Source organism: Anomaloglossus baeobatrachus, chromosome 6 (assembly GCF_048569485.1).
Source record: "Anomaloglossus baeobatrachus isolate aAnoBae1 chromosome 6, aAnoBae1.hap1, whole genome shotgun sequence".
Lineage (NCBI taxonomy): Eukaryota > Metazoa > Chordata > Amphibia > Anura > Aromobatidae > Anomaloglossus > Anomaloglossus baeobatrachus.
Genome location: NC_134358.1, coordinates 551,230,707 through 551,284,654, shown reverse-complemented (window position 1 = coordinate 551,284,654; position 53,948 = coordinate 551,230,707). Strand labels below are relative to the sequence as shown.

At 45.4% G+C, this 53,948-nt stretch overlaps 2 protein-coding genes across 2 annotated transcripts in view; both read left to right on the top strand.

Annotated features, from left to right (window-relative positions):
- The window catches only part of LOC142244602 (serum paraoxonase/arylesterase 2-like), a 19,812-nt gene extending 14,961 nt beyond the window's left edge, over nucleotides 1–4,851 (top strand). The window contains exons 7-9 of the mRNA XM_075316858.1: nucleotides 251–332; nucleotides 2,622–2,750; nucleotides 4,644–4,851. Of these exons, the coding sequence (XP_075172973.1) occupies nucleotides 251–332; nucleotides 2,622–2,750; nucleotides 4,644–4,805 (373 nt within the window). The 3' untranslated portion in view covers nucleotides 4,806–4,851. The remainder of the gene's footprint in view (nucleotides 1–250; nucleotides 333–2,621; nucleotides 2,751–4,643) is intronic.
- A 23,532-nt stretch (nucleotides 4,852–28,383) lies between these two features.
- LOC142243603 (serum paraoxonase/arylesterase 2-like) lies at nucleotides 28,384–53,646 on the top strand. The gene is given in 10 exon segments (XM_075315680.1): nucleotides 28,384–28,495; nucleotides 36,353–36,423; nucleotides 38,491–38,546; nucleotides 40,470–40,638; nucleotides 42,851–42,977; nucleotides 46,170–46,370; nucleotides 49,053–49,134; nucleotides 51,810–51,923; nucleotides 51,925–51,939; nucleotides 53,408–53,646. Coding segments are annotated over 10 exon segments (1,071 nt in total). The 5' UTR covers nucleotides 28,384–28,421; the 3' UTR covers nucleotides 53,570–53,646.
- The last annotated feature ends 302 nt before the right edge of the window (nucleotides 53,647–53,948 follow it).

Below are 53,948 nucleotides of genomic sequence, written 5' to 3'. Positions count from 1 at the left end.
TTACATGAGCGGCACCAAAAAAGTAAAGTCCAACAAAACTAAATTACTCTTGAGCTTTGTGCCATGTGTTTCTCCTTCACTGACAATTACACGGCAAAAGGGTCCAAAATAACATGTCTGTGACAACAGGTATGGGGTGTATTAGGAGTTTCTTGTTTTAGAATTTGGGTTTTATTTGAATGAAAGGGTTAATGCAAAATAGTAATGTAAATTCTGTTTTATTTATTGTGACCATTGTGTCTTCCTCTAGATTTATCTACGTCGCTGATGTCACTGCTCATACTATTAGTGTCTACGAAAAAAATAAAGATTGGTCCCTCACCCCAATAAAGGTAAAACGATAGATTTATCTGTCACATATATCTCTTCATATCTGTCTGTGTAATCTGTCATCTATACCTCATACCTGTGTCATGTGTATCTTCATAACTAATTCTATCAATCATTCTATCACCTATCTATCATATATTTATCTATCTATCTCTCTATCTCTCTCTATCTATCCCTCTGTCTATCTCTCTATCTATCTATCTATCCCTCTATCTATCTATCTATCTATCTATCTATCTATCTATCCCTCTATCTATCTATCTATCTATCTCTCTATCTATCCCTCTATCTATCCCTCTATCTATCCCTCTATCTATCTATCTATCCATCTATCTATCTATCCCTCTATCCCTCTATCTATCTATCCCTCTATCTATCTATCTATCCCTCTATCTATCTATATATCTATCTATCTATCCCTCTATCTATCTATCCCTCTATCTCTATCTATCTATCTATCTATATATCTATCTATCTATCCCTCTATCTATCTATCTATTTATCTATCCATCTATCCCTCTATCTATCCCTCTATCTATCTATCTATCTATCTATCTATCTATCTATCTATCTATCCCTCTATCTATCTATCCCTCTATCTATCTATTCCTCTATCTATCCCTCTATCTATCTATCCCTCTGTCTATCTCTCTATCTATCTATCCCTCTATCTATCTATCTATCCCTCTATCTATCCCTCTATCTATCCCTCTATCTATCCCTCTATCTATCTATCCCTCTATCTATCTATCCCTCTATCTATCTATCCCTCTATCTATCCCTCTATCTATCCCTCTATCTATCCCTCTATCTATCCCTCTATCTATCCCTCTATCTATCCCTCTATCTATCCCTCTATCCCTCTATCTATCTATCTATCTATCTATCTATCTATCCCTCTATCTATCCCTCTATCTATCTATCCATCTATCCCTCTATCTATCTATCCCTCTATCTATCCCTCTATCTATCCCTCTATCTATCCATCTATCTATCCCTCTATCTATCCCTCTATCTATCCCTCTATCCCTCTATCTATCCCTCTATCTCTCTATCCCTCTATCTCTCTATCCCTCTATCTATCTATCCCTCTATCTATCCCTCTATCTATCCCTCTATTTATCCCTCTATCTATCCCTTTATCTATCACATAAAATACTATGTAAAAGTTTTAGGCAGGTATAGAACAAAAACTGCAAAGTAAGAAAGCTTTTAAAAGTAGAAGCATTAATAGTTTATTTTTATCAGAATAGGGAAATGCAACATGAATGAATAAAAGAGAAAATCTATATACCATTAATATATGGTGTACGCCCTATGTTTTCATCAATTCCTCTAGTTACATGTACACAAAGTCAGGGATTTTTTAGGATTATAATCAACAAAAAATAAACAGAAGATAATGATCATCATTTTCAATGTAGAGTGTAACAAGATAATTAACTGAAACAGCAACAGCTGTGTAGGAGGCTTAATCTGGGTGAGGAACAGCCAAGCTCTGCTATAAAGGTGAGAATGTGGAAGATGTTTTGTTTTTTTTCATAGCTCATAAAGCATGGCAAGACTGAGCACAACAACAAGGCACAAGGTAGTTATACTGCATGAGCCAAGTCTCTCCCAAGCAAAGATTTCATCATGTTCTGTTCAAGCTCTTTTGAAGAAGCACCAAGAAATGGGCAACGTTAAGAACCATAAGCACAGTGGTCATCCAAAGAATCCTAGTGCAGCAGGTGAAAGACACATCATGATTATTTCCCTTTGCAATCGGAAGACGTCCAGCAGTGCCATCAGCTCAGGACTGGCAGCAACCAGTGGGACCAGCCTCATCTATCTACTGTTCACGGAAGGAAGTCTGACCAGAAGTGGTCATCATGAAAGAATTGCGGCCGAATTGAGGTCTTCTATATGGAAACCAGCTCAAGTGACTCAACTATACATGAAAAAAATAAGAAATGGGGTGAAGGAAAATGTCTGCAAGCATTCTGGACTGGTGAGGAGTCAAAATGTGAAATATTTGGCTATAACAGAAAGCATCGTCTCATCAAAGAGCTGGAGACCGGCACAATAATGAGGGTCTGCAGGAACAGTGAGTTACTGTAGTGGTGTACCCAAAAAACGGATGTCTGAATGAGGCCATAGATTTCTCTTTTGGTAAACATAAACTATTAACCCTTTATTTCCACAGTTGTCTAAAGATTTTGCTCTGTGCTGTATATCTATCAATCTCTATCCATCTATCTTCACATTACACTTCACAGTTTTTGTATTGTTCTTCATTTTTTGTATACAAGGAGATAGATCTGGATACCCTTGTGGATAACCTGTCGGTGGATCCCGTCACTGGGGATATATGGATAGGAGCTCATCCAAACGCATACAAGCTCTTTATATACAACCCTGAAGATCTCCCCGGCTCGGAGGTCAGTGATGATATGTATGGACTAGTTATGGCCATTCAGTGGTGGTCACTCCAACAGGGAAAGTTAAGCAGTTGCTAAGCAACTTAAATGGCCGTGGCCTATAAACACGCCAACTAAGGAACACCGCGATCATTGCTAATGGAGAGATTTTACAGGAGGCGGGAAGCAGATGAAGGGGCAGTAACGGCTCCACCTGTAGCTTAGGACCTCCACTGCCATAGCTTACATAATACACCCACAAGGCAGCGGCCATATATTTTAAAAGACTATATAAAGCCAGTAGGCCCGAAAGCCTGTCTATGTTGCCCATAGCAACCACAGTATAGCTTTAGTTTTTCCTAGTCTTTAGCAATACATGCTGTGCTGTGATTGGTTGCTATGGGCAACAAAGATTGAGATTTTTGATAAATCTTCCCCATTATGTATATCCCATGGGGCTCACGTACAGCAATCAGAGTGCAAAGTGATATCAAACTGACCCCATTTGCTGTACCCTCAAAATATATATTTGCCTCCATAACAGTATATAGTGCCCCCAAAATAATATTCCACTGTAAAAGTATACAAAATAAATGCCTCCCCCATAATACTACATGGTACCTTCAAAATATAGATGTGCCCCATAACAGTATAAATTAACCTCAAAGCTACTGTGCCCCATTACAGTACACAGTACCCTGAAAATATAGATGTACCTCCATAACAGTATATAGTGTCCTCAAAATTACTGTGCCCCTATTATAGTACTTACTACCCTCAAAATAATGATGTGCCACTATAAAAGTACACAAAATAAATGCCTCCCCATAACACTACATGGTACCCTCAAAATATAGATGTGACCCATATCAGTAACCAGTATCTTCTCAGTAAAAAGTGGCAGCATATCAGTACCTTGTACTTGCATAATCAAAAATATACCCCCAATTACATAGTACACAAGTAACAGAGGCAGATGAAATGCCCCATTTTGGGTGGCGTCCCAAAATAGAGCCGGACACAATGCCCTCATTACAAGAAGTGGCACAGTGTCCAATAATAGAGGTAGCTACAGCGCCCCAAAACTGAACTTGGCCCAGTGCCCTATTATAAAACCAACCCGAGTGCCCTCTAGAATAGAGTTAACCATGAGGCTTCCAACATGGAGATTTCCACAAAGTCTAATACCATAGCAGATCCAGAGACGCTCCCACAGCCGATCCAGAGACGCTCCCATAGCCGATCCGGAGACGCTCCCATAGCCGATCCGGAGACGCTCCCATAGCCGATCCGGAGACGCTCCCATAGCCGATCCGGAGACGCTCCCATAGCCGATCCGGAGACGCTCCCATAGCCGATCCGGAGACGCTCCCATAGCCGATCCGGAGACGCTCCCATAGCCGATCCGGAGACGCTCCCATAGCCGATCCGGAGACGCTCCCATAGCCGATCCGGAGACGCTCCCATAGCCGATCCGGAGACGCTCCCATAGCCGATCCGGAGACGCTCCCATAGCCGATCCGGAGACGCTCCCATAGCCGATCCGGAGACGCTCCCATAGCCGATCCGGAGACGCTCCCATAGCCGATCCGGAGACTCTCCCATAGCCGATCCGAAGACGCTCCCATAGCCGATCCGGAGACGCTCCCATAGCCGATCCGGAGACTCTCCCATAGCCGATCCAGAGACGCTCCCATAGCCGATCCGGAGACGCTCCCATAGCAGATCCAGAGACGCTCCCAGCCACGATACTCCAATAATAATTCCCACGGAAAGAATTAGAAAAATCTGCCCCATAAATATATAACTGCTACCTCTTTGGTGCCATCTGGCACATGTGAACTGCATGTGGCCTATATTCCTCTCTGGGGTGTACTCACTTATTTTTTTCCTCTCTATTGTTCTCCACGTCAGGTCTACCGTATACAGAATATTCACTCTGATAATCCCATCATCACCAAAGTCTATGCGAACAATGGGTCGGTGATCCAGGGGTCGTCCTGTGCATCCGTCTATGAAGGGAAGCTCCTGGTGGGCACAGTTTACCATCGAGCCCTGGTCTGTCAGCTGGAGTGACGCTTCTTACCTTGCGGAGGATGAAACGCTACTATGAATTTTTTTTTACTAAATACAAACCAAAATAAAAACTCAACCGAAAAACTAAGAAAAAAAAATCCTAAATCACTTTTCTGTGTAAATTTGGATAAAAAAATAGAAAAATGGTTTCCATTGTCAAAAGGGTCCCTTTTTTGGTTTTGATTCCAGCTCTTCATCCCATACTTATTAATGTGAAGGCCTATGTGAAGTGCAAGTCTTTGCCATAACCACCAGAGAGGTTCTGCCAGTCTAGGACAGGGAACCCAGTAAAATGGCGGCACCTCTCCTCCGCATCAGTTAGGTTACAGAGCCAAAGAGGATAATCAGAAACCAAATTATCCCCTTCAGCCCCCGGGCATTTTCCGTTTTTCCGTTTTGTTTTTTCCTCTCTTTCTTCCGAGAGCCGTAACTTTTTTATTTTTCTGTCAATCTTGCCATATAAGGGCTTATTTTTTGCGGGACGAGTTGTAATTTTAAATGAATCCATAAGTTTTACCATATGGTGTACTGCAAAACAGCAAACAAATTCCAAGTGCGGAAAAATTGCAAAAAAAAGTGTGATCGCACAATAGTTTTTGGGATATTTTATTCACAGTCTTCACCATATGGTAAAACTGATGTAATTGTGATGCCTGAGGTCGGTGCGAGTTTGAAGACACCAAACATGAATAAGTTTACTTGTATTTAAGGGGTTAAAAAAATTCACAAGCTTGTCCAAAAAAAGTGGCGCACATTTTGCGCCATTTTCCGAAACCCAAAGCGTTGTTATTTTTATGGACCTTTGGCTCAGTGACAGCTTATTTTTTGCGTCTCGAGCTGACGTTTTAATGGTACAATTTTTGCGCAGATGCTATGTTTTGATTGCCTGGTATTGCATTTTGCGCAAAATTTGCGGCGACCAAAAAACGTAATTTTGGCATTTGGAATTTTTTTTGCTGCTACACTGTTTACTAACATCCAAGCTGTCATTACCACCAGCCCCAGTGGCCATAAATTGTGCAGCGGCGGCTCCCACTATTTAACCGCAACCCGCAAATGGTGTCACGACATAAACTCTTTCATCCCCCCTGTATATAAACCCCTTTTAAAAGCGACCCCCAGGGTCATGAACCGGGCAACGGCCATTATACAACCGTGACACAGCATCCCCGTACATATACGGCCCGGGACCGAGTACCCCATAGACCTGGGGCGAGTCACTTAATAGATTCAGCGCATTCTGGCAATCGCTTTTCAGGGGTAAATTATACTAAATATGACGACCACCTCCTCCTGTTAAACCCCAACCACCTTTCAAAAGAGCTGCTGAAAGTGACGTATAGCATGAAAAAGTCACAAATATGCCGTGTTTCATAACTTACAACTATTTTTTTAAATAGGAACTCATATATATATTTCTTTGCATGATTTTTGCAAAAAGATAAAAATATAAAAGAGTAAATGCATCAAAATGATCAAACCATTTTTTCCAGAATTCTGGCATAAATGATCCAATATGCAGCATACTCCAGTATTGGTCGTCTTCGCCAACATTCAGAAAAGTGGCCGAGGTTTAGCAGAGCGTGGCCGTGCCACGTAAGTGACGTAACTTACGACAGAAATGTATATCAGACTCTGTAGTACATATTTTGTGATGGCACACAGCATCACAAAATACTGTGAAATTGACCTAACGTTCTGTAATGAGTCAGCCAGAGATGGTAAGAATGGATTTTTCATAGAAGAAACCAAGAATGTTTTTATTCACTGACAGCAATCAGAGCTATTGACATTAGCAAGAAAGAGGATTGCTTGGTAGAAGAGTCAATATTGATATTCTGGATTAGAGCTATAAAAAAACATGGCGTGGGAAAGCTATCGCCTGTTAGTGAGCGCCATCTGGTGGCCAGGACAGTTTTCATCAGATTTGGTTAGGATTGGAACGTCATTTCAGATTGTATCTGGTCATCTGATCTCTCTAATGTGGCAATGCACTGACTTATTTACAAGTGCATCTCAATAAATTAGAATCTCATCAAAAAGTTTATTTATTTCAGTAATTCAATACAAAAAGGGAAACACAAATATTATATAGAGTCATTACACACAGAGAGATCTATTCCTGTATATTATATAGTCATTACACACAGACTGATCTATTCCTATATATTATATAGTCATTACACACAGAGGGATCTATTCCTATATATTATATAGAGTCATTACACACAGAGGGATCTATTCCTATATATTATATAGAGTCATTACACACAGAGGGATCTATTCCTATATATTCTATATAGTCATTACACACAGACTGATCTATTCCTATATATTATATAGAGTCATTACACACAGAGGGATCTATTCCTATATATTAGAGTCATTACACACAGAGGAATCTATTCCTATATATTATATACAGTCATTACACAGAGGGATCTATTCCTATATATTATATAGTCATTACACACAGAGGGATCTATTCCTATATATTAGAGTCATTACACACAGAGGGATCTATTCCTATATATTATATACAGTCATTACACAGAGGGATCTATTCCTATATATTGTATATAGAGTCATTACACACAGAGGGATCTATTCCTATATATTATATACAGTCATTACACAGAGGGATCTATTCCTATATATTGTATATAGAGTCATTACACACAGAGGGATCTATTCTTATATATTATATAGAGTCATTATGCACAGAGTGATCTATGTCAAGTGTTTATTAATGTTAATGTTGATAATTTTGGCTTACAGCTAATGAAAAGCCAAAAGTCACTATCTCAGAAAATTAGAATATTATATAAGACCAACTGAAAAAATTATTTTACACTCAGAAATGTTGGCGCCTCCTGAAAAGTCTGTGCAGTAAATGCCTCAATACTTGGTCGTGTCCTTTTGCATGAATTCCTGCATCAATGTGGCAATGTGGCATGGAGGCGATCAGCATGTGGCACTGCTGAGGTGTTATGGAAGCCCAGGTTGCTTTGATAGCCGCCTTCAGCTCGTCTGCATTGTTGGCTCTGGTGTATCTCATAAATTCTCTATGGGGTTTAGGTCAGGCGAGTTTGCTGGCCAATCAAGCGCAGTGATACTGTGGTTAGTAAACCAGGTATTGGTACTTTCGGCAGTGTGGACAGGGGCCAAGTCCTGCTGGAAAATGAAATTTCCATCTCCAGAAAGCTTGTCAGCAGAAGGAAGCATGAAGTGCTGTAACATTTCCTGGTAGACGGCTGCGCTGATGTGGCGCCCCAGGACCTGGTCGCCACAACAGCATTGCCCTTCCAAAGGGTTAATGCTGAGCCTGGAGGTAATTGGGAGATCCATTGGCCAGCAAGTTTAACACCCAACGCAATTCTCCCTCCGGCCAGCAGGGGGAGCTCTGAACCTGGGATTCCAGGGAGGATCCCCTTAAGCCTGGTCTGAGAGAGGAAGTAGTGTTCAGTCTGGAGGGAGCAGTAGAAGTGAACAGACGCAGAGTGAGCTGTCTTGTGGATCTGGGGCCTAGAGCTGGAGCAGCTTGGCCCAGAGAAGCAGGAGTAGCTGAGAGGCAGCAGAGAGAGACTCGGACATCGGAGTCTGTGGCCACCAGGGTATAAAATCCGCCCCTGGTAGCCGAATCCGAAGGGCAGGAGAGCTGCAAGCCCCTGGCCCATAAACATCCCAAAGGTACAGCTGCAGCAGCAGGGCCCGGTGTGGGCTCCAGCAGAGAAGCACCAGAGAGAGGGCCTGCGCAGCCACCTACAGAGGGAAGGGACGTACCATCGGTCCCAGCAGCAAAGAGGGCCCTTGCTGGATTCAGAGAAGCAGGGTCCTATCAGAACAAAGCAAAGCACAGGAGTAGGCCTCATACTCAGCTGGCCAGAAAGATCACCCCAAGTACTTCCAGGCCGACCGGATTCCCATCACCACCTGTAACGGTCTCCCAGGACTGGACTGTTCCCAGAGTAAAAGAGGAAAAGGTAAAGAGACTGTTGTTTGTGCCTGGTTCTTTCCCCGCCTGTCGGCCTTGCACCGTGTTAGCCACACAACACCATAGACTTTCACGAGCACCAACAGTGTCCCCGGGGCTCCGCTCCACCTGTGGGGAGCAGTACCAACATTGCTGCCATAACATCACCCCGGAGGCCTTGCACAGCAGCGGCGGCTTAATAGCCGCATACCACAGGTGGCGTCACGAACACAAAGACTTTAATATCAGCCACATATTCAACTGACACCCACCAGGGCCACGGAGCCGGGCCCAGCCACCACTGACTACCACCGGACTAGTCCGGCCCGGCACCGGGTGTCCCATAGCCCTGGGGTGGGCGAGTCAACTTTTGGCGTCACGAACAGGATTTCGTGCCCGGTCCCACCGGGTACTGTGCGCCTGCAGGAATTGTGCTTAAAAGACTGTGTACTGGTTGTAAATTGCCGCCGCCATTAGCCGCGCCGAGCGCAGGAAGAAGGGGGGCGTGCCTGACAAAGAGCGCGAAGGGAGCGCGCCATCAGAGCAGAGCGCTGTTAACCCCGCGCGACCCAGAAGAAAATTTGAAAAGTGAACGGAGCCTGGTAAGGTTCACTAAGGGGGAGGAAGATGTCCGACTCAGAGGGAGAGCAGGTGGCTGCCATCGCCCAAGGCGCCGCAGCACCGGCCGAAGCAGTCCCAGTCGCCGTCGCCCCAGCCCCCACTGTAGCGCCGGTAATGCCGATCACCATGCCGTACATACCGGGAGCAGAATGGCTGCCGCAGTACTCCGGGGAGTCCCATACCTTGAGTGACTTCAGAGAAAGCCTGCACAGCTTATTCCGGGTGTATCCGCTGACTGAGAGCCAGAAGGTGGGCATAGTAATGGGACAGCTAGCCGGCGCAGCCCAGCGTGAAGCGAAGTCCTGGCCTGATACAGATAAAGGGACAGCAGCCCAGATACTGGCCAAGCTAAAGAGTACTTTTGACACCCGCACCGCAGCAGAGATAAAGATGAGATTCTTTGGGTGCAAGCAGCGGGCCACAGACAGCCTAAGGGACTATGCCTTAAACCTGCAAGAGGCCCTGAAAGCAGTTAAGCAGGTGGACCCAGAGAGTGTACGTGAAGAAGACAAACTCCTAACTGAGCAGTTCATAGAGGGGCTCCTGTCAGATGCCCACAGGACCCAGCTGCGTATCCTGGTCCTGCAGAACCCTGCTCTGGACTTTGCAAAGTTTAAGGACCAGGCCATCAGGGTACTGAGAGAATCTACACCGAATGACCCAGTACCCCTCCGGCCTCTTGCTATCACGTACCCCAGGGTGGTGCCTGCAACACGAGCCACTGCAGGGGCTGAAGCGCAGTCCCTGGATAAAGATCCCACTGCAGAGCTCAGACAGCAGGTCCAGGAGCTGACCAAGACTGTAGCTGCCCTTGCCAAGACCGTGCAGTCTCTACAAATGACCCCCTCGCCTGCAAAAATCGAGTTGGCCTCCAGCCCAGATGACGTCCCATGGATGCGACAGAGGAGGATTCCGCTGACCCGAGGCAGAGACACAGACCGGTATGATTCAACAGGACAACCGATCTGCCGCCGCTGCAGCCAGGCGGGCCACATTGCACGACGCTGTCCTTTAAATGGGCTGAGCCTGGGGCCAGGAGCCAACCCCCAGGTGTAAGGAAGCCCGGCTCAAACCCCAGCCGCAGCAAGTATGTGGGAGGACGACCGGTCCTTCCCATTGTGCTGGATGGGATCCCTTTGAATGCCCTCCTGGATACGGGGTCCCAGGTAACAACCATCCCCCACAAACTGTACAAAAGATATTGGGCTGATTCAGACATTGACCATGGCCCAGATGATGATTTAACAATTGTGGCCAGTAATGGTCAGCCCTTACCTCAAATTGGGTACAAAGAAGTAACCATTAAAGTGGGGCGGGTGGAATTGCCATGTCAGGGGATGATAATTGTAGATATTGATCGCAAAGAATCTGACCCACTGCTAACCATTGGTACAAATGTGATAGAAAATTGTATTGCCGAAGTGATAATTTTGTTGCAACAGGCGTCTGAAACTGCCAGCTCCGGGCAGCAGCGTGCCCTACAGAGGGAGATCAGAGCCCTGATGAGGAGGCAGCAGGTAGAGCTGGCCGGAGGAGAAATTGGCAGTGTGAGGGTAAGTGACCCCCTCCCCATTGCAATACCCCCAAGAAGTGAAATGTTGATATGGTGTCGGGCAGCAATAGGCCTCAAGGGTCAGGATTACCATGCCTTGGTAGAACCGGTGTATTCAGACAGTAGGCCTGGAGTCCTGATAGCCAGAGGGGTAGCGGATGTCCGCAAGGGGAGAGTGCCCGTCCGTGTCTTGAATTGTGGGGAGGAGGAAGCCAAATTGCCCCGGTACGCCACTGTAGCAAAACTGTACACTGTCAGCAACAATACCATTAAAGCAGTGGAACCCTTGATCCCGTCCGACCAGGCGGAAGACAATGGCTCCAAGGGGCAGCTGGAAGACTGGTGCCAAAAATTACATGTAGGCACCGACTCCACCCCCTCGCACCAGAAGCATGGGGTTTACCGGGTGGTACAGGAGTATGAGCGGGTCTTCAGCAAACACCCCCTAGATTTTGGGCAGGTGAAAGGGGTTAAACATCAAATCCCCACGGGTGATCATCATCCCATTAAAGAGAGATACCGCCCTGTACCCCCCGCACAGTATCAGTGTGCCAAGGAAATGTTACGAGAAATGAAGGAGGCTGGGGTTATCAGAGATAGTTGTAGCCCCTGGGCAGCTCCACTAGTGCTCGTAAAGAAAAAAGATGGTACAATGAGAATGTGTGTAGATTACAGGCAAATTAACCGCATTACACATAAAGATGCTTATCCACTGCCCAGAATAGAGGAGTCACTAACAGCCTTAAAGTCAGCTAACTATTTCTCCACCTTGGATCTCACCAGTGGGTATTGGCAGGTTCCCGTGGCAGAGGCGGACAAAGAGAAGACTGCATTCACGACACCAATGGGCCTCTGTGAGTTCAATTGTATGCCATTCGGGCTCTGCAACGCCCCAGGGACATTCCAAAGGTTGATGGAGTGCTGCTTGGGCCACCACAACTTTGAAACCGTGCTGTTGTACCTGGATGACGTCATAGTCTACTCCAAGACTTATGAGGACCACCTGAAGCACTTAGCAGAAGTGTTTGAGTCCTTGTCGGAATATGGCCTGAAGATCAAGCCGTCCAAATGTCACCTCTTGAAGCCAAAGGTACAGTACCTGGGTCATGTGGTCAGCGCAGAAGGTGTGGCACCTGATCCGGAGAAAGTCACTGTAATCAAGGACTGGCCAAGACCCACCACAGTGAAGGAGGTGCGGCAGTTCCTTGGACTGGTGGGCTACTACCGAAGGTTCATTGATGGTTTCACCAAGATAGCAGCGCCCCTTCAAGATCTCCTGGTGGGCCAGCCAAAGCAGGCTAAGAAGCAGAGCCCTCCATTTGAATGGAGCAGCCAACTAGAAACATCCTTTGTCCGGCTGAAAGGGGCTCTCACGGGAGAAGAAATTCTGGCCTACCCTGACTACAGCCAACCGTTTGTACTGTATACAGACGCCAGCAACGTGGGACTGGGAGCAGTTCTGTCCCAGGTACAGGGAGGCAGAGAGAGGGTGATAGCTTACGCCAGTAGGAAGCTTCGGCCCACAGAAAGGAATCCAGAAAACTACAGTTCCTTCAAGCTGGAGTTCCTCGCTATTGTTTGGGCAGTGACTGAACGCTTCAAGCACTATCTGGCATCGGCCAAGTTCACCATCTTCACGGACAACAATCCGTTGACACACCTGGCAACAGCCAAGTTAGGTGCGATGGAACAGCGATGGATGGCCCGGCTGTCTAACTTTGACTTTACCATCAAGTACCGGGCTGGCAAGAAGAATAACAATGCTGATGCGCTGTCCAGAATGCCTCACTTACCCGAGTCTGGAGAAGACCTGGATGAACTCGAAGAGATAGAGTTACCGGCTTTCCATCACCAAGGTGTTTCCCAGTGTGAGCATGCTGTGGGAGTGAAGCGCTCAAGCCAGCACGAGGTCTCGGTCAACCCATTACTCCACCATAATTGGGAAGAGACACAGAACGGTGACCCGGCCGTGCGATTGGTCAAAGAGAAGCTAGCGCAAGCTGAGACCCATCTTGGCCCAGACGCTCCAGAGGAAGCCCAGCAGCTGTGGAAGGAGAGGGGACGACTGTTCACCTACCAAGGCAAGCTCTGCAAGAGATATGTCAACTGGCGAACAAATGAACTTGTCTGGCAGATAGTGGTTCCGCAGAGGGATGCTCCAATGGTCCTAGCAGCGTATCATGATAACGCAGGACACTTCGGGTGGAAGAAGTTGGAGGCCCTACTCCGTGATCGGTTCTATTGGGTGCACATGAGAAAGATGATCGAGAAGTGGTGCCGAGACTGTGGCCCGTGTAACCTGAGGCGGAAGGATGATGCCAGCCAAAGGTCTCCCCTACAGCCAATTGTCACGAAGCAGCCCCTGGAGTTGGTGGCCCTGGACCACGTGAAGTTAACACCAAGCCGGTCAGGCTATGTGTACGCCCTCACCATTGTGGACCATTACTCTCGTTTCCTGGTAGTAGTGCCTGTGAAGGACCAGACAGCCAGAACAGCAGCTAGAGCGTTCCAGGCATCCTTTTGTCGACCTCACGGCTATCCGGAAAGGGTACTGACTGATCAAGGTCCTGCATTCGAGGCCGACGTGTTCCAAGAGTTCTGTAACATGTACGGCTGTAAGAAAATCCGAACCACACCGTACCACCCCCAAACCAATGGACTGTGCGAGAAAATGAACCATGTGGTTATTGATATGCTGAAGACCCTACCGCTGGAAGAAAGGAACCAATGGCCAGAGAAGTTGCCAGATCTGGTAGACCTGTACAACCATATCCCAGTAAATTCGACCAACTGCAGCCCCGCTTACCTGATGCGAGCCAGACCTGGCAAGTTGCCTGTAGACTTTGAGATGGGGACTGTGTCGCCTGAGGCGGTTCAAGAAATAGAGGATTGGGATACAGAACGGCAGCAGCGGTACCGTAAGGTCCAGGAGTGCGTAGAGAGGAGCCTGTCTCAAGCAAGAACGAGACAAGAGCAGCATTACAATCAAACAGCCCCAGCAACTCCCTTAGCACCTGGAGAACAAGTCCTCAAGAAGAAGCGGAGGACGCATAAATTGGATGATCAGTGGGAAAACGAGCCCTACACCATTATCCCCTCCAACTTTGACAATAGTAAGGTATGCCTCATAAGCAAGGATGAAGGCAAGACCTATCAAGCAATTTCTCGAGGCCGCCTGAAAGCGTGCCCTGAACGGTGCAGAATCCAAAGAGAAATGGAAGAAGTACAAGGAAGTCCCCAAAGTCAAGAGAAAGAAGGGGAGATGATTCAAACCATCCTTGGAAAATTCCCCAAAACTTGGACCCAAATAAACAATGCCATAGTGGTACCAGTTTTGACGTTTCCGCAGTTGGTCGAGCCAGAAACAGAAAAGGTTCCGGATCCACCTAAAGAACCGTCCGCTCCAACACGAGATGACACGCCAGCAGTGGAACAGGAGGATCAACCCCCTGTCAGTGGTGAACCTGTCATACCCTTGGCGACTCTTAGACCACATAGGCAACCATCACGCTTACCTACCGGGGTTAGGCCCACCTGTAGTGCTGAGGTAGAAGACGCACCACGTAGTCAGGGGCAAACACCAGAGCTACGCAGGTCCCAACGCAGCACTCGGGGACAACCCCCTCCAAGGTATAGAGAGTCAACTGTATAAGGGAAAAAGAAGGAGTATTTATTAGAATGTACATAGTTATGCAAAATGTCTGTAAGGTTGTGTACAAAATGTTTTTCTTTTTCTTTGATTGCGAAAATGGACAATTGGGCCACTGGACTATGGGTGGCCAACACCTAAATTGTTCATAGTTAGCACCCGTGTGCTCAACACCCCTGAAGAAAAACCCGTCCGGCGTGCATAGAGTGGGGTCATCAATGCTCTGACGCACGCCCAGAGCCTACGTTGGGGGTTTGATCGCGGCGGGTCCCCCATGGAGCAGTGTAATGGACACCCGGCAGGGAGCCACACTGGACTCTTATAGTAATGTTTAAGTTTGTAACGTTAAAGTATTTGCGCCTCCCATAATGGGATGAAATGTTGTAACATGTTATGTTTGTTTCCACAGTCCGGGAGTACTGAATTTAACTAAGGGGGAGTGTGGCGCCCCAGGACCTGGTCGCCACAACAGCATTGCCCTTCCAAAGGGTTAATGCTGAGCCTGGAGGTAATTGGGAGATCCATTGGCCAGCAAGTTTAACACCCAACGCAATTCTCCCTCCGGCCAGCAGGGGGAGCTCTGAACCTGGGATTCCAGGGAGGATCCCCTTAAGCCTGGTCTGAGAGAGGAAGTAGTGTTCAGTCTGGAGGGAGCAGTAGAAGTGAACAGACGCAGAGTGAGCTGTCTTGTGGATCTGGGGCCTAGAGCTGGAGCAGCTTGGCCCAGAGAAGCAGGAGTAGCTGAGAGGCAGCAGAGAGAGACTCGGACATCGGAGTCTGTGGCCACCAGGGTATAAAATCCGCCCCTGGTAGCCGAATCCGAAGGGCAGGAGAGCTGCAAGCCCCTGGCCCATAAACATCCCAAAGGTACAGCTGCAGCAGCAGGGCCCGGTGTGGGCTCCAGCAGAGAAGCACCAGAGAGAGGGCCTGCGCAGCCACCTACAGAGGGAAGGGACGTACCATCGGTCCCAGCAGCAAAGAGGGCCCTTGCTGGATTCAGAGAAGCAGGGTCCTATCAGAACAAAGCAAAGCACAGGAGTAGGCCTCATACTCAGCTGGCCAGAAAGATCACCCCAAGTACTTCCAGGCCGACCGGATTCCCATCACCACCTGTAACGGTCTCCCAGGACTGGACTGTTCCCAGAGTAAAAGAGGAAAAGGTAAAGAGACTGTTGTTTGTGCCTGGTTCTTTCCCCGCCTGTCGGCCTTGCACCGTGTTAGCCACACAACACCATAGACTTTCACGAGCACCAACAGTGTCCCCGGGGCTCCGCTCCACCTGTGGGGAGCAGTACCAACATTGCTGCCATAACATCACCCCGGAGGCCTTGCACAGCAGCGGCGGCTTAATAGCCGCATACCACAGGTGGCGTCACGAACACAAAGACTTTAATATCAGCCACATATTCAACTGACACCCACCAGGGCCACGGAGCCGGGCCCAGCCACCACTGACTACCACCGGACTAGTCCGGCCCGGCACCGGGTGTCCCATAGCCCTGGGGTGGGCGAGTCACTGACTTTGGTCTTGATAACACACAGTGTTTCTACCCCAGCAGATGACATGGCTCCCCAAACCATCACTGATTGTGGAGACTTCACACCAGACCTCAGCAGCTTGGATTGTGTCCTCCACTCTTCCTCCAGACCCTGGGACCGCGATTTCCAAATGAAATGCAAAATTTACTTTCCTCTGAAATCATCACCTTGGACACTGAGAACAGTCCAGTTCTTTTCTCCTTGGCCCAGGTAAGACGTTTCTGGCGTTGTCTATTGGTCATGAGCGGTGACACAAGGAATGTGACACTTGTAGCCCATATCCTGGATACGTCTGTGTGCGGTGGCTCTTGAAGCACTCACTCCAGCAGCGTCCACTCCTTGTGAATCTCCCCCAAATATTTGAATGGCCTTTTCTTAACAATCCTATCAAGGCTGCGGTTATCCCAGTTGCTTGTGCACCTTTTTCTACCACACTTTTTCCTGTCACTCAACTCCTCATTAATATGCTTGGATACAGCACTCTGTGAAGAGTCAGCTTCTTTAGCAATGACCTTTTGTGGCTTACCCTCCTTGTGAAGTGTGTCAATGACGGCCTTCTGAACATCTGTCAAGTCAGCAGTCTTCCCCATGATTGCGTAGCCTACTGAACCAGACTAAGGGACCATTTTAAAATGCTTAGGAAGCCTTTGCAGGTGTTTTGTGGTAATTATTCTAATATTCTGCCATAATGCCATAATCATCAACGTTAACAGAAATAAACGCTTGAAATAGATCCCTGTGTGTGTGTGTAATGATTCTATATAATATATAGGAATAGATCCCTCTGTGTGTAATGACTGTATATAATATATAGGAATAGATCCCTCTGTGTGTAATGACTGTATATAATATATAGGAATAGATCCCTCTGTGTGTAATGACTATAATATATAGGAATAGATCCCTCTGTGTGTAATGGCTCTATATAATATATAAGAATAGATCTCTCTGTGTGTAATGACTCTATATAATGTGTTTCACTTTTTGTATTGAATTACTGAAATAAATTAACTTTTTGATGATATTCTAATTTATTGAGATACACCTGTATATACTGTACACTTTTGGGTGTGTTTAATAAATATCGTTTATTAATACACGGTTTTGTCTCAGTTGGTTGCCCATAATATAATATATATATAATATATATTCAATTAGCAAAGGAATATATAGCGTTAGGTGTATGATACAGTATATATTATTAGTGAAATCTGATATCAGGAGTTGGCCCATATTACATTATTCACAAGCCAGCTTACCAGCAATAATAATATCAGCGCTAGCCGTGCAACATAGGGCATTCCACAGTCTGACTGCTCTAACTGTAAAGAACCCTTTCCTATTTAGCTTCCGGAATCGCTTTTCTTCCACTCGCAGTGAGTGCCCCCTGGTCCTTAGTATTGTCTTTGGAAGGAATAAGTCATGTGCCGTCCTTTATATTGACCACACATGTATTTATACATATAAATGAGATCTCCTCTGAGACGTCTTTTTTCTAAGCTGAACAAACCCAACTTTTCCAACCTCTCAATTCCCTCAATATTCGTGGATGAATGCCACCTGGCACAGTGGATTTCTCAATGTTTAATTTACTCACATGCAGGTGCACTTCTTGTGTTAAATTAGTTACATTAAGGGAGGGGACTTTGATTTTTGCCTTGTTGAATGATCCCAGGAACAGTCAGTTCTTATTTTCTCCACTACCCTCTCTCCCCCCCCAGATCCTCCATCCGTCTGACCATTTTCTCCCCCAGCACTGCTGCCCCTTTCCCATTGCGGTGCAGCCCATCCCTACCTTAGAGCCTGTAGCTGACAGAGAAGTAAGCCCACTTCTCCATGAACCCAAACCCCTCCTCCCTGCACCTATTCTTAAGCCACTTGTTGCTCCAGCTGTTGTGGCGCCCTGGACAAGCCAGGTCGTCACAGGTACTGCAACAACACACCCCACACCCCGGCTAGGCACACCTAGGTCAAACACAAATCTTTGTTGCCTTCCTCCACGGGCTGATGTCCACACCAGGGGGTGGGCCAGGCGGTTGGCCCCGCCCACCGAGGAGTTCACAGTCCTGGAGGCGGGAAAAGTAGGCAGATGAGTTCAGATCAGTTAGGGAGTTGGAGAAGTGAAGTGGTAGAGGAGCAGCCTGACTGTGTCCGGGTGCGTGGCCCGGGCACATACAGCAAAGTTGGCAGACGGTGGTGACCGTCTGCAGGAGAGGCTGATTGAAGTGAACCGTAAGGACCGGGGACGGGCGGTGGCCCGCCGGTACCGGATCGGGGAGCGAAGAGAAGCCAGCACCATTCGGCAGGGCCTACGGACTCCGACCAGGCTAGGAGTCGCCGTAAAACTGGTCAAATCCGTTAGCGAAGGGAACCTCCGGGGGTTTCCCAGCAGTCAAGACCCGATTGAAGACAACAGGAAAAACCGTGAAGGGAAACACAGTCACCGCCAAGGCTACAGTTCCCAGGGCCAGAGCCTGCGGGCAAAAGGGGCTCCCTCACATCCATTCAAGCTGGGGAGCGGGTTACTGGTGGGAAGCCACCAGAACCGAGAACACAACACAGGTGCAGGGAAAGGCAGTCACCACCAACCTACTGGGAGAAGAACAACCACAGCCGTCTGTGGGACCCGTCCATCCAGCCGTTTGTTTTACCGGAGACTTTGTGTTCATCATTGGCTGAGTGAGTACCACTGTGCCGTGCGGCACCTCGCTGCCCCCGCGTCCCTGCACCTCACCAGGTCCCGTAACCCACCTGCCATCCCTCCCCTCACCGGGCCCCGGGACAACCAACCCCCCTACTCACGGAGGGGAAAAACAACATCCAAGCTGCTCCCTGTCATCGCTCCCGGGATCCCCGTCCAGAGCAGCGGTGGTGTCACAACCTCACCACAACCGTGGGTGGTGTCACGGACAATATCCCTAAACCAAACCACCCCCCTTTCACTCATATGGTGAGGAACGCCGCTCGAGTCCCCGGGATCCGGCCCACCGCTCGAGCCACCACCGAGCAGCAGCAGCCGCAGCTGGACCCGAGCAGTGGGTGAGCGCAGCGTCCCCTCCCGGCCCGCGACACTGTCTTTCTAGTGAAGTTTGTGGCATCGGTAGTATTTCAGAAAACACCACCTCAAAGGTCCTGGACTTCAGCTTCTCTCCTAGTTCCCTGTAATTATTTTTGAGGACCTTCCACCTCCCTCTAACTTTATCATTAGTACCAGTGTGCACCATGACCACTGGGTTTTCCCCAGCCCTACCCAAGCAATCTGCTTATCCGATCCCTTACTTCAAAAGGTGTTGTCCAGTATTTTATGTTGATAGGTTATTTTTAGGCTATCAATACCATATTCAAATGACTTTTCAAAACAACTTGTGTACATAAGGAATAACACTATTTCTGACCATTATATGACTTGTATCTGGTATTTTCACCAGTTTTCCTCTCTGCAGGCTCTATATGTAATTCTCAGTTGTCTCAGAGCTGGTGGGTGGGGAGTCGCCCTTTTTGATGTCTCCCTTACACCGCACACACAGACATGAGGGATTCCTGCTCTCCTGTTTCTGTGTAGCACATGTTCAGCAGCAGCATGGAGGACATTATACACCAATATGGAGGACATTATACACCAGCATGGAGGACATTATACAGCAGTACTGAGCAGTGTAGCTGTGAATCCAACACTGGGGTTAACCACTACTAACGACTCCAGGCGGTAAAATTACGTCCTAGCGGTCATAGGGTTAATCTCCCGCTGCCGCCGCCATAAGTGACAGCGCCATTATAATCGCAAGCGCGGTAAACGTATACATACCGCCGAAACCGAAATACAGTGGTTGTCATGGTAGCACAGGGTCATGTGATGACTCCTGTAGCTCAAATTACTCACTTACTGTTTCACCCGGCCTGGAGCTGAGGGAGACAGGAAATGAGTATATCTGCGGTGTAGCTGTGATCAGCAGATATGGCAGAGCGATCAGACAGCTGATCCATGTAGTCCCCTAGAGGACCTAGTAAAATAATAATAATAAAAAAAAAAAAAAGTTTAAAAAAAAATAAAAAGTTCAAATCACCCCCCTTTCGCCCCATTGAAAATTAAAGGGTTAAAAAATTAAAAAATATACATATATTTGGTATCGCCGCGTTCAGAAATGCCCAATCTATCAATATATAAAATCAATTAATCTGATCGATAAACAGTGTAGTGGCAAAAAAATTCTAAACGCCAAAATTATGTTTTTTGGTCGCCACAAATTTTGCGCTAAATGCAATAACAGGCAATCAAAACGTAGCATCTGCGCACAAATGGTACCGTTAAAAACACCAGCTTTAGACGCAAAAAATAAGCCATCACTGAGCCATAGATCCCGAGAATTGAGAACACTACGAGTCATGGAAAATGTTGTAAAACGTACGCCAATTTTTGTGGAAAAATTTCTGATTTTTGTTTTTAACCTCTTAGATAAAAGTAAACCTATACATGTTTGGTGTCTACGAACTCGCACCGACCTGAGGCATCACACCAACACATCAGTTTTACCATATAGTGAACACAGTGAATAAAATATCTCAAAAACAATCGTGCTATTGCACTGTTTCTGCAATTTTTCCGCATTTGACATTTTTTTGCCGTTTTCCAGTACACTATATGGTAAAACTCATGGTTTCATTTAAAAGTACAGCTCGTTCCGCAAAAAATGAGCCCTCACATGACCATATTGACTGAAAAATAAAAATATTACAGCTCTCGGAAGAAGAATGTCGAAAAATAAAAACGGAAAGAGAAAAATTGTCTGGTTGTGAAGGGCTTAAAAAGAAGAAAGTTGCAGCATGGTGTGAGTGTGTCTGTGTCTTTCTCTCTGCCCCCTTCTATATCTTAAATAGGGAGCTGTAATCTAATCCCTATAGAGAGCTGGCAGTCCTTCTTATATTGACCAGTGTGGATTTTTCAAGTTTTCCAAAGTTAATGATAAGTTCAAGTGGTTGGTTCGGAAAAGTGTGTCCCAGATTACATATATCACAAGGTGTTTTTTTTGAATGCACTTTAAATATGCAAAGGGTGTTGAAATGAGGCAGACCATTGAATAGCTATGATGTGAGCGCCCTCTAGGGGTAGATTAAAAAACAACAAAACACTATGTTGGGAAGGAGAAGGTTATATAGCATTCTCTAACACATCATGTTTCTTAAATTTGAAACTCCTGGCCCTTTTTTTTTAAGTTTTCAGACACTATAAAAGTATTGTGCTTTTAAACAATATGGGACAGCCCATATGATGATGTCATGTCTTTGGAAGCTTCTGATAGGTTTACTGGCAACATCTGAGTTAATTAGAGACACACCTGTGGATGTATTTTAATGCACCCCTGAAACACACGGCTTCTTTCATGGGAAAGTCAAAAGAAATCAACCAAGATCTCAGGAACAAAATTGTGGACTTACACAAGTCTAGTTTATCCTTGGGTGCAATTTACAGATACCTGAAGGTGCCTCTTTCATCTGTACAATTATACGCAAGTACAAACAAGATGGTAATGTCCAGCCATCATACCGCTGAGGAAGGAGATGGGTTCTTTGTACCAGAGATGAATGTAATTTGGTCAGATATGTGTATATCAACCCAAGATCAAAAGCAAAAGACCTTGAGAAGATGCTGGTGGAGGCTGGTAGATTGTGTCATTTTTCAGAATGAAATGAGTCCTGTATCAACATGGGCCGAAAGGCCACTCTGCCAGGAAGTAGCCATTACTGCAAAAGAAACATAAAAAGACCAGATTCATGTTTGCAAATGCACACAGGAACAAAGACCTTCATTTTTGGAGACGTGTCCTGTGGTGTGACGAAACTAAAATTGAACTGTTTGGTCATAATGATCATTGTTAGGGAGAAAATTTGAAGCCTAAGGACACCATCCCAACTGTGAGACACGGGGGCGGCAGCATCATGTTGTGAGGTTGTTTTGCTGTAAGAGGGACTGAGGCACTTCACAAAATAGATGGCAGCATGAGGAAAGAAGATTATGTGGCAATACTGAAGCAACATCTCAAGACATCAGCCAGGAACTTAAAGCTTGGGTGGAATTGGGTCTTCCAGATGGAAAATGACCTAAAGCTACTGCCAAACTGGTTACACAGTGGCTTAAGAATAAAAAAGTCAATGTTTTGGAGTGGCCATCACAAAGCCCTGATCTCAATGCTATTGAAAATTTATGGGCAAAGCTGAAAAGGCCGGTGCGAGCAGCGACCTACAAACATGGCTCAACTACACCAGTTCTGTCAGGAGGAATGGGCCCAAATTCCACCAAGTAGTGTGAGAAGCTGTGGAAGGATCCAAAATGTTTCCCCCAAGTCACACAGTGTTAAGGCAATGCCACCAAATACTAATGACATGGAGGAAAGTTCACTTTGCAGAAAGGAATAAAAATGCCTGAAAACATTCTCTCTCTCTCATTATTCTGGCATTTGGCAAACAGAAATAATTTTGGTTCCTAATTGACCTAAAACGGGAAAGGTTTATTCTCATTTCATTTAAATAAAGAAATAACGTTTGGAACACCATTCTAAGTCTGAACTGGGTGCAAAAACCTAAAAAACCCTTCATTATATGGAGAGAAGGTATGCACACCAGTGACTATGTAAGGGGAATACATGTAATAGCAGAAACTGCTGTGTGAATACTGGCCTGAAAAATACTCTAATTTCATGTCAGATAGTGAGAAAAACCTTTAGGTTTTTCCCTCCGCTCTCTATAAAGACACATCTGCAGTTTTTTCCATCCACTCTCTATAAAGACACATCAGGTTTTCCCTCCGCTCTCTATAAAGACACATCTGCAGGTTTTTCACTCTGGTCTGTATAAAGACACATCTGCAGGTTTTTCCTTCCGTTCTCTATAAAGACACATCTGCAGGTTTTTCCCTCCGCTCTCTATAAAGACACATCTGCAGGTTTTTCCCTCCGCTCTCTATAAAGACACATCTGCAGGTTTTTCCCTCCGCTCTCTATACAGACATATCTGCAGGTCTTTCCCACTGCTCTCTAGAAAGACACATCTGCAGATGTGTCTTTATAGAGAGTGTATGGAAACTTTATGGTTTCAACTGTGTGTATATATATATATGTATATATATATATATATATATATGTATATATATATATATATATATATATATACACACAGTGGAACCTTGGATTACGAGCATAATCGGTTCCGGGAGTGTGCTCTTAAACCAAGTTACTCTTATATCAAAGCAAATTTTCCCGTAGGAAATAATTGAAATACAGACAATTCGTTCCACAACCCAAAAATACTTACTGTATTTATACAAACTTATTACAGTAATACAAAATAATGCACTGTATTCATATAAAATTATTACAGTACACTAATCCAGAATACTGTATAGTAAAAAATATGTAAAACAAATTAAACTGCACTTTAGCTTACAATAGAATTGTTGGTGTGCGGGAGGTACAGGACAGGCAATGCGCTGCACTGGTTATCAATAAGAAAGTACAATACTGTATCCACAAATGCAAATTGATAGACATGTTATATACTATATACTGTACAATGGTATACTGTATACAGTACATATGTACAGAAAGTTACCTCCAGAGCAGGCCAGAATGCAGTGAAAGGACGGAACCGGAAGTGTGCACAGTGGGAATTTGCTCATATTGCAAAGGATTGCTCTTAAACCAAGTTACAAATTTGTATAAAGCTTTGCTGGTCTTGCAAAACACTCTCAAACCAAGTTACTCTTAATCCAAGGTTCCACTGTATATCTATACATACTCTATATGCATTTCTACATTGGATTCTTGGCGGTACAGACTGCTACACAGCTCCGGCTGTGCCACATCGAGAAACCGCATCCTCTAGCAGGAGCACTTCTTGCCATATTCACTATAAGCTGCATGACTGGAAGTGCCCAACATTCAGAAAAGCGTTGACAGCAAGCACGGGTACACGCATCACTGCTGGTGACACTGCATTGAATAGTATGTTAGTACACCCCAGTGGGTGTACCAACATGCTAAGAGGGCGGACTAGTCGGGGAATATAACGCACTTGCGACTAGTCCCCGCACTCATTAGCTTGAGATAAAAGATCTTTAGAAATACTTTTTCTAAAGATCTCTATATCTATGCTAGTGTATACAAGGACAGTTAGGCAGAAATTAGCAATATGCACCCAGAACTGCTCGTGGTACTGGCTGCATATTGCACCTGACAGGTTCCCTATAATGTTGTAGATACAGATAATATTTCCTCCTTCTCTCTACAAATAATGTAGGTACAGATAGTACTGGCTCCTTCTCATATTGATGTAGGTATAGATAATGCTATAATATAATATTGCTTACTCCATAAGTAATGTTGGTACAGATAGTACTGCCTCCCTCTACAAATAAAGGTGTGTTGATAGTACTGCCTTCTTGTCTCTTTCTTTAAATGATGTATGTACAGATAATGCTGCCTCCTTTCTACAAGATGTTGGTACAGATCGTACTGCTTCATTGTGTTTTTCTCTAAATTATGTTGGTACAGATAATGTTTCCTCCTTGCATTACAAATAATTTAGGTACAGATAGTACTGCCTCCCTGTCTCTTTCTCAAAATGCTGTATTCATTCTCTATGGGACTGGCAGAGGAGTCAGATTGCCCGTGTGTGCGCTTCTACTTCTATCATTGTTTATAATGTAACGGGGTGCCAGGGGTGCCTCGGGGGTTGTAGTCGTGGCCCTTTCTATCAGGCTTACCGCTGGTTCCGCCGTCACTTTGGGGACAGGAGATGACTTGGTGGGGCAGAGTGTGGTGGTGCAGACGCCGCCGTCAGTTGTACAGAGACTCTGTAGACGTGGATCAATTGAACCAGCAGGCATTTTTATTAAACACTTCTTCTTCACAGAGGCACAACACTTCAGATGACTTCACACTTTTTGCTAGGGAAAGAAACCTGTTCCGGACGTCTCCTCCAGTGGGGATGTGCCCGGCTACTCCACTTCACCTGGCTCCCACTCCGGCTAACACAGACTGGACCCACACCAGTACTGCTTCACACTTGAGGATACTCCTTCTCTTCTTTTCTCCGGCTTTCCTGCTCACCCAGCTCCCACACTCTGCCCCTTCTGCTTCTTCTCTCCCGTCCCGGACTCAACTGCCACTGGTTCTAATTTTTCCTTAACAACTCTCCTTCTCCCTCCCCTTTCTTCTGCCGGCTCCTCCTTTTCTTTACCCTGTTCCCATGGGGACAGCCGTCCCACCCGGCCACTAGGGGAACCCACTAAAAACAGTAAAACATTTTATTAAATAGCATCAGCACAACTGCTTTCAGGGGAAACTGCACCTCCTTGTAAGGGGTCTGCCCACCCCCTACATGCCTCCCCTCTTTCTGCCTAAGTCTCCCGGAAAGGCATAAACCTAAAAAAACACATTTTATCAACAAAGTCATTTTTATAAAACTCTACACATGTCCACACCAAGGCACACTCAAGGGCGCACCAGTCTGGAGCCCGGAGTCCCTCCTGGGAGCTCCCGGTCTTAGCAGATAGTGTGCCCGGAGGCCTTCAGCAGGCACTCCCGGTCTTTGCTGGACTTCTGCCCGGAGGCTTTCACAGCACTCTCGGACTTTGAAGGTATGAAGGCGTTGTAGTAAGCCCTCAGTGTCCAGGTTCACCCGGTTGTAAAAGAAATGGTCACCGGTCTCCTCATCCTCGATGAATCCATAGCCCTCTTTCTGGTTGAACTTAACTACGGTGCCGACGGTACACTGCCGTTCAAACTCGTCGCTCAGGGGACCAGCCATCATCTCGCGGGCCACGGTCTCGGCCAGTAATCTCTCCTGCACCGGATCGGGTTCAGGCGATGTGGATTTTCGCTGAGTCGGGGGCGTCGGCTTCACCGGCTCCCAAAAGAATCCCCACTCGTCCTCTTCTAGCTCCCGGGCGTGTGGCTCTTCCGGGGCCGGAACTGCGGTGTGGGTTGGAGTTCCCAGGACTTTGCTTCCTGTATGCAGCCGCGCCTGGTATGTGGCCCGGACTTCGGTCGAGGTCTCACCGGTCGCGGCATCCCAGGTAGTGACCCAGGTTACTTTTGTGGGCCGCTCCGGTCCTTCTGGCACGGCCGGTAAAGCAAGGGCAAGTCCTTCTGCATCCGCAGTCTGCTTCGGGCGTCCTCTGCCCAGGCTGGTAGCCACCAGCGCGCCCACTGCAGTATGTTGCTTTCTTGGAGCCTCCATTTTGCTCGGAGTTAGTCTCTGCGTTGGCGTTTCTTGCAATGGCGCCGGGGACAGTGGAGATGCTGGGGAAGGTGGAGGCGGGCCTTCTTTTCCCGCTCTTGGGTACACTCCACCCCCAGTCTCGCACATCCCATCAACCCGGCCAAGGCGGCTCTTCTTTCTTCCTATAACACCGCCCACTTCACATGTCTTCAGCATCATCCTGGGGCCAGCACCTCCCCTCTTTAAGCGGCGCACTCCGCACTTCTTTTTCTTCACCGGCCAGCCCCAGGCTTTCCTTTTGGCGCCAATTCTTCGCGCGCTCACAGTGTTCATAAAGACGGCGGCCATCTTGCCGCCATCTTGTGCCCGGTCCAACGCCTCAGGCACCGCTTCTTCCTCCCACCATGGGATCGGGACCCGTCGCCAATAATCCGGATCCTGTGCCCTAGGCACCACTTGGTCTCCATCTTCTTGGGTCGGGACCCCTTGCATATAATCCGGATCCTGCCGACTACGCCACATGTAACGGGGTGCCAGGGGTGCCTCGCGGGTTGTAGTTGTGGCCCTTTCTATCAGGCTTACCCCTGGTTCCGCCGTCACTTTGGGGACAGGAGATGACTTGGTGGGGCAGAGTGTGGTGGTGCAGACGCCGCCGTCAGTTGTACAGAGACTCTGTAGACGTGGATCAATTGAACCAGCAGGCATTTTTATTAAACACTTCTTCTTCACAGAGGCACAACACTTCAGATGACTTCACACTTTTTGCTAGGGAAAGAAACCTGTTCCGGACGTCTCCTCCAGTGGGGATGTGCCCGGCTACTCCACTTCACCTGGCTCCCACTCCGGCTAACACAGACTGGACCCACACCAGTACTGCTTCACACTTGAGGCTACTCCTTCTCTTCTTTTCTCCGGCTTTCCTGCTCACCCAGCTCCCACACTCTGCCCCTTCTGCTTCTTCTCTCCCGTCCCGGACTCAACTGCCTCTGGTTCTAATTTTTCCTTAACAACTCTCCTTCTCCCTCCCCTTTCTTATGCCGGCTCCTCCTTTTCTTTACCCTGTTCCCATGGGGACAGCCGTCCCACCCGGCCACTAGGAGAACCCACTAAAAACAGTAAGGCTACTTTCACACATCCGGATTTTTGCTCTGCGGCACAATACGGCGTTCTGTAGAAAAACCGCAACCGGCTTTTGTAACGCCGGTTGCGGGTTTTTTTGCATAGACTTACATTAGTGCCGTATTGTGCCGCAGGGGCTTGCGTTCGGTCCGGTTTTTGCCGCATTTGGCAGATTTAGCCGATGCCGCGGCCGGATCAAACGTTCCCTGCAACGTTTTTTGCTCCGGCAAAAAACACCGCATCGCGCCGCATCCGGCCGCTGCGGCGCATTTTTCAATGCATACCTATGGAGGCCGGATGCGGCGCGATGCGGAAAAAAACGCATCCGCTCGCCGCATGTGGTTTTTTCCACTGCACATGCTCAGTAGCATGCCGCAACCGGAAAAAACCGGACGGGCCGCATGTAAAAACTTATGCAAAGGATGCGGTGTTTTCGCCGCATCCGTTGCATAGTTTTCACAGCCGGATTGAGCCGCAGTGCTCAAACCGGATGTGTGAAAGTAGCCTAAAACATTTTATTAAATAGCATCAGCACAACTGCTTTCAGGGGAAACTGCACCTCCTTGTAAGGGGTCTGCCCACCCCCTACAATAAGACTCACAGAGAGAGATCCTATATTTTACTATGTCCATCTGTTCTAAAATGACTGGTCCGGTTCCGCAGTCCCGGTACAGTCTGATTTTGGGACAGTCCCTTTAAGTTAAATACTTTGTTGTGATTCCTTAGCTATAACAACTGCTCATATTTAACCACAAATACTACAACCTATGACAAAGAAAACTTTTCAGGCTTTGCAAGGTGCGGGTGTGACAGGCTTACAAATCAAAGGCAGAGAACACACCGTGTAGCGCTCAGTTGTGGTGCGGCTGTGATCAGATATCATTACCTGCTCCTCCGGCTCTGTATCACATAAAGTTCAGCTAGGAATCCAAGGCCAGCGCTGCAGACATGGGGAACCTGCTGAAAATCACCCTTGTCGGGGCGCTCCTTGCTCTCCTGGGGGAGAGGATCATGAATTTTTGGTAAGTGACTTGTCTTACTTTTCTTCACTACTTTTAACTTTTCTAACTTCCTGAAATTTTGTTGCCAGCTTCTCGTTGCCGCCGATATCCAGGATTAGCGCTCAGTGAATTGTTACTCATGATTATTATCTTCTATAGATAATGACTGGACGGTGCATGGGACCCTGCAAATCTGTAAGAATCCAAAAATTCCTTGTAATCTCACATGTTTGCTCAGGTGTTCTCAAACAGAATGGAATAAAGAGAGCCGTGCATGTGTCGCGGGCGGAGGAGGGGACGCTGCGCTCACCCACTGCTCGGGTCCGGCTGCTGCTGCTGCTCGGTGGTGGCTCGAGCGGTGGGCCGGATCCCGGGGACTCGAGCGGCGTTCCTCGCCCGTGAGTGAAAGGGGGGTGGTTTGGTTTAGGGATATTGTCCGTGACGCCACCCACGGTTGTGGTAAGATTGGTGACACCACCGCTGCTCTGGACGGGGATCCCGGGAGCGATGACAGGGAGCAGCTTGGATGTTGTTTCTCCCCTCCATGGGTAGGGGGGTCGGTTGTCCCGGGGCCCGGTGAGGGGGTAGGGATGGATGGCAGGCGGGTTACGGGGCCTGGTGAGGTGCAGAGTCGCGGGGGCAGCTCACTCAGCCAATGATGAATGCAAAGTCTCCGGTAAAACAAACGGCTGGATGGACGGGTCCCACAGACGGCTGCGGTAGCTCTCCCGGTAGGTTGATGGTGACTGCCTTTCCCTGCACCTGTGTTGTGTTTACGGTTCCAATGGCTTCCCACCGGTAACCCGCTCCCCAGCTTGGATGGAGGCTGAGGGAGCCCCTTTTGCCCGCAGGCTCTGGCCCTGGGAACTGTAGCCTTGGCGGTGGCTGTGTTTCCCTCTACGGTGTGAGCTGTTGCCTTCAATCGGGTCTTGACTGCTGGGAAACCCCGGAGGTTCCCTTCGCTAACGGATTTGACCAGTTTTACGGCGACTCCTAGCCTGGTCGGGGTCCGTAAGCCCTGCCGGATGGTGCTGGCTTCTCTTTGCTCCCCGATCTGGTACCGTCGGGCCACTGCCCATCCACGGTCCTTACGGTTCGCTCTAATCAGCCTCTCCTGCAGACGGTCACCACCGTCTGCCAACCTTGCTGTTCCGTCCGGGCCACACACCCGGACGCCTTCAGTCTCCTCTCCTACCACTTCACTTCCTAAAACTGATCTCACTTCTTTTCCCGCCTCTAGGACTGTGAACTCCTCGGTGGGCGGGACCAACCGCTTGGCCCACCCCCTGGTGTGGACATCAGCCCCTGGAGGAAGGCAACAAGGATTTTGTGTTTGACTTCGGTGTGCCTAACCGGGGTGTGGGGTGTGTTGGTGTAGTTCTGTGACGACCTGGCTTGTCCAGGGCGCCACACATGCGCAGCCAATCATAATGGAAGATGCCAGGCTTGGATTGGCCCACAGGACAACCGGTGAATCCTCTGGGGGGCCCCTGTGCAGGACTAAGCCACTTACCTACCAACATGAGCAGTAGTTTGGCCAATACATTTGATTTTCTATGTACAGAAAAAAGCAGCATCTCATCATCCATCCGATAAACTCACTAGTTTAATATATAGAAGCAGAGGAACATTTGTGAAAGATATGAATGTAATATTTTCATTTTGCTGAATAGTGGGCCCCAGAGTCAGTGTTATTGGTAGACCTTTGCATGGGGGACCCACTGTATGACCATGCTCTGCAGGCCTGCCATCCTGCAGAGCCAGTTTCTCGCCATGCTTTGCTGGCTGGCCCCCTACAGAGCTGGCTTACCCCATTCGGTCCCCTCCGGGTTTTCAGCTTCTTCCTGACCTGGGGGAGGGGTCCTTTGGACCTGAATTTGGACTTTCCTCCGATTTATTACGGAGCCGACCCTGCTGCCACGCCGCCAGTGATATTTCCGGTTTCGGCAAGTGCTCAGCTCTGCTCATGTCTTCCCTGATTTTGTCTCGATACCGCTCTCCTCCTCCAGCTCTCAAGACTTCCTTCCTCTGCCCGTGTCTGCGTTCCCTGACCTCCATGTGTCTCATCTCCGCTTCTCTGCTCATCGCAATGTTTTGTCCTGCTCCCTCCGTTTACCTCCCGCTGGATTACCCACCTTCTCCACTCATTCCCAGCTCTGTTATCTTATCTCTTTCCTACCCTTTAACTGACTTCCTTTGTGTACCAACTTCAGCTGGTGTTTTGACTCTGTCTCGGTTCTCCCTTTTGTCCTGACATGACCTCTCTGTGCATCGACCTCGTCCTGTTTCGATTATTCTCCCCTGGATTCTGCGCCACCTAGGGTTTCTTCTATTAGATCCTGTTTGGTTGTGCTTAGGCAACACCTGGTGGTTTAGTTGCCTACTGCACCAGGAGTAGCTTCACATCCACATTCCAGACATACGGGAAGTCTTAGGTCATAATTGTAGGTTCCACCTCTATCTTATGGATTTGCCACTAGTGTCTAGGATGGAAATATGCTTTTAGATTTTAGAGATTTATAAAAAATTGCCCATCAAACTTTTCTTAGGGTAATTGGTCATTTCTATACTGTTTCGGTAAAAAAAAAAGTTTATTTTTCTTTCAAAAAAGCCTTTCTTAAAACGCAACAATATTTAGTTGTCTTTCAATGCAACAGACTGGCATTGGGCACTATTGTTTTAGGTTATCATGAAATCCTTCTCTATTGTATACTCTTTCATTAGTGATTCATTCAAAAAATTATATACAGTACAGACCAAAAGTTTGGACACACCTTCTCATTCAAAGAGTTTTCTTTATTTTCAGGACTCTAAAAATTGTAGATTCACATTGAAGGCATCAGAACTATGAATTATCACATGTGGAATGAAATACTGAACAAAAAAGTGTGAAACAACTGAAAATATATTCTAGGTTCTTCAAAGTAGCCACCTTTTGCTTTGATTCCTGCTTTGCACACTCTTGGCATTCTCTTGATGAGCTTCATGAGGTAGTCACCGGAAATGGTCTTCCAACAGTCTTGAAGGAGTTCCCAGAGATGCTTAGCGCTTGTTGGCCCTTGTGCCTTCACTCTGAAGTCCAGCTCACCCCAAACCATCTCGATTGGGTTCAGGTCTGGTGACTGTGGAGGCCAGGTCATCTGGCGTAGCACCTCATCACTCTCCTCCTTAGTCAAATAGCCTTTACACAGCCTGGAGGTGTGTTTGGGGTCATTGCCCTGTTGAAAAATAAATAAGGGTCCAACTAAACACAAACTGGATGGAATAGCATGCCGCTGCAAAATGCTGTGGTAGCCATGCTGGTTCAGTATGCCTTCAATTTTGAATAAATCCCCAAGTGTCACCAGCAAAGCACCCCCACACCATCACACCTCCTCCTCCATGCTTCATGGTGGGAACCAGGCATGTAGAGTCCATTCGTTCACCTTTTCTGCGTCGCACAAAGACACGGTGGTTGGATCCAAAGATCTCAAATTTGGACTCATCAGACCAAAGCACAGATTTCCACTGGTCTAATGTCCATGCCTTGTGTTCTTTAGCCCAAACAAGTCTCTACTGCTTGTTGTCGGTCCTTAGCAGTGGTTTCCTAGCAGCTATTTTACCATGAAGGCCTGCTGCACAAAGTCTCCTCTTAACAGTTGTTCTAGAGATGTGTCTGCTGCTAGAACTCTGTGCGGCATTGACCTGGTCTCTAATCTGAGCTGCTGTTAACCTGTGATTTCTGAGGCTGGCGACTTGGATAAACGTATCCTCCGCAGCAGAGGTGACTCTTGGTTTTCCTTTCCTGGGGTGGTCCTCATGTGAGCCAGTTTCTTTGTAGCATTTGATTTTTTTTGCAACTGCACTTGGGGACACTTTCAAAGTTTTCCCAATTTTTCTGATTGACTGACCTTCATTTCTTACAGTAATGATGGCAACTCGTTTTTCTTTAGTTAGCTGCTTTATTCTTGCCATAATACAAATTCTAACAGTCTACAGTTTCACACTTTTTTATAAGTATTTCATTCCATATGTTTTAATTCATAGTTTTGATGCCTTCAATGTGAATCTACAATTTTCAGAGTCATGAAAATAAAGAAAACTCTTTGAACCAGAAGGTGTGCAAAAATTTTCTGCACCAAATCTGCACACTGTAGCAAAAAATTGCACCAAAACAGGTTGCGGTTTTTGATGCGTTTTTTTGGGCCATCAAGAAAGTCAATGAATTGAAGTCAATGGGTGAAAAAATGCCGCTAAACCTGACCAGTAATTGCACCAAAACCACACTGAAAACATCAAATCTAAAATCCCATAGACTTTTATGACTTCAGGAGAGGCATGCAGATTTTGATGCAGATTTCAAAAAGACTGCATCAAAAACCGTAGCATATGCACAGGGCCTAACTGTCCTTCTGTATTTGTGCCCTCACTTCATATTATTTCGCCTTTCTGCTATAAGCCTCCCAAGTTCAGGACCCCTCACGAGGCTTCATACAACACTGGGACATGATTGAACATTGAAAAATATGTAGTAAAAGTCTGCACAAAGCATCGTCCAAGGCCGGGCGGATCTGGTGTAAAGGTCTCCGTACTATTGTATAAGCCACTTGTGAATTCAATATCAAAGGAGAATGACAATTAATGCAACACTCCTTACAATTGAAAATCAAGAACACAGGATTTCCGCAGATATGATCTCATTTGTTTTTGATAAAGCGGCATCTTCTTCATCTGAGGCCATTTCCTTTCTAAAGCAAGATAATATGTATTTAGCTTTCCATGCAGCAGACTGGCATTGAGTGCTGTATAGCAATTGTGGAGACACGGGGCTCAGTGGGTGCTCTCGTCCACTAAAACCCGCCGCCTTTAGAAAGACAGCGTGGCTCAGGGCTCATCCCAACTGAACGCCGGCCTCCTTAACCGTGGGCGTAACACTACTCAGACAACACAGGGTGAGGGAACCACAATAATTAGACTTTATTGGATCCCCAATTTCTGTTTTGCTGGTTATGTGTTATGTGCCGTTAATTAACGGCACATAACACATAACCAGCAAAACACAAATGTAACATGCAACAGAGTCTCACCCTTCCGCTGGCTCACCAGGGATTTAGAATGTCCATGCCTCAGAGCTTCCAGGGCCACTTACTCCAATCAGCAGCACCCGCTTTCGGCGGGCACCCACCGAGAAAGGAATAGCGCCAGATTTAGGAAGCTGTGTGAGGTCTGCAAAGTCTGTAGCCAGGTGACCAAATTGTTCCAACCTGGGTTTCTTCCTTAAGTAGTCCTTGGTTTGATGATACAATCCTGGCAGCCGGAGTCGAAATCCCTAGGCTGTGGATATGGTCTCCAACCGGAACCGGAGTCCCTAGATTGAAGCCATAAGATATCCTGATCCTCTAGTCAGCTCCTAAGAGCCTAGACTGGATCCATCAGCATCCATCAACAACCTGGTGGCTTAATGAAGTCCCTTTTATAGCCACAGCCTTCCACTTAGATACACTGCGTCCTCATCGATTGGTTGGACAAGAGCGCCTCTCCCATTGGATGAATCTCAAGCTGCATGGACAATGTTCATTCAAATGCTGTCTACAGAAAGACTGAGGATATCTACATGAAGTCTGCAAGTCACAGACTCGACAATGGCTACTAAGGTAATCACATTAGCAATACACAATTACAATACAATGATTACTGGAAAAGTCTGGAGAAACAATACGTCTGGCTTTCAGTGGCCAACACAATTACATGAGTCAACAAGAGTCTTGTAGAAACAATGAGGGACTTATCCCCCATCTATAAACAATCTATCATCCTGTCTGGCTGAATTTTAAGAAACTTTAACCCATGAGAGTCCATGTCGTCACAAATATGTATTTAGCTTTCCATGCAGCAGACTGGCATTGAGTGCTGTATAGCAGTTTTTTATCCTTTTTCATTGTGTTTTATATGTCTATAATGTCACATGTGCAACTACAGCGAACTAAACCAAAGACGGCAGAGGCTTTTTTCTACAAATTTATAATATAAAAGCAGACCTTTTATAAGAATATTCAGGGCTTAAAGGGTTACTACCATATGGTATATCACTAGATAAATATATTCAACCTCACTGATCCTGGAAATTAAATGGCAGGTGCTTGATTTAGATCTACGCCCCCTTCTAACCTAAACTTATTGTAGTGTTGGCATCCATGCACCGGCTGCCCCCCTCTCTATAGGGATACCTACTTATTCTTCGCTGCGGCCGGCTCGTAATACACTGCCTGTCCTCCCCACGATCCTCCACATGGTAGTTCTCTGCTTTCTCCTCCCAGAGCTATTTCCTGGAAGTGCCTCTCAGCCTATCGCTGAGAGGCACTGGGTACTTAAAGCACTCTCCCATTAGGGGAGGTGCCTGATCAACATGGTTAGTTAGTGGTTTGTTCCTCATGTCAGTATAGTGTCCTCTGCTTGTTTCCCAGCCCCGTCAGTAACCCTGTGTCCGTTCACCCTGGCGATGTTATCTGCCTCAGCTGCCCCGGTGGTCCCTGCTATAATAGTGACTGTGTCTGTCTTTCCTGGCCATGCCATCTGCCTCAGCCTTCCCAGTGGCCTTTGCTGCACTAGAGACTCTGCCTGTTTCTACCCATGTCGGTCCCTACCCTGGGGGTCAGCTGCCACAGTTCTGGTCTCTGCCCTGGTAGTGGCAACTGATGTTTGCCTCACGGCGGGCACTTAGTCAAGCCCCTCCCTCTCAAGGGTGAGCCCAGGTTCCCCTGTTGTCAAGTGGGTCCACTCCTGCTCACCACCTTATCATCTTCAGAGGCAAGCGTTACATTTCAAGCTACTGTTTTTTGGTGATCAAAACTCACCCTAATTTTAATGAATATTGTGACGACATGGACACCCAATGCCTCTCATGGGTTAAAGTTTCTTAACATTCAGCCAGTTCTTGTTCTTATGTGTGCTAAGTCATGTTTACTTAGCTATTGTTTCTCCAGACTCTTCCAGTAATCATTGTATTGTAGATGTGTATTGCTAATGTAATTATCTTAGTAGTCATTGTCTAGTCTGTGCATTCCAGACTACATGTATACCCTCAGTCTTTCTGTAGACATCATTTGGATGAACATTGTCCATGCAGCTTGAGATTCATTCAATGGGAGAGGCGATCTTGTCCTACCAATCGATGAGGACGCAGTGTATCCAAGTGGAAGGCTGTGGCTATAAAAGGGATTTCTTTAAGCCACCAGGGGGTTGTTGATGGATGCTGATGGATCCAGTCTAAGCTCTTAGGAGCTGACTAGAGGATCAGGATACCCTGTGGCTTCAATCTAGGGACTCCGGTTCCGATTGGAGACCATATCCACAGTCTAGGGATTTCGACTCCGGCTGCCAGGATTATATCATCATACCAGGACTACCTAAGGAGGACACTCAGGTTGGGACAGTTCAGTCACCTGCTACAGACTTTGCAGACCTCACACAGCTTCCTAAATCTGGCATTATTCCTTTCTCGGGTGCCTGCCAAAAGCGGGGTGCTGCTGGATTGGAGTAAATAGCCCTGGGACCTCTGAGGCATGGACATTCTAAATCCCTGGTGAGCCAGCGGAAGGGTGAGACTCTGTTGCCTGTTACATTTGTGTTTTGCTGGTTATCTGTTATGTGCCGTTAATTGTTTGGGGATCCAATAAAGTCTAATTATTGTGATTCCCTCACCCTGTGTTGTCTGAGTAGTGTTACGCCTACGGTTAAGGAGGCCGGCGTTCAGTTGGGATGAGCCCTGAGCCACGCTGTCTTTCTAAAGGCGGCGGGTTTTAGCGGACGAGAGCACCCACTGAGCCCCGTGTCTCCACAAATATCATGTTATTTTTGACGTCCGATATGAGATTTTCTGAATTAATTTTTCTTCTTTAGTCATAGAACCAAAATCTTCAATGAAGTAGAGCCGGTAGACCTCCCAAACTGTCAACTCCTGAAAGGGATAGGTGAGTTTTTCTAATTATCTGAATGTCATCGTGTAATAAAACCTTAAAAATGTAAATCCTCCACACAAATGGATCCAGACCCTCCACATCACTCTTGTAAATCAGGGGCTCTTGTGCTTCCAACATGGGGCATCCCATGCACCATGGATCAGCAAAATGGTCAAAAACTATAGTGGTGGTGCACACTAGGATAAGATCAGCGTTGATTAACTGGACTATGGATCACTGAACCCTTTTCTATATGCCCTATTGGGCCACTCTTTATGACCTAGGTATCACAAGGAGGTTCTTACAAGCATCGCCGACTGTCATTGGGATTTGTGGAAACTACATATTCTGGAACTTTGCCTGCTATCCTCTCTGATGTCTATGATCAGCACAGGCAAACTCAAGCATTGACCCACAGACTTGTAGTTCAGAGGCAGGATAGCAAGAGTTAATCTCTGTTGGGCTGCTTGTTAGTCTCCTTTGATCACATGCTGTGTGGGAGCCAGCCACATTTGCTCCCCTCCTATATATCCTAGCTGAACACTTCCTTTAACGCCAGCTATAGCTTCTCTATACTCGTCTGGTGAAGTGTTGTGATCCAGACTTACTGGTGGATGTAGTACGTTATTGCTGTGAGCGGTTGTGGTGATAACCCTTGTTCTCGTTTTGTTGCTGCCTTACTTCTCTTGCTTTTCTCTTTAGTCTCTTACTGTTTGTTCCTGTGAGTTTGCAGTGTGTCTGAGTTTTGCTTTTCTCGTCTCTGTCTTTATCTGTTTCCATTACACTTCTGCCTCTTCCTTCCCTGTAGGGGAGACAGGTTAGTTCTGGTCAGGAGAATAGTAAGGCATGGGACTCTTGCATCTCCACTATTAACACCAATTAACAACAAGCAAGCCAATTTAAAAAAATAAAATTCTTTATTAATAAAAATTAATAACCACATAAAACCCAAATGGACCAACCCAAAAGACGGATGGTATTGATATGGGCAGCCAGGACCCACAAAATAAATTTAACAGTTTGTAATAGTAGATAAATAGTTACATCCAATGTGAGTTAACTATACATGGCAGAGGAAGACATTGCCTGTTATAAAGTTGTAGGTAACAAGTATCAAATCTCCATATGTATAGAAAATAGAAAGGAATAAATAGTTATTGAAATCGCAAATAGTATTACCAACAGGCAGCCGATCCAATGCTAAGAGCGGTGCGGCGACCCCTCACACTGACGCGCGTTTCGCAACAGGCGTGCTTCGTCCAGGAGTGATTAGTAACTACTCCTATTAGTGGTAATCCAGAGATTAAGGATAGTTGAGGGTCCCAAAGCGTGTTCCTCACTATCCTACAGTCACATCGTGACACTAGGTTTACTGCCAATCACTAGAATAGGGAGCATTTAAGAAACCTCATCACAGCCCTTTGATTGTGCCATTATGCTGGAGGTTAACCAATCAAATATGGACCAAAGGTGGTGTTAAGAATAAAAGAGACACACATGGCCATCTGACCACTTAGATGACCACCACAGCCAATCTGTTTGGTTGAACACGGCTGATTCCACCAATTTGTGCCCGTTGGTTGGCTCTAGTGGTCTCATGATGTCCGCTACCGGAAAAGCAAGGAGACCAGTGGAGGACATAGGCAGAGGTACAGAGGAGTCATGAGGATCCATTAGAGGAGTAATTTTTTTTATCGTAAGACCACTTTTTAAACTCCTAAAAATAAGTAGACGGCCCTTTAAAGGTTAAAATACCGATGACGTATAAGCAAAGCAAATTCACCAGTAATATTCAATATACATGCATATAATCCAACGTCAGCATTACATATTGTGCCCCTGGCCGGGGTTACATCCAGTATTGGAAACCACTTAATGCTACTGGTTGTTTTTGGAAATGGTAAGATTCTTGTTAACACACAGCCCTACCAGCCGCGCTGAACCCCTACTATGGTCTGGGGTAAAGATTACAGCTCCCGAAACTGAACAAGCAGGGAATGCTGGGAGATTTTAGCAGAATTGTGAATGAAGCTCTGGAATATAAAATCTCTCTTAACCTCATGTTGTTTTCTTCCACAGAGGCCGGTTCTGAAGATATCGAAATTCTCCCTAATGGTTTGGCCTTTATAAGCACTGTGAGTATTTACCATTTCTTGAAATATGTCACAGAGATTAATGTAAAAAAATGACATCAGCAAGTAAAAAAACAATTTCACAAGGAAGAGGGATGACATCATCAAATATAGAGGGATGACATCATCAAATATAGAGGGATGACATCAGCAAATAGAGGGATGGCATCATCAAGTACAAAGGGGTGACATCAGCAAATATAGAGGGATGACATCAGCAAATATAGAGGGATGACATAATCAAATATAGAGGGATGACATCAGCAAATATAGAGGGATGACATCAGCAAATATAGAGGGATGACATCAGCAAATATAGAGGGATGACATCAGCAAATATAGAGGGATAACCTCAGCAAATATAGAGGGATGACATCATCAAATAGAGGGATGACATCAGCAAATATAGAGGGATGACATCAGCAAATATAGAGGGATGACATCAGCAAATATAGAGGGATGACATCAGCAAATATAGAGGGATGACATCAGCAAATATAGAGGGATGACATCAGCAAATATAGAGGGATGACATCAGCAAATAGAGGGATGACATCAGCAAATATAGAGGGATGACATCAGCAAATATAGAGGGATGACATCAGCAAATATAGAGGGATGACATCAGGAAATATAGAGGGATGACATCAGCAAATATAGAGGGATGACATCAGCAAATATAGAGGGATGACATCAGCAAATATAGAGGGATGATATCATCAAATATAGAGGGATGACATCAGCAAATATAGAGGGATGACATCAGAAGTAGAGGATTGATGTCAACAAAAAAAGAGCAGCCTCAAGACGTCAGCAAGTAAAGAGATTACGAGACAGTAGAAAATAACATCGGCAAATAGAGGTGTGATGTCAGTAAGTAGATGGGTGACATCAGTAGGGGAATGATGTCAGCAAATATAGGAATGACATCAGCAAGTAGAAAAATGATGCAAGTAAAGGAATGATGTCAGCAAGTAGAGAGGTGACATGAGAAAGGGCAAAATGACGTTGGCAAAAAGAGCAATAATGTCAGTAAGTAGAATGATGACATCAGTAAGTAGAGCAATGACATCAGCAAGTAGAAAAACATTGACAGCAGGTAGAAAATTCCATCAGCTAGTAGGAGTCTATTTGAAATATTGAGTTCTATGTAAGGAATAGGGAAGTAATATCCTGAGAGCAGGACGGCCGCCGCTGAGCAGGTTCCTATACCTCCTGTCGATTTCTATAATTTTCTCCTATTTTCACCCCCCTCCCCCGCTCCGAGTGCTCAGTCACAGTGACAGACACATAGGTATATTTAGGTTTTCCGTGGACTTTAGTATATATTCCGGAAGACTCGCACTGATAAGACGTATAGACTGCGCACACCTTTCACATACATCTTATCTACAAGCTTTAATGCCTCGTATTGGAAGAGTCAAAATAATATAATGCCCCATCATCATTATATAGGAGTTTTCTGGGTAAATGAAAAGGTCTACAACTTTCTAATATACTTTGTACTTTAGTTTCTCACCATTTTTAATATCTCTCTAATAATACTTTTTATTCCGTGGAGCTTTACAATTCAGAGGGAACTTTACACACAAAACAAGCCATTACGAGTAAGGCGCAGTTCACACCAAGCCATTACGAGTTAGGCGCAGTTCACACACACAGCGCCGGTGAATGATGACACTCATTTCCATAAAAGGACCGTCATATTGGTGCCCTTATTAGTTGATCAGTGGAACGGGGGGGGCGGGTGTCTCATCCCCTCCCATCATAAATTGTTGACTTTCCCAAGAATGGGCCATCAATAAAAAAAAGTAGTGGGCAAACTCATTAAGTTCAAAAGAGGGCCATCAAAATTGGACGACCCCCTTTAATGTCAAGGTGGGGGTTTAGGTGCTGTATAAAAATAAATTGTTGCACATATTTTAGGGTCTGAAGTCTCCCATCTTTAAGAGCTTTGCACCCGATGAACCTGGACAAATCCTCCTCTTAGACCTGAAAGATGGTGGCCTCAGCCCAACTTCTCTGCGCATCAGTGAAGGCTTCGACACCGACTCCTTCAACCCTCATGGGATCAGCCTGTACATTAATGAGGAGGGTAAGACGTCCGGGACCTCATGTGAGGGATTTATCAGTACAGAACAACCAATCAGATTGCAACTCTCATTTTTAAAAATCACCTACTTAGGTGGAAGTCATCAACAATGGGACCGCTTCTAGCTCTAACCCTTTCCTATTTAGCTGCCACTCCTTACACCCTATTTCCTTCAAGACTTCAGTCACAAGACAATGATGGAGTATGTGTCATGCTAGGTACAGGGAAATACCCAGCATACAGCGAAAGGGAAGGGACGTGAAACCCTGTGTTTAGGGACGGGGGAGATGGTGACCCCTGACCAAAACTACTGCTGGTCCCTGGGGTCCCTCACCACCCTAGATAGGTTCTGCACCTATGCACCAAGCAGGATACCTGACCATAATCTGACCCTGTATTTGGGCTTTAGGTAGGGAGCAGATGGGATAAGCTCTTAATCAACCCTGCTAGGTACTAAAGGACATACAGGGATAACAATCAAGGGAAGGAAACACGAACTTATCTCCAGATGCCTCAAGAAGAGGAACTGCAAACAACCAGGTTACACCAGAAGAATGCGAGCCGACTGCTTGCACTGAAGACTTGTAAAGGGTAGCGGACTTATCACCAGCACTGAGTATGGAGAAAAGAGGGTATATATAGACACCAAGGAAGTGCTGATGAAAAGCAGCTGAAAGGATGAGGAACTCTGCAGGGTCCTAAAGGGAAAGGTATGAAAAAAATCAGAGGAGATACATAGGATACAAAATACATCAAGCAGGAATGATAGAAGGTTAGGGAGCAGTTTGAGCAGCCAAACACTGTGACCTTCTATTGCCAGACACCACATGACTGTCGCCCGTGACAGTAATCTGTTGCCATGGAGACACATAGGTCTGCTTAAAGGGAACCAATCACCAGGATTTTCCTATATAACCTAAAGCCAGTGCTATACTGGCACTATCAGGATGATTCTATACATACCTTTAGTGGGCAGCTTGGATGTTTAGGTTTTGAAATCCAAGAAAGTAAAGTTTATAAAATCAGCAGCTTCTTGAGTGACAGCAGCTGAGGATCAGATAATAGCTGGGGGGTATTCATAGTTATCCCCTCCCCCTGTTAGAATTAGCATAAGTATTATACCAATGATTCACTTTTTCACTTGCAGGACCTGTGTGAGGTCATACCCATGTGACCAGAAGGAGCGGGGCCTCAGCCTACAAAGCTGATATCACGAAGCAACATTTTTCTGTTGGCTGAGGTCCCGCCCCTTCTGGTCACATGGGTATGACCTCACTCCAGTCCTGCAAGGGAACAAGTGAATCGTTTGTATAATACTTATGCTAATTTAACAGGGGGAGGGGATAACTATGAATACACCCCCACATATTATCTGATCCTCAGCTGCTGTCACTCAAGAAGCTGCCGATTTTATAAACTTTACTTTCTTGGATTTCAAAACCTAAACATCCGAGCTGATCACTACACGTATGTATAGAGTCAGCCTAATAGTGTCAGTATAGCACTGGCATTAGGTTATATAGGAAAATCCTGTGATTTGTTCCCTTTAAGAGCTGTAGACACAAAACTGTAGGAGATTTTTAATCAAAACGATTTACAAAATCAGGTTGGTATCTTAGATTTTTAGTTCAGTTTTTGTAAAGTAAACTTTTTTGGGGGGAGCCAAATCCTCTTCCACATCAATGTCAAAATACATTATATCAGCACCTATATTCACAGTTGCTGATTTTGACCCTTTAATAGGGCTGGGTTTATGCAAAAACATCTCAAAGTTAACGCATCAGAATGATTTTGTGTCATTCTTGGACGGAATGAGGGGGGGGCTTACAAATGTCTCGTAAATAGGGATTCAATTGTAAGGTAGTGCATTTAACGCGTTTCGTAGTGAATTGTTGAATAGGTTCATATACTAAACCACAAAGCAGGAATAGAAAGTGAAGTTGTCCTGAATAATTTCCACATACAACTACCGTACATATCAATCTGCTCCACCATAATATGAACAGTTCTCGTTAATTAATAAAATTCTGTCCATCTGCAGCCACCACTAGGGGGAGCTCACTACATAGAGATGAATAATATATTCCCGTCCCCCTAGTGGCCACAGAAAGTATTTCACTCCTAAATCTTGGACATCCCACGAAGCTACCAATATAAATTATTGTACACAGCCTGCGTTGTTTCAGCATGATGTCTCTCTATTTTCCTTCTTTAGATGGCGCAGTCTATCTCTTTGTGGTGAATCATCCTCAGTTACAGTCCGTAATTGAGATATTTAGATTCGTACAGGAAGAATATTCTCTTATCCATCTGAAATCCGTGAGACACGAACTTCTCAACAGGTACAGGAGCCGTTCAGCCGAAAGGAGCATTCAGTGCACAAAAAAAATATATGTACTATATATATATATATATATGTACTATATATATATATATATATATATATATATATATAGAGTGGGGAGAAAGGTATTTAGTCAGCCACCAATTGTGCAAGTTCTCCCACTTAAAAAAATGAGAGGCCTGTAATTGACATCAGAGGTGACCACAACTATGAGAGGCAAAATGAGAAAACAAATCCAGAAAATCACCGCGTCTGATTTGGCAAGATTTTTGTTTTGCAAATTATGGTGGAAAATAAGTATTTAGTAATCTAAAAACATGGAAAATTTCTGGTTGTCACAGAGCTATAACTTCTTTTTTAAGAGGCTCCTCTGTCCTCCACTCATTACCTGTAGTAATGGCTCCTGTTTAAACTTGTCAGTATAAAAGACACCTGTCCACAACCTTAAACAGTCACACTCCAAACTCCACTATGGTGAAGACCAAAGAGCTGTCGAAGGACACCAAAAACTAAATTGTAGCCCTGCACCAGGCTGGGAAGACTGAATCTGCAATAGGCAAGCAGCTTTGTGTGATAAAATCAACTGTGGGAGCAATAATAAGAAAATGGAAGATATACAAGACCACTGATAATCTCCCTCGATCTGGGGCTACACGCACGATCCCACCCCGTGGGGTCAAAATGATCACAAGAACGGTGAGCAAAAATCCCAGAACCACACTTAGTGAATGAACTGCATAGAGCTGGGACCACCGTAACAAAGGTTACCATCAGTAACACACTACGCCGCCAGCGACTCAGATCCTGCAGTGCCAGATGTGTTCCTCAGCTTAAGCCAGTACATGTCTAGGCCCGTCTGAAGTTTGCTAGAGAGCATTTCGATTATCCAGAAGAATATTGGGAGAATGTCATATGGTCTGATGAAACCAAAGTAGAACTAGTTGATAGAAACACAACTCGTCGTGTTTGGAGGAGACAGAATACTGAGTTACATCCAAAGAACACCATACCTACTGTGAAGCATGCGGGTGGCAACATCATGCTTTGGGGCTGTTTCTCTGCAAAGGGACCAGGACGACTGATCTTGTGTACATGAAAGAATGAACGGGGCCATTTATTGTGAGATTTTGAGTGCAAACCTCCTTCCATCAGCAAGGGCATTGAGGATGAAGCATGACTGGGTCTTTCAGCATGATAATGATCCCACGCACACCGCCAGGGCAACGAAGGAATGGCTTAGTAAGAAGCATGTGAAGGTCCTGGAGTGGCCTAGCCAGTCACCAAATCTCAACCCCACAGAAAACCTTTGGAGGAAGATGAAAGTCCGTGTTTCCCAGTGACAGGCCCAAAACATCAATACTCTAGAGGAGATCTGCATGGAGGAATGGGCCAACATACCACCAACAGTGTGTGCCGACCTTGTGAAGACAGAAAACGTTTCACCTCTGTCATTGCCATCAAAGGATATAGAACAAAATATTGAGATGAACTTTTGTTATTGACCAAATACTTATTTTCCACCATAATTTGCAAAAGCAAAATCTTCCAAATCAGAGGCGGTGATTTTCTGAATTTGTTTTCTCATTTTGTCTCATAGTTTGTGGTCACCTATGATGTCAATTACAGGCAAATCTCATCTTTATAAAGGGGAGACCTTGCACAATTGGGGGCTGACTACTTTTTTCCCCACTGTATATGTTCTGTCCCCACTTAAAGGCGATTGAAGGCGCGTAGTCGTGAGAGGTTGTGAGAATCTTACCTTCGTTTTTCCTATAGGTGAAGCAGACAGGACCAGAGCGCTCCAGAGTTAAACATGCACATGCTAAGATGAAACAATGGTGGTTTATTTTCTCCAAAGGTTAAGGACGTGCAGAAGTACAGCGGTCCAAGTACTTGGCATTGTAGTTCTCCTGTGATGCTTGTCTCTGAAGCTACTATGGTCAGAAGACTTTGCTTCTAGCAGCTCCAATAAGGGATGTTGTTCTCATAAACTCTGGTTTGGAATGAACATACCAGGATGTGATGCAAGAGGGTCATCCGACACTCCCATGGGCTGGACAAAAGAAACAGAGGAGCCGAAAGGTCTGACCAGTAGATCGCAGCAGAGACAAGCATGAAAAACATTAAATAACAGTTTTAACTAAGACAAATAGAAACAGCACAGTATATATACATAAAATCATTCCTATGACCCAGGAGAGAAATACAGCATTGGTTTCTAGTAGTTCTTGTGACCTCTTTAGACATGCCCAAAATGTTTTCAGACCCCAAACCAGGCCCCTTAATTAAGAACAGATCCCAGGCCAGACCCCTAAGCAAATACAGACCCCAAAACAGACCCCTCAAATTAATACAAAACCCCTAAACAAATACAGACCCCAAAACAGACCCCTCAAATTAATACAAAACCCCTAAACAAATACAGATCCCAAACCAGACACCTCAAAACCCCTAAACAAATACAGGCCCCAAACCAGACCCCTCAAATTAATACAAAACAATAAACAAATACAGACCCTAAACCAGACCCCTCAAAACCCCTAAACAAATAAAGGCCCCAAACCAGACCCCTCAAATTAATGCAAAACAATAAACAAATACAGACCCTAAACCAGACCCCTCAAAACCCCTAAACAAATACAGACCCCAAACCAGACCCCTCAAATTAATACAAAACAATAAACAAATACAGACCCCAAACCAGACCCCTCAGATTAATACAAAACCCTTAAGCAAATATAGACCAGACTCTTTAACCAATCACAGAGCCCAAAGCCACTAAATATCTACAGACCCCAGGCCAAAGCACTATGACCCCTTACAGAAATAGACGACCTAGATTACTTAAATAAATATATACCCTTTAAAATAATACAGATCCTTAAATAAAACAAACCCACCAACTACTTAGTTGCCTAATCAATTCAATGGGGAAGTGAACTGACTTGACATCTGCACTTCAATAATTTGGCTGTTAAAGAAGTTATCCAGAATTAACACAAAAATATTACATTTCTCTTTTCCAAAACAGCGCCACTCTCATACATAGGCCATGTCTGGTATTGCAGCTCTTCTTCATTCATGTCAATTGGACACAGTACGTAATACTAGACATGGCCTTTTAACAGGAGTGTCATTGTTCCTGGAAAAACGTCCTGGCCGTCCGCTGTAATTTTTTGTCTTTGTTTAGTGTTAATGATATTGTTGCCCTTGGGCCCGAGAGTTTCTACGCCACCATTGATTGCTACTTTGACATCACTTCCATGAAAGTTGTGGAACTGTTGATTGGATTACGGTGGACAGGCGTCGTGTATTACAGTCCCGGGGACGTCCGAAAAGTGGTCACAGGATATTATACCGGCAATGGAATCGCCATGTCTAATGACAAAAAGTAAGTGTCTTCTCATTACTGACCGGTCCATGGAGGGGCAGACGAAAGACAAAAAACACATGAGGCTCATGGAGGGGTTATCTCAGCTCAGACCAAATGTCCTCCTGCCCGATAGAAGTAGGAATACGCTGCAGTCTTGTGTCCTATCCCAAACACTTACATTGGAGATGATAATTAGAGAACAACACACAATTTCCTAAATGTTGCAGTCATTGTGTCATCCTATGTGATTATATTCTAACATGAGGAAACTCGCAGTATTTTAAGCTTATTTCATAAATTTAATTTATTGTAAAGCACATAATAAAAATGAAAATGAGATAAATGTAAAAGAACACGGATCAAAATTAGAGAACACTTTCAGATACCTGCAAGTTATTGGTACCCAGCACCTATCTGACACCTGTTGCTAATTTCCTTAATTATCTATAACCCTATGTATCCGGAAGCCTAACTTTCCAGTTTGCACTGACTTTTCAAAAATGGTGTGCTGTTCCTCAGTGACTGAAACCCTCTGGCAGCAGGTTGTCCAGATGAAGGCCAAAGGGGTGACCCTATCATCCATAGCAAGAGAAGTTGGTGGTTTCAAGTCTGTGATTTTGAAAATATTGAATCTTTGCAACATCACAAACTCTTTCAAGTCCCCCAAGAAGGCTGGTCAATCTCACAAGACAAATGCAAGAGAGGACAGGATAATGCGGAGAATCTCCATGGATAATCGTTTACACACTGCAGCTAGAATCTCTCGCCAGTTCAGCACTGAACAAGGTAAGGATCTGTCTTGTCATACAGCTTCATGACATTTAAGAGCATTTGGACTGAAAGCCCACTCTGCAGTGACCAAACCTCTCATTAGCGGAAAGAATCAAAAGGCTAGACTCACCTTTGGTGAGGAGCATGTTGTGTGGACAGAGGAGAAGTAGCCACAGGTCATTTTAGTGATGAATGCAAGTTTAATTTATTTGTGTCTGATGGGAAACATTATGTTCAGCGAGAAACTGGGGCAAGACTGAATCTAAAGTGTGTTAAGAAGTCAGTGAAAGGTGGTGGAGGAAGTGTCATGGTTTGGGGAATGTTTTCTGCAGCAGAAGTTGGATCTCTCATACAGACACATGGCACAGTAAATATAAGTGTGTATCAGAACCTTCTGCACAACACGAGGCTCCTTACTTGCGTTCATCACTCAATCAGCAGCAATTTTCATGCAGGACAATGCCTCCTGTCACACAGCAAAATGGGGTAAGCAGTTTCTTGAAACAGAAAACAATGAAACAATGAAATGGTCACAGTCATGAGTCCAGATCTAAACCCAATAGAAAACCTCTGGAAAATCCTTAGTGACAGGAAGTTATGGCCAAGAAACCCATAACAGTCAAAGAACTGTGGAAGACACTGGAAGAAGAGTGGACCAAAATCCCCCCAGAGCAGTGTGAGAGACTAGTGATGTCCTGTGGCCGCAGATGTGCTGAAGTCATTCACAGCGACGGCCGGTGCACGTCCTACTGATAGTGACTACTGTTACCTGCAGAACATTTACTGATCATCTTTCTCTGTTTTACAGTCATTGTTGTTCTCTAATTATCATCATCACGTTTTGGACAAAATGAAGGTTTTATGTTGATAAATTTTGGATCTTTTGTAAAACGCTGTTCTAGTGGCATTGTGCACCCCTTACAAAAAAAACTTCAAATGTTCATCAATGTTGATTACATTATTTCTGAAAAAAGCAAGTGATCAAACATTGTTCTCTAATTTTGATCTCCAGTGTAAATTGAGCTTCACTTAGGGGTACTTTGCAAGTTGCAACATCGCTAGCATCGGCTAGCGATGCCGAGCGTGATAGCACCCGCCCCCGTCGCACATGCGATATCTTGTGATTCCTGCCGTAGCGAACATTATCGCTACGGCAGCTTCACACGCACTTACCTGCCCTGCGACGTCGCTCTGGCCGGCGACCCACCTCCTTCCTAAGGGGGCGGGTCGTGCGCCGTCAGAGCGACGTCACACGGCAGGCGGCCAATAGAAGCAGAGGGGCGGAGATGAGCGGGACGAAAACATCCCGCCCACCTCCTTCCTTCTCCATTGCAGGCGGGACGCAGGTAAAGAGATGTTCCTCGCTCCTGCGGCTTCACACACAGCGATGTGCGCTGCTCCAGGAACGAGGAACAACATCATATCTTCTATTGGTGCGACATTATGGAAATGACCGACGCTACATAGATCACCGATTTTCGACGCTTTTGCGATCGTTTATCGGCGCATCTAGGCTTTACACGTTGCGACGTCGTTACCGACGCCGGATGTGCGTCACTTTCGATTTGACCCCGATGATATCGCAGTAGCGATGTCGCAACGTGCAAAGTACCCCTTAAATTACAAGTGCTCTACCATTAGGGGGCAGTGTTCTTCTTCTCCTATATATACTTCTCCATTGTTACATGAGTGACACCCAAAAAAGTAAAGTCCAACAAAACTAAAATTACTCTTGTGGCTCTCCTTCCCAGACAATCAGACGGCAAAAGGGTCCCGGTCTGTTGACAACCGGTATGAGGTGTAATATGAGTTGTTTTTCATTTTGGAATTTGGATTCTATTTGTGTAAAGTCTCAGCAGTCAAAGGGTTAATGCAAATCAGTTAAGTAAATACTGTATTATTTACTGTGACCATTGTGTCTTCCCCTAGATTTATCTATGCTGCCGATATCATGGGTCATGCGATTAATGTTTACGGAAAAAATAAAGATTGGTCCCTCACCCCAATAAAGGTAAAACTATAGATTTATGTCATATATATCTCTTCATATCCGTCTTTCTATGTATAATCTGTCATCTATAGCCTCATACAATACTATGCAAAAGTTTTAGGCAGATACGGAAAAAGTACTGCAAACTAAGAACGCTTTCAAAAGTAGAAGCGCTAATAGTTTATTATTATCAGAATAGGGAAATGCGACATGAATGAATGAAAGAGAAATCTAAATAGCAGCAATATTTGGTGGCCGCCCTTTGTCTTCATCAATTTCTTTAGGTACATGTACACAAAGCCAAGGATTTTGTTGGATTACAGTCAAGAAAATCTCACCAGGAAATAATGATCATCATTTTCATTTGAAGAGTGTAGCAAAGTCATTAACTGAAACAGCAACAGTTGTGTAGGAGATTTAATCTGGGTGAGGAACAGTCACTTGGTTACAAAGGTGAGAATATGGAAGATGGTTTCTTTTTATAGCTTTCATAGCTTTCTTTTCATAGTCCAGTACACCACTGCGCAACCAGCTCTGTCCTCACCTATTGTACCATCACCCATTCCCTGTAGACTGTGAGCCCTCGCGGGCAGGGTCCTCTCTCCTCCTGTACCAGTCTGTCTTGTACTGTTAATGATTGTTGTACGTATACCCTCTTTCACTTGTAAAGCGCCATGGAATAAATGGCGCTATAATAATAAATAATAATAATAATAATAATAGCTCATACACCGTGACAAGACTGAGCACAGCAACAAGACACAAGGTAGTTATACTGCATCAGCCAGGTCTCTCCCAGGCAAAGATTTCATCATGTTCTGTTCAAGCTCTTTGGAAGAAGCACCAAGAAATGGTCAACGTTAAGGACTGGAGACGCAGTGGTCAGCCAAGGAATCTTAGTGCAGCAGGTGAAAGACACATCATCATTACTTCCCTTTGAAATCGGAAGACATCCAGCAGTGCCATCAGCTTAGGACTGGCATCGAAGAAAGGAACCAGCTACACCCATCTACTGTTCAGGGAAGTCTGTCCAGAAGTGGTCATGATGGAAGAATTGAGGCCAAAGCCTCAGACCTTCTATATGGAAACCAGGTCAAGTGACCCAACTATACATGAAAACATAACAAATGGGGTGAAGGAAAATGGCAGCAGGCATTCTGGACTGGTGATAAGTCAAAATGTGAAATATTTGGCTATAACGAAGGACCGGCCAGGGGTTCAGCCGACATCTGAAGGTGTGGTCGTGTACCTGACCGGCTCACTTCATGAAACAGGGGTTGCAGATGTTGTGGAGATGGGGGGGTGCATGTTTTTAGGGGCTTTGGATTCTTTACCTCTGTGGTAGGCTCTAGTACCATTAAATAAAAGGCAGACACCGGATTTTCTTCCAACTCAACATCTTTACTGTAGATAAATGTTTCATAAGAACATTCTTCTCCGTAAGAGAGACACCAATTCTTCAGAGGACCGGACACACATTTCCACATCACTTTCTTTAACCTGGCTCTAATAGAGTTCCAATGGCTTCCAGAACCAACAAGACTGCCCGCAAAGGTTTTGGGCATACTGGCCAGGCTGATCCCCACTTCAGTCCCTCAGCACTAGATTCATGGTGGCGGTCCCTAGGACTTTGCCCTAAGCTCCGCGTCTGTGTCTTTCTTACTAGCCCACTAGCCACAGGGGCGCTCTTCCCTGGCCCAAGAACCGTTCTTTTTCTCCCACTGTCTAAACAGCCTCCTTCTCTCTCTGCTTCACCACTACTCCCTCCTAATCCCTTCTCCTTTTTCTACCCCAGGGTGTCAGGCCTATATCCTTCCCTAGGTCCGAATTATGGGGGTACTGTGCCATCTTGTGTTGAATTACAGAACTACACCCCATCCCAAGACCTTCACGTGACTGTTTAAATAACCGGTAACCTATATATCGCTCTCAACAAGGCCAGGTTGTCGGGGAGGTTTGTGGGCCTCCTGCCACCCCCCTACAATAACAGAAAACAGTGTCTCACCAAAGGGCTGGAGAGCGGCACAATAATGAGGGTCTGCAGGAACAGTGAATTACAGTGGGGGGTCCTGTAGATTTGGGGCTGTATTTCAGCAAATGGAGTTGTGGATTTTATAGGGATTAATGGTGTCCTCAATGCTGAGAAATACAGACAGATACTCCTCCATCATGTAATAACATCAGGGAGGTTACAAATCTACTCTTCAGTTGTAGAATGACCCCAAAGATAGCAGAGTTTGGTTGTTCCTTGGCCTGTTTTAAGCCTCCAACACAGCTGTTTCTGTTTCAGTTAAAGACTATTACAACCTTCAAATAAAAATGATCATTATCACCTCTTTGGTAGAATTAGTTACTGAGACACCTGAGTATAATCCAACAAAATCCCTGACTGTAGAAGTGACCTACAAGAGCCGATGAAGGCAAAGGGCGGTCACCAAATACTGGTCTAATTTAGGCGTCATTCAGACATCATGTACGAGAAAAACTGACCAGTGATTTTGGTCAGATTCATCATAGATTGGTCCACGTTTTTGTCAGTTTTTTTCGTACGTGAATAAGAAAAAAAAAAAATTCTCCACCTTCTCTTAGATAACCGTCCATATTTTTCATGGACCCATAGACTTGCTTTGCCATCCATCTATCTTCACATTAAACTTCATATTTTTTATATTTTTCTTCCTTTTTTTGGATACCAGGTGGTAGATCTGGATACCCTTGTGGATAACCTGTCGGTGGATCCCGTCACTGGAGATATATGGACAGGAGCTCATCCAAACTTGTTCAAGGTCTCTATGTACAACCCAGAAGATCCCCCCCGGCTCGGAGGTCAGTGATTACATGTTCTGATTAGTTATGGCCATTCAGTGGTGGTCACTCCCACAGGGGAAGTCCAGCAGTTGCTAAGCAACATAAATGGCCACGGCCTATATGTATATATATATATATATATATATGTCAAGTAAGGAGCACTGCGAACATTGCAGGTGGAAAGATGTTACAGGAGGCGGGAAGCAGATGAGGTTGCAGTAACGGCTCCACCTGTAGCTTAGTACCTCCACTGACATAGCTAACATAAAATACCCCCAAGGCGGCGGCCATGTATATATTAAAAGACACTGTATAAAGGCAGTAGGCCCTATAGCCTATGGTGCCCATAGCAACCACAGTATAGCTTTAGTGTTTTCAAATCTTTAGCAATACATGATGCGCTGTGATTGGTTGCTATGGGCAACAAAGACATTTTTGTGTATACTCCATTGGGCTTAGTAAAGTGTACCCTCAAATATATATATGTGCCTCCATAACAGTATATAACAGTATAACAGTATATAGTACCCACAAAACTACTGTGCCCGAATTATAGTACATGGCACCCTCAAGATAATGATGTTCCACTATAAAAATATACAAAATAAATGCCCCACCCCCCATAATTCTACACGGTACCATCAAAATATAGATATGCCCCATAACAGTATATAGTACCCTCAAAACTACTGTGCCCCATGACAGTACACAGTACCTTCAAAATATAGATGTACCTCCATAACAGTATATAGAGGCCTAAAAACTACTGTACCCCCATTACAGTACATAGAACCCTCAAAATAATGATGTGCTGCTATAAAAGTATACTGTATACAAAATAAATGCCACCACATAATACTCAGTAACAAGTGGCAGCATATCAGTACCTAGTACCTACATAATCAAAACTGTGCCCCCATTACAGTACATAGTACACACGTAAGGGAAGCAGACACAATGCCTCATTTTGGGTGGCGTCCCGATATAGAGCCGGGCCCAATGCCCTCATTAGAAGACATGGCACAGTGTCCAATAATAGAGATAGCTACAGTGCCCCAAAACTGAATTTGACTCAGTTCCCTATTATATAACCAACCCGAGTGCCCCCTAGACAAGAGTTAGCCATGGGGCTTCCAAGATAGAGATTACCACGAAAACAATATGATGGCTGAGCCAGAGACGCTACCATAGCAGATCCAGAGACACTTCCATAGCAGATCCAGAGACTCTCCCATAGCAGATCCAGAGATGCTCCCATAGCAGATCAAGAGACGCTTCCATAGCAGATACAGAGACGCTCCTATAGCAGATCCAGCCACGATACCCCAATAATAATTCCCATGGTCAGAAATAGAAAAATCTGCCCCATAAATAGATAACTACTGCCTCTTGGGTGTCATCCGGTACACGGGAACTGCATGTGGTCTATATGCCTCTCTGGGGTGTGTTCACTTATTTTTTTCCTCTCTATTGTACTCTACGTCAGGTCTACCGTGTACAGAATATTCACGCCGATAATCCCATCATCACCAAAGTCTATGCGAACAATGGGTCGGTGATCCAGGGGTCGTCCTGTGCATCCGTCTATGAAGGGAAGCTCCTGGTGGGCACAATTTACCATCGAGCCCTGTTCTGTCAGCTGGAGTGACGCTTCTTACCTTGCGAAGGATGAAATACTACTATGAATTTTTTACTAAATACAAACCGAACTAAAAACTCCATTAACCGAAAAACTAAGAAAAAAAATCCTAAATCCCTTCTCTGTGTAAATTTGGGTAAACAAAAATTAGAAAAATGGTTTCCAGTGCCAAAAAGGTACCTTCTCTTGGTTTTGATTTGAGCTCTCCTCATCTCTTACTTATTATTGTGAAGGCCTATGTGAAGTTCAAGTCTTGAACTGTACAATCTATCCAATTGCAAAAGTAGTCAACTGTTGAAAACTTTATCCAATAAGTCATTTTACTCCTTGAAAAATCATTGGGTGCCATTAGGGGTGCCAGTAAGAGTTGTCTGCTGTAAAGTTGTAT